Below are 72,089 nucleotides of genomic sequence, written 5' to 3' on the forward strand. Positions count from 1 at the left end.
CTCCACATGAAACAATCCCACTAATATACTGGGTCCATTTGCGAACAATCAGTCCGTCCTTGTGATTCTCCTGGCCGAGATCATCCAACACCAACTCACAGGAGACTGTCAGGCGGCCCTGCGTAATACAAACGTACGTTACGTTAAAAAGAGTGTAGGAGAGGTACTTATCTGGTGTTCCTCCCCCTCCTGCATCGATGCCAAACCCCCACATAACATTGGGGAGTGCCCAGTCACTGAGCAGACATGATAAGGGGTGTAGCTCCTGACAGTAATACCTGGGTGAACTAAGTAAATTAGGTGAATTTTCTAGATGAAGCTAAAAAACACGTCCAAAAATGAATAATCGGTAGAAGGTGATTTATTATATCATAAATGTTTTCTTCCCCAAATATGTTTCAGTGTTCAAACATCCTGCTGATGATCAGTGCACTAAATCCTTTCATTGGCCAATATTTGCAAATTAATTTGATAATTTTTCATTAATCCTAACTACTTTTTAGTAATGTTTTCAGTTCGTTTAGCTGATTAAAGAAATTTGCTAAGTTAACAGTTTTGGGAAATCACACAAGGATGTCCTAGCAGTGATTTCACAGTAATGTTTAAAATGAGATCCAAAGCATTTGCATAATTGTGTTTACGATGTAAAAATGTACAATAATAGCTGCTTTCACAGGAGCATGCACACCCGGACCATGTAATTTGCTCCTGTGCGTGTGCGGCAGAGGCTGGTAAATTGTTTATCTGAGTACAAAAGTGCAAAATGGTCGACACCACTTTGGACAACACCATGAGCCAATGAAGCGTGATAATAAAGCAACAAAGTCGGCAAGTGAGTGGAAATAAAAAAAAGGGGGCTTGAAAATCAAAGCAGAAAGCCTAAAGAAACCAAAATAGGCGGCTTGTGGAGAGCCTAATGCATCCCTGCAATAAACAAAATTACAGATCAGCTTGGCTTCTTTCGTACATTTCTGGAACCGCAAAACCTGATTTCCTGTTTATCTAGATGGAAGATAGGGGAGAGTTAAGGCGTAATTTGAATCCACATTTCATCCGACTTTAACAAGAGGTTTTTCCGGACTTGACATCTGTGTGGTGACAAGCACATGGCCAGTTATATGACTCATGAGTGTGCGCGTGTGTCATACTGGGTTAGGGGTTATACTGTGTGCATACTGAGCGTGCGAGCCAGCATCTGTCAGTGTGGGATGTATGGGTGGATGTGTGTGTGTGTGTGTCTGCATTTTTAACACTGACATTCAAGGTTTATTGTAAGAGCGTGTAGACAGGAAAACCTGCAGGGCACTTTCTCATAGTTCCCCCGATGAGCCTTGCTGTGATTAAGATGGAGGAGTGTGATGTGAACAAAGGAGGAAAAGTTGTTGGGAGTCAAACTGAAAGGAAATATACTGTGGAGGAGATGGGAGATCAGATAGAAAACAAGCATGTATGAAAGTACATCCAGAAGAAACGCTAATCAGAGCAGACGTGAACCTGATGAATGAGGTCAAGGCAGCGATAACAAAACACACTATTTCAACACTGGAGAGCTTGAGTGACCAGTGGATTAGCACATAAAGGCTGTACAGTGATGGTACAGCCGTGTTCTTAGCCATCCACGGTGATACTTGTCCTTGCCACCATATCAAAAGCTTACACTGTCTTTAAAATAAAACTTTCTGCTTTTTAAGCTAGTCTTACTCTAAACTGAAAGCTGTTTTTCAAATAAGTGAAAGCAACAACATTTTTATTTATTAATCTTCCTTAAAGCTTTTGAGATGATCTCAAGAACTTTCACTTATTTTCCTTGTTGGATGTTTTCCAACCTCACAGGATGGCATGTTGTGAAAATGGTCCAAAGGCATAAATCTTGCACATAAACCTCCTTAATTAACTGTCTTCCACAGAGGAGGTTAATATTCCACAAATTGCAACCTTGGAGTTCATGTAAAAAATAATCTGCAGAGGCAAAGTCAGAGTTAATTACAGTGCACAGGACCTCACAGAGCTGCTTTTGTTGTGTGACAGGGGTTTACGCAATCATTCAGAAATGCAAAAGGTGAGCTTCCCTCAGGCCGAGCCTTTGACAGCTTCAACTCTCACTGCTATCAAAATACATCTAATTTTTTCCTGAGTGTGGGCCCACGGCTAAACACAAGGCAAAGTCGCCCAGACTCCCGCATGAAACATTATACAATAGCCAATAAATTTTGAACCTAAGGCTTGGCCTTAAAACCTAAACGCATAAATGTAAGACGACCTCACTTGTCAGGAAACACCCTTTTAGCACCGGCAGGATGGAGTGGGTGTGTGGGAAGGGGTTGTTGAAGTCAATCAAATAGACTTGGAAAGGATTAGGCCTTTCCAAGGAGGAAAACAGTCGGTACTTAGTGTTCATCAATAAGTGGGTCTGAAGCTGTATTGATGTCCAGGTTCAGAAACACTATATAATCTATTACAATATAATGATACAATTATTTTTATAGAAGCTGTTTTAACCTTTTACCAAATACGTTTAGCCAACTGTTTATCTTAGCTGACTTATCTTGCTTGCTAACTACTTTTCATGCAGTCTCTATGGCAACATCACTTTAAGCTATTACAGCTGTCTCAGGCCGGTAGGAGGAGTGAACGGTGAAGTCAGTCTACTGTAGCTGGCAGCCCTCTGGTTATTAAACAGACAATAAATATACTAAAATTTTGAGCCACTCCACTTTGTAATCTTATTTGGATTTTTAATTTTCTCCTGAATACAAATACAAGGACGTACTTTTTTAATCATCGTAATTTGAAAGCTACTCCACAGTCTTTCCACGTACGCCCTGGCAGCTGCAGAAGTACCCCCTGGGGCACAAGTACCCCTGGTTGGGAATCACTAATCTATCCACCAACTGAGTAAACTGAACCTGACTCGTAGCTTCACCCTCTGGGAAGATCGACGAACAGCAAATGACATCAAATCGCTCCGTGCCACATGTTCCATGAACTTGACTGTATTGATTGGTTTATTAGACACAGCTGTCTTTTAAGACTCTAATATGGGAGTGGTGCAGTCGTATACAGCCACAGGGCAGCATTCTCTGTGTGAACAGCAACAATAAATCTGCTGCCCGCTCTTTATCTCAGCAACGCCACAGCAGTTAACAGGATTGGAGAGTGACAATGTAGCATAATTACATTAATCTGATTACAAATTATGCTAATCCTATTACAAAAGAGTGGTAATTGAGTAAAATAGAGATACTTTTTGACAGTTGTTTGACACATTTGAATAGCTAAAGACGCACTGATTGTTATATTTCATGGTTGCAAATATTGTCAAAAACTATTCAGATTATAGTCTGTAAATGTGACAATTGTCATAATAAATCTATTTACCTTTTTGTACAGTTTTCTCTACCAAATCCCTGCCCAAATAACATTAATCTAACCCTCCTGTGCTGGAATGATCTAATAATCGTGGTACCGAGTAATGTGTTAGCAGGTAGTAGCGATGAATTTCATTCTGAGAGTGACCTTGCTCCGTTTCAGCCAGCAGCTGCTCAGTCTGTCAAGCTTTTCTCCCTGTGCCACAGCAGCAGCTGAGGAGCCATTTTGGGGCCTGATGCATTCAACAGCTGGTGGTGCCAAGCCCAGGATGGGCGTAGGAGGAGGAGAGAAGAAGGGGAGCGCGAGGTCGTCTGTCTATCGAGCCGTGGAAACATGGGACACAGAGCATATCGGACGACAGGCGCGCAACCACATGGCAAAACAGGAACACTACTTCACTCGCATCACTCTTCCCGGAGCTGACCTAAAATCACATTTAAACAGCAGCTATAATCGTCCCATTACTCAAACTACTGTGTAATGCATGCCATGAGAACACTGCATGTAACTTGCCCATATGCTGCATGTTTAAAGAACGCCAGAGCCGGTTTCGGTTCACGGCACTGTTCCCAGGTATGCATTTGTGCGATTTTTGAGCCTGAGCTTTACAACAGCAATGAAAAAAGAAAAAGTGGATGGTATCCCATTCCTTCTTACGATCCCAGGATGTGTTTACATAAAATCAACCTTGGCGGTGTCAGGTAATGGAAAAAAATCTCTGCCGGTTTGACTGTTTACACACACTAGAGGATATGAGAGAGGGAACCGTTTAGGAGACAACCTCTGTCTTGAAATATCTCAAACCTCTTTGCACTTCATTGCAACTCGCTCACTCTGTAATGACGATACCCATCCACAGTCAGATGTTCAAAGCTTTTCCCCCCTTCTTTTCTGATGCTGTTTGGAGTGTTGTGGTGTGCGCAGAGCATAGGTTTGGTTAAAATGAAGCAGAGTACGCCACATGAAGGTGGAGTTTCCTGTAAAGTTATTTTTCTCACATGTAAATCATCCCACATCTCTGAACTGACATTCAGGAAAGAAATTCACTCTGCCTTTATGTTTCGCTCAATCCGCGCAACCTGCTGTGTATGTTCAAGTTTCTCTGTCTCCTTACAAGTTATGCTTTCTGTGTACTCTTTGTGCTGTCTGTCTGTGTGTGTTTTAAAGAGAGTCTGCAGAGATGACAAGACAGCTGAACAAATGTAGAAAGAGATAAACATTTGGACAGGACACACCAGGTGTATTGCGAGTAGTATCCAGACGGCGCCGTGACGAATCAGACTGTGAGCGGTTACAGTTTGATTCGTTTTGCATAATTTCCTCTTTGAATTGGATACAATGCATTTCAGAATATGGATGTAAATTTAGGAAATTGTCAACATCTATCAAAACAATGCTGCACAGTTTTTGTTTGATAAGATCATGTAAATTTCTCAATAATCAACTGTACATGCGTGCCATTATTTTATCACATACATCCCTCTGTGTGATTATCCGGGGCTTGGCCTCCCAATCAAGAGATATGGCCCTGCTCCTGATATAAGATACATCCATTTGTTACATACGTGTAGACCAAGATGCATTTATCTACAGTACGATATAGATTCATGCATATAAACATCCACACAATCTGTTTAATCTCGTCTGTTGTTTATATCTTAAATCAGTTTTATCAATTAGTTGTTTTAACCTGAGTTTAAAACACTTAATCACAACAGATGCTGTGAACTAGCCTCTGCTAAATGTCTTATATTTATCAGTATTGTCCCCGTTAAAAACACAGAAATATGATTGAATAAAACTTGGGTCTTACTTTTGTACTTTCATCATTTTTATTGGTTATGATTTATTCTCACCAAAGTGACTGCTTAGATCTGAGTACATAGTGGTGTCGCTACAATGGAAGTCAGACAGGGCAAGAAACATGAGCAGTCAGATGATCAGAAAAGTTTTAAACATGCCAACAGTTTAGTCATATTATCTAAACCACTTTATTTGAAAGTCAGCACACCTAAAAGTCTGGCAATAATCTCTAACTGGATGATTATACACACTGTATGGTAGGTGAAAGTTGAACCAGGAAGTAGGTCTGTAAACTCTAATAGAAGTTTACAACAAATGGTTAAAGACAATGTAAATAAGAATGAGGATAATTTAACATGGATAAAGCCTCATTTCCACTGCATGGTACGGCATGACTTGCTTTTATTTCTATATACTTTTCCTGAGTTAATTTTCCACTGCAGATAGTACCCCACACTATAGGCAGGATTTTTTGCCACACGGTTAATCTGCACTTCGTTAATTGCCCACGGCATGGTTTTTGCAAACATGCTGTGCCATGCTGTATTGTGCAATGGAAATGAGGTATTTTAGTCTATAGTGGCTTAAGCAGAGTAGTGCTATGAGCTAAATGCTAATGTTTAACATGATCACAATGACGACATGTTGATGTTTAGCAGGTATTTGTTGTACATCATAGTTTAACTGAGGCTGTGAGAAATGCAATTAGCTCTGCAGGTATCTGGTCATAAACAAAAGTATTGGATAAACAGATATTTTGAGTGCAAACAGGAATTTATGAAACATTCTTTTTAAAAGAAAATAAATTACGATTCTGAGCAGTACCTGACTGACAACACTGCTCATCCTTGCTCAGCCTATAAAGTGTCTTCACATCTATACATGAATCTACAAATATAAAACATTCACTGAACATGTTCAGTAATTGACATACTGTATGAGAGGCAAACCTAGGTGTCATGGCTGACCTGTAAAACACAGTAATGTACATAATCCCCTGCAGAATGAGTAATAACGACTGTGTATTGAGTAGGTTTTTATTATAGCCCCTTTTAAATTGTAGCTTGAATTAAAAAGAGGGCATATACAGTAGATAAGAGAAACATAATTAGTGCAATAGAAGCCAGTTGGAGCTATGGTCTGCTCCCCATCTCTTTAATCAGTAACAGTGCCCCTAGAGCAAATACAGTACCTATTTTATTTCCTAACATGGTGTGTATTTGTATGGACCATCAAATTACCCCTTAAAGCAATTACTGAATCGTAAATGCTGTGTAAAGCATTTTTCTTGAACAAAATTCCCATTTCCTTCATTTGGACCGATAACACAGCCGAGGCAAATATTTTTACGATGATTCGCTGCGATTAGCCTGCATTTCCAAGAGGTTAGACGATGCTGCCATATCCTTATTTGACACACTATACACCTCCTCTGGTGCACCCAAGGTGTGCCAATGAATATTTCAGCAAGTCAAAATGGATATTACTCCTGAGTCAGACATGCTGGCACAGGCTGCGGCGCTACAGGTGGGGCATTAGTGCCAGGCACGCTCAGAGCACAGGGGTAATGTATCGAGACATTATGGGCTCGGGTCACTTTATTTATTTTTATTTTTTTCCCTGTTCTGATAAGAGAAGGTCACATTTGGGAGATTTAGCTGCATTTAAAGAGGAGTTCAGAAAGATCATGGCAGCTTTTGCTCAGCTACCCCCAGTATCTTTAGCTCTAACAGACAGATGCAACACCGACGTCTGCTTTCAAATGAGTTCGGATCCGGACACTCCTTAGCATAACATATGCACAATATTGCTTTGTATTTACTAGCATGTATGTTCCCCTCTTAAGGATTGTGCAGAACTCAATTACTTTATGTTAATCTAGATTTTTCAAACATTTCACTAAGCACTGAAAATCAAACTGCATCACATTCACCCACATGTATGATTAAAATATGGTATAGTGGGCCTGCTATCACTGACTTAAAGCTAGATTGCAGGTTATTCAGATTGTAGCTTCAGCTGCTTATGTTTCATCCAGAAGGTTTCAGGCAATAGAGTCCTCACATGGCTCATCATAAGATAAGCTCTGCTTACAATTCTTGATTTTCAGTTGAGACCCCTCTTTCCACAATTATAAAGCCGTGCACAGGAATTGCCTTTAACCAGTCACTGTACAAATACTTTGACGTAAACCATGCATGAAAGAGCTTACATCTTCCCCCAGCAGTATTTAATGAAAGAGAATGCACAAAGGAAACGTGATGCCGTGCTTTTATATAAAACCCTGAAATCAGTGAAGGTTTAACAAGTGATAACATTGGACTTGGTAAACTGTGTAGCCAGAATCTTATAAGGATGTGCAAACCACAGCAGCCATTATTTGGACATGAGAGGCATATTATACTTGGCTGCCGGCTCTGAATTTGCAAGAGGCACTTTGACTGCAGCTACAAAGGGGCTATGAGACCTATTCATGGTTTTACTCATCCCTTTCACTCTCATTCATGACAATACGTCTTATCGTCGAGTATCCATCTCCTTTCATGTCTGTCCTCTGGGATCAAACCAGTATTATAAGTAATATGTCATACATCATGTGGTTCTGCCCATTTATTTTCCATATGACTATGTCAGTCAGGCTCAAAAGTAATAAACCAACACGCCTGGTAAAGACATCTGCAAAGTAAATAAGGCCTCCTTTCTGACACCACAACTGTGTGCCCATGACTGCTGTCGCCATGGTACCGCCTGTCAGGATCCTTGTCACCAGTGTCGTCATGGCAGTGTGGGTTGATGTTAATTGCTTCTGTGGGTGTGACATTTGGTGGTCGGGCAGAGTGGGAACTCCATGAGCAGGGGTGTGGTAAATGTGTCAGTCAGCTACTGTTTAGGCAAAGTTCCAGGACAAAGTCAGAGGGCAGAGGATGGATTTTTTTTTTAAAGTCTTTACTTGTAAAGTACAACTTAGATTCACAAACTTGTAGTTCAGTTCATTATTTTTCTTTCTTACTGTACTTTTTTATTTTTAACCATGCTAACGACATGGCTCTTGGGATAGCAGTGTACGTCAGTTGATCTGTCTACCACTTTGTGTAGATTGAAATATCTCAACAACTTATGGATGGATTTCCATTAAACTTTCGTATAGACATTTGTGGTTCCTATTTATCCTACTGACTTTGATGAATTTTTCTCTAGTGGCACAATGGGGTTAACGTTTTTTTTTTATTGAAATATTTCAACAACCATTAGATGGATTACCACAAGATGTGGTAGAGACATTCATGTACCTCCAGCTCCCTGTGTATTTGGTACCCCTCAGTATGAATTTTCTTAACTTTGGTAATACTTTAACTTGTCATGACCAGAGAAGAGTAAAAGAAGTGGACGTAGTCACCCATTGGTTTGTGGACTGCCATTTTGAAGCCTCAAGTATGGCATTTTGCAACCAGGCATGATCACATTTGGGCGAGAGGATGGAGCTAGCTAGCTTGGTTAGCAAGGTGTTTACCAGGAGGATTATTTTGACCATTGAAAAACAGGCTTGAAACAAAATGTACTCACCAGAGAAAATAAACAGCCAACCCCTATTAAACTTGTTCAGCGGCGCTGGTTAGCTTTACACAGGGCAGTGGATGCGAGTCACTCTAGCCTGATTGACAGGTCACCATGGTAGCGACTTGTCAATCACAAGGTTGTCCTACTTACTAAATGAACATCATGCTGTTTTGAAGAAGACTTAAACTGACGACTGAGACCTTAAATTTATTATGAAAGATAAAGTTAACCACTTGTCATGGCACTTCCATTAGCCTCAGCCGTAGGCTATTTTGTGTTTATTGCTATTAGCAAATGTTCACATACTAACATGCTAAACTAAGATGTTCAACATATACCTGCTAAACATCAACATAAGGGTTGCCACCCATCCTTTAAATACGGAATTGTCCCGTACTTGAGAACTAAATAGCGCATCCAATTTTGAATCGATACGGGATGTCGTTTGTCCCGTATTTACAATTGGCACACTCGCCATTGTTGGTTTGATTAATACCGTCAGGTTCAGGGCCAGATAAGGGCGGGTCTCTTGGCAGGGACTCTGGTGGAAACATTGATTTGTTTTTTAAGGTTGAAGTATACAGTCAGACAAAAAAACATTCATTTAATGAGAGATAAGAGAGAGATTTGGGCTGTTTAATACACATTTAATTATCAAAATATAGCTCCTATGTGAAGAATATACACAACTAGCCAAAGTGTTATGCTTCAACAAATCTAAAGAATTGCATCCTTCAATACAATAGAATTAACAAGGCTGAATAAAAAATAAATACATAAATATATTTACTAATTATATTAAGAAATGTTTATGGTTGTTGGTTGTTGATGGTTATTTATGTGTAGCTTCATTGTTTGGATGGTATTACTGCAAACAATGACATATGTTTGTCAAAATCTGTGTAAACACCACCCTTTACAATTATTCAAGTTCATTAGCAGTTTCTCATCCTGTCTATCAATAGCCACATCATAAGCATGGCAGCATCCGCTGGTTATGTGGAAAGGATATTTTCCAGAATGACCAACAAAGTGACAGCAAGAACAGGTGCTCTGTGGAGCTCATTAGGAGGGAGCTCTTGATTACTCTCAACTTTGAGCAGTCCTGTTACTGTAGCTGTGAAAGACAAATCGCTACTCAGTGCTGCACCAGTATTGTACTTCTCACAAGAAAACACTTATAAAAGGAAGTTAACCTAGCATGCTCCAATACTGCACACAAGGCCTGCTACTTCTGGTCCACTGATGTTCATGATGTTCATGGAAAATCCTTTGCAAAAGTCTTTTTTGAATTTTTTGAATATCAAAGCATTTGTTTTAGCCTATTTATAGCTATGGATATGTTGATTCAACAAAAGTGTTAAGTCAACAAAATACAGTTCACACATCAAAACATGTTTTAAGTAATGATTTACCACCACTGGCACACCTGGTTGCCGGGCTCCAGAGGGTTGCGGCCCCTTATTTTTCTGTACTGAAGGTGGCAAACCTAGTCAACATCTTCACTGTGAACATGTTAGCATGCTGACATTAGCATTTAGCTCAAAGCACTGCGCTGCTTAAAGACCCTAGCAATAGCAAATGTAAGCATGCTAACATGCTAAACTATGACGGTGAACAAGGCTCCATAACATCAGCATGTTAGTATGCTAACATTAGCTTTTAGCTCAGCCTTACAGAGCTGCTAGCGTGGCTGTAGACTCATCTTGGAGGAGCCTTGAACTAAATGTATTCATCCAGAGAGGTAACGTGGTATTAAAAGACAAGAGCCCCTTGTAAGCCATTGATAGTGGTTAGTTCGTGTTGTGGGGGAGCCGTGGTAGAATGTGAAAGACATTTTTCTTTTCACCACTCCATCTCCATCTTTCTTTCTGTTTGTTCAATTTGGTCTGTTTCTCTCTCAGGGGAAACAGACCTGAGAATGGGACACATCTGGGGCTGGACAGGTCTGGTCTGGACTGGTCTTAATGTGTAATGTAGTGTAGTGTAGGTTGGACTGGGTGCTGGAGAGAATCACTACTGTTTTCTTTTTCAGAAGCGTGCCCTGAGCAGGTTTACATTGTAGCTGTGCCATATGCTCTACCTAGGAAATGGGCTTTATTAATACGCACGTCAGGCTTTGGTGACTTATGGGCTATGTAAGCCAATGTGAAGGTGCATTGTCGGCAACTTTTCACAAATAAAGACAGGGTAAAGGGTGGAAAAACATGGAAAGAAAAACATTCTCTAGGGGCCTCTGTGGAGCAGGGGACCGACTGGTTTCAGGTCTGTCACGGGAGAAAGGGCTGTTTTAGCTGAGCCTCTGCGTTCCAGGTGTTGCTTTTTAATTGGCAATTCCGCAAGCAATAAAGCATTTCACTTACTTTCGCTTGTAAAGTGCTTTCATTCCATCTCCAAATGATGTAATTACCCCGCCGTCCCAGGCGAGAGGGCTGCAGGAGAAGAGAGGCATTTGCTCTCCATGCTGCTCGCTCTCTCAGCAAGAAGCCTGGTGAAGGGCTTCCTGGAGTATGTTTTCATTTAGGAATCCAAACACCATAAAGTGAGGTAGTGGTTTGCACAATAAACGTACACTTTAATTTAATTTTGAACTCCCCCTGCGCTGTGTGTGTTTGATATTTATGAAAACAAAAAAATACAAAAAACATAGGTTCTCTTTGGCGTATGTTGGGCGGCAGGGGACTTTTGTCCTTTGTTCCTGCACACAGATGGCGATTGATCTTGTTGGTCCAACATTTTCATAAAGCTGCCGGAGTTTGTTTTTTTTTCACCGCAGTTTGAGATCGACATCTTCAAAAGAACAAGTCGATGCTTTAATGCATTTTGGCATTCATTTGTGCTGCGGCGCATTGCTTGTTCACAACTTCACCAGTCTGTCCAGTGCCAATGCAAATAGGTTTTAAAACTTCACTTTCTTTGCCCCTTGTAGGAGGTTCTTTTTTGTAAAGGACGAGAGGTCTACAATTACAGCTATGCTAATGAAGTCAGCTAACCCAAGGAGTGATGTTATCATATGAAATTTAATGGGAAGGGGAGATTTTAAGAAACTTATTTTCCTGTTTATGTAGTGTGGAATTCCCACTGAGACACAAAAAGGTCAAAACCAAAGCCAAGTGTCTGTCGGCCAAGCGTGTGGAGATGTGTAACACTAACCTGAAGTCATTTGACTAAAACGGATCTCATGATCCACCTGAGGATTGTGAACCCTCAAGAACAAGTTCAGCCTGTCAGCTTGTGGCATGGAGTGAGCTCTGAAATCTGAACTCCGTTTGATCAACATCGCCCACAGATGGGTGAAAAATAATGAATTCCTCTGAAGCTGTATGACCAAATAACTCAGTGTGAATGTAACAACACAGAGGAGAAAGTCAAAGGGAAAGCATTCTTTTTAAGGCCTACCTGGCAACGTTTTTGCATATCAGACCTCCCCAGTGCCTGTCAGTATTCCAGCAGTGGCAACATTGCCAAAAAACACAAAAACAAGCTGTTCGCTATCACTGCCGTTCCCATGGGAACAGGCCCGCAGAGGGTGTGCCCGCTCCGACACTCATCTGCACAAACAGTATGCAAGCCTACTCCCCCAGCTTAGGGGAGTGGGGGTTGCTGCTGCACAGTCTCCACTAACCCTCCAACCTCTTTCTCCAAGAACCAGGGCCCCATACAGAACTCTGCTATCAGTGTAAGTGATTAGCTGGCCCCGCTTGTGAAAAGTGCCACAAGGGGAAAAAGGATCAAGATTCCTGAGATGTTGGGCCTGCAGTGCTCACTCGCACACTTCCCCCCCTTAATAAAGACCACACATTCCCAGCGGTGCAGAGCTACAGCCGCCCAGAGCTGCAGTTCAAAGCTAGCCAGAGTTGCAGAAGTGAGTGAGAGAAGTAAACAGCAGAGGGGCGACTGGCAAAACAATAAACAAACACATGCCGAGGCCGCTTCAATTAGCCGCAGTTATTTTTGCATCAGTTGTTTTTTTGTTACTGAGAGAGGGAAAGTCAGTTTGGCGATCGTTAAACGCGTCACTTTGTTCTCTGCTTTATTTTAAATTGGCTTGTGTTGTCAAGTTAGCCATCACTGGGAATTAGCACCTCTCCTCACTCCTCTGCTGCATCGCCACAGGTGGCACAAACACCGTATAATTAGTGAGTGTACCCGCAATGTTTTTACATCGGGGAAGCGCATGCAAATGTGCCACAAAACGTATCAAAAGCTGGTAACAGTTATGCATTTACATATCGGGCTACAGCTCTAAATTAAACTATACGGTCAAAAGTTCACAAACAGAAACTGTAAGCTAAAAGTGTTTTTTTTTGTTTTTGCCATGTATAGCTTTTAAATATAGATGGATTAAATAAAAAAACATGAGAATGGCAGCGTGGGAATATGAAACCCTATGTATAAGAAATATATTGTTTGCATACAGTAACAGGGACACCTTACAGTATGATGTAGTCCCCTATGAAAAAAATACAAACGCATGACAAAAGAACATGTGTGTTTAAAGCATTGACAAATTACATTTAAAAAGAGCAACAACTCTTTCCAGAAACAGTGCCCCAGTTACTCTGAATAATTAACAGAACACACCGTCAACTTCCAGTTTCCACTGGAAGTAGATTCTACCACAGAAATAGTTTCAAAAACAGTTCAACAGTTCCCAGCACAGACTCTAACGCCAATGTATCAAGTCAGCTAAAATGAATACAGTCTAATTCTAAAGCCCTGCAATAAAACCCACCTTCATGAAGGTTATCATGTTGTTTTGATTTTGAGAGATGTGTTGCCTAATTACTACCACTTTGCTGCACTTCATCATGCTTGTAAAGCACTTCGATGCAATCTGTCCTAAATGTGTGCTATGCAAATAAAAGTGTTATTATTCCTGTGATTGTGGTTTTAATTGCGTTCATTCATATCTCTGATCTAAGGCTGCTAAAATGTGAAAAACAGCAGCTCCGCAAAAGAAAAAAGGAAACGCTTTTCTCCCTGAAGAAAACACCCCACTCTCTAAGTGAGCAATAAATCTGGCACTTAGGAGAGGTTGCCCGTGTGTGTGTGCGTGTATTTGACCGTGTAAATGTACTCAGTGTCCTCAAGTCCATCGCCTCCAAAGCTGTCAAATGTTGCCTGGCCCCCAACATCCGTAACCCGTGACCCCTGTAACTCCTGTTTTGTTCTCGCCACTCCAGGCCCCTCAGATACCCCTCCACTGGAACTCCCCCAGATGACAGACTCCCCTCTCCTCTTCATTCTTACACACTACCCCGGTAGCCTTTGACCTCCCCGGCACCTCTGCCTCTCTGCGCGGCTGCCCTCACATTCCAGTAAAGGCACTGAAACCTGAGCCCGCGGTGAGCTCATCGCCGGGCCACGGAATCAACAGCTAAATGATACCCAAAAACAGAGGGAGAAGAGAGAACAGAGAGAAGGGGGAGAGGCTGGTGCAGGGCAGGTCTGGAACTGGTTCTGTGTGTCTGCTCGCCGGGACTCTTCAGGGGTTAAGTTACAACCAGAGAAGGCGAGGAGGAAGAGGAAGAAGAAACTGCTGGCGTCTTTGAATTCTCCCTGCTTTTGTCTGCCTCGTTTTCTCCCTCTCGCTGTCTCTCCGCGGCCTGACTGACTGGTGCCTGCAGTTTCCTCTTGACACACTCCAGCAAGCCCGCCGCCCTCCATCCGCGCTTTCAAGTTAACGAGCCCCGCTGGTCTCGTCCTCGTGTCTGGGAGCCGGGGCTGGGATGCGAGTGTAATGCCGCGAGGTTGAGTTCACTTCACTCTCTCTGTCTCTGTTCTTCCCTGACCCTGCCATGACCACCAAGAGTCCAAAGACGGTAAGTGTCCCTCTTTAAAGTGTCTGCCTGTGTGTGTGTGTGTGTGTGTGTGTGTCTGCAGTTTGAGGATTGTGTGGCTCTGTCTCTACGTCTTAAAAAGTGCAAAAAATAAATTGTTCTTCTCCAGAAAAAAAAATTAATACATTTCCAAAGCCGTTCCCCAAATGTGACATCTCAGAATCATTGTGATTCATGTCTCATATTGTGATGAGCACCATTAAGATGCTTAATCACTGCAAACATAATTAAACCAATCAGTGTTTCTCTCAAGCTGAGTTCGGAGGATGGCTGCAGTAACTTAGAAAAAGGTTGTTTTTTTTTAAGCCAAGAGCATCTTCAGCTGAAAGCAAAGATCAGCTTTTAAAAGTTTTAAGAGTGCCATTAGATAAACCTTTCATCCATGCATTATTCATGGCTGCCATGTTTCTTTCTAGTTCACTGCCTGTTGTTCACTGCGTCTCTCTTTGACCTTGTGCACTTGTCTTGTCAACCTTTGGGGTGATGATTTTAATGGGAGGCCTGGCGAGACACTAAATAAAAGGTTGAGTACATATTATTTAACAAAAAAAAAAAAACATAATAAAAGCGTGCATTTACATCCACTCTCTGGCGCTGTTTTAAAATTTCAGAACAGCGTGAGGGCCAGTTTACATTCAGAAACCTGCCACCTGCTCTTCCTTTTTCAAGCAGAAAGCAATTTAAAATAATTGTTAGCGTTCCCAGCATTAACTTTAAAAATGTCTGAGGTGAAACAGTAACAATTATCACTAACATCTTTTGCAATGGTCTCATTATTTAAATGGGTGTGAAGTGCTCCATTGCTCCTCACAGGTAAACACACCACGCTTCCTGGGAAATAATGACATCTCCATGATCAAAAGCTTGTTCAATTTTTTTTTTGCCGCCACGGAACACTGCCCCGAATGCACTTAGTTTACAAAGCTGTTTTATTACCAGCTTTTTCAGTAACACACTGCCACCGCACCAGATCCCAAACCATGACTGCTAATGGACGTGATTAATGAGTAAACATTACAACTTATTAGAAAGAATAACAGCACATACCTCACCAGCATCTACATATCAAGTCTAACATTTATTTATCCTAATAAATCCAGTTAGTCATTATTTTCAAGCAATATATTGGGCTTTTAGCTGATTTTTTTTCACACACACAATTGTTTTTGATTTCAAAATGATCCGTACAAAGTGATTTGTGCATACAAGTCAAGGGTGAAAGCTGTAGCGAACTCCCCACTCATCAACTCCTGCCATTCCAGATGTGTTCATTTCAATTTATTTTAAAGCAGATGTTAAGGAACAACAACATGGATATTATAACAATTATTTTTTTAATCACTTGAACTGTCACTGTCTTGGCTTGTGGCAGAAATGGTCCCGACCATTTCTCCCATTACTTTTACCTGATTATTTCAACTCTTTATTCACTACCTTTAGCTAATTAACTATGCAATCTCCATGGCAACACATGACTTTAAAGTGTTACAGCTGACTGGTTGGTGTGGTGTTTTCTTGTGCACTCAGCTTTCTGGTTGAAGGACCTTTCACACGGGAAGCGACACTTCACGCTGGTCAGACAGAACAAGAAATTCGAAGACATCACTGTGGACATTTTACACTATTCTTGGATGTTCTAATAGACCAAACGGTTCACTGATAAATTAAAAGATGATTGGGCAATCACTCCAAATCTGTGAAGCAGCGAGCAGCCATAGCTGTCAAATAAATGTAGTGGAGTGCAATATGTCTTTCTCTAACGTAGTGGGGTAGAACTGTAAAGTATGAGCGTAACTGAGGCGACATTTCCCAATCTTTCAAAATCACTGCAAATTTCCTGCATCATCATTCATGCGTCAGTTCTGAAAAGGTATCACTTATGTGTCAGTGTCAGTGCAGGTGGCAGCTCAACATGCACCGTTTTTGGAGCGTAGGGGTACAAGTGCAGAAAAAAGAGCTCTTTCACCTATAATTGCTTTAGGGGACAGGCAGGTAGTCAGAAACGGTGCATATTGAGTATATTTGACAGCTGGAATGTGTTTTTGCTCAACGCAGGGCGAAGAAAGAGGCACAGACGGTCCATTTTAAGACATGAGAATCAAAATCATTATTTTCATAACAAAAAATGGCTCACTATGTCTCAGTACATTAGAGATAAATTATGAGGACAATAAAGGAGGATATGAATAGAATAAAAAAGCAATTTATCTTATTTAGGCACACCTTCATTACACTGGAATTGACCAGTGTCCTGGCAGGATATTGAGTCAATCCTCCAACATGAACAATCCTATAGTACTAGAGAGTCAGCTGACCGCAGCAGCCAACTGAAGGCGTGAATCAAACGTTGTCTGGCGTTGGACATGGCCCGAGGGCAGAGCTCAGAAACGCGGCGAGGGAACAGAAGGAGATGGCTAAAAAGGGAGCGTAAGGAGAGCACTGAGAAAGATCCGAGAGTGAGGAGGGGCAGACAGAGAGAGAGAGAGTAGACCATAGACCGGTTCTCTGGCCAACTGGGAGATCCAGCACAAGGAGAAGCTTGTTCTTGCAGTGCTTCACCGTTCCCCGGACATGTAGCAGGAGGACACGGCCTCCCTTGGATGAAAGAAAAATAGACTCAAATACCAGAGGGTAATGTGATTACAGGCAAATAGGAGAATTAAGGTTAATTGGAGTTAAGTGTCTATAAAAAACGAGGTATATATACATCTGCACGTCAATGTATATTCTGCAAACAGGGCTTGAATTCTTACTGCCTCCTTTAAAATAAACACACAGCTCACTAGTTCAGAAAGAATGTTGCGAATGTATATTTTCTGAAGATAATGTTTGGACATTCGGAGACCAGTCATTAGATTATAGTCAATGGCAAAGGCATGATTTGAACAACATGAAGAGCAATGTAAAAAAAACTTGAAGCCGCCACATTGGTCTCGCTACAAGTATGTCACACGTGTCTGGAGGTCGAACGGAGGGATTCAACACCACCCATTATAAATACCAGTAGTGACTATTTTCATCAAACCCTCATAATCTCCCACACGTGACCAATGGCGGTCTGTTTTTGTGGGACCTGTCATTCAGAGAGACAGACGACCCTCGCAAAGGTAAACATGCTTCACCTCAGAGCAGAACCATGACCTCTAAAAGATGACCAGAGCTGAACATGCGAGGAAAAGATTACCTCCTTTTGCCATACTTTAGCTTCCAGGATACCTTTTTTTGGCAGGTACATTGACATTCACGATGTTAAAGTAAATGCGTCTCAACATCAGGCTTGACAGATTATTTTTTTCAAATGAATCACTCAAAATTTACCAGCATCTTTGATTGCTCTTTACAGAGGAGCATAAAAGGAAAATCACAGCTTTGATTGCTGCAGTAACAATGTTCTGAAAAAGCCCTGCAATTCAAACCACTTAGGGATGGATAAACCCCATAAACAGCCATTTAAATCTGGCTTGCGTGCCCCTCTCTGTATGGAAAAGACCCAGGGACTGCCACACTGTAAATGACAAATTACATTATTACACTGTCACGTAACTGGGCTGGTTTGAGGTAAATTTGTTTTACATTATGAATTGTGGAAGACATGACTGAAACAAACAAGCGAACATGATTCTGAAATAAGAATATATTTCCATGGTGTTTGTTTGGACTTGTGTTGGTTATTTTGTCAAAATTGTACCTAGTGGTTGGGAATTTGTGGTTATGACTGGCAATGTGGGAACACATTGGGTCTTTTGATTGGTCCAATATCTGTGAGGAAGGGCACTCATTTTGTTTTCATATCACTCCAATTCCAACGGACACATGGAGTTAACTACCTGGGGCCGATGTTGTTAGCCACTGATTACTTCCATCTGCCCCATCTGATTACTCTGTACAATACTCTATGACCAATATTGCCAATTTAGCGACTTTCCAAGAAGCGCTCTAGCGACTTTTTGAGCAGACCTTAACTATTGTCTCTTGAACCAATACCACCAATACCAACACCAATACCTCTCAGTGAATGTGCTCTGATGTGATTGTCTCTCTGGAATGACTGTATACAGTGAGCGGATGAAAGCAGCAGCACGTTAAGTCGACCAAACAGCATTAATGTGATTGAGCTGTGCATATTGTTTGTCTGTGGAACTCCTTAGTTTTAGTTTTTATTCTAAACACATACAAAATACACAAATACAGAATTTGGTTAAAGATAAAGCCAGTTAGTCAGTGTCTTTAGCCTACACTCTTTTCTGATGGCCAGCAGGGAACGACTCCACTGGTTGCAAAAATAAGTCAGACTGCATTGGAATTATTGGCTAAATAGCCCAACTTCTCACCTGATTTATTACCTCAATGAACACTTTCCTAATGAGTTTATAATCTAAATCTTTGGTTTCAGGTCTTCTTCAATAAAGCATGATGTTTATTTAGTAAATTATGGTCCGATTTAGATGAAAATAAATGACAAAACAGGCTATGCTTCATGGCGGAGCTATCTTGTGATTGAAAAGTTGGTACCATGGTGACCTGTCAATCAGGATAGTGGCGACTGACCACTGTACTGTGTGAATGTAACCAGTGCTGTTGAAAAAGCTTATTAAGAGTTGGCTGTTCATTTCCTCCTGTAAGTACATTTTAAGCTGATTTTTTGCCAGCCAAAATTAGCATCCCTGCCAATATCAAAATGAACATGAATTTACGGATGCACCTTGTTAACAAAGAAGGCTACGTCCATAATGCCACTTCGTAATCTAGCATTATTTAACGTGGTTTTAAGCAGGCTTTAACTACTTTCCATTGCTCTCTCAGAGCTAGCAAACGAGGCTAGCTTCCACTTATAGAGTGACTTGCCAGCTAAATGGGTCTCTCAGAATATTTTAATTTTAGTGACAGATTCTTTAAAACAGTGAACCAATGTTTCTGTATCAATCTTTGTAGACTATACAGGGCAATGACGTGCTCCAGTCAGTAGCACGCCAAAGTTGACAACGCATCTCTGAGCAATACTGACTCTCAAATTGTCAGTTAACTGCTGCCATGTACACCCACCTAGAGGTCTGAAGCTTAGACAGCGTTTCCACAAATATATGAAAAAATGATTTTATTATTAAAAATGTTTTATGAAAGATTAGGCCATGTACCATAGCCACAGCATCTTCACAGTTTAAATATCCTTACACAAAAAGTGAGGAGACTTTAAATGTTCTTAAAAACAGCTGATTTATCATCATAATTAGAAATCACTTTAATGTCAGCTTGTTAAGAAAATGTAAACACTTGTGATGTACAGTACTGTGTATGATAGAGTAGGCTGACACACAAGTTTTACGGCCTGTAAGCACGGCCATTCTTGTTTGCTTTGGAGCCGTCTGAAAGCAGCCAAAAAAGCAATGGCAAATGCCAGCCTGAGTGGCTGCCAGCAGGCGTACAGCACACAGCACAGAGCCCCACTCCATGATTTTTTGCTCCAACCACACTGAACTTTTGGGAGGCTTCATGCTGCTGACGCATTTTGGACCCAACCTACCCCGCCACCCTCACCTCTACCCTCATCTTTCCCCCTTATCTTAGAATTTACGTTCACACCTCATAAAAACTCAATTTGTTACTTAAGTCTGATCTTAAGGACTGAAATCCTTTCTGTCATTTACAAGCAATGTTGCATTTCGTGTTCAAGGCATCGTAAACCTATCAAGATTATATTTTGTGGTAATGACACCGCTGCGTAAACAGTGACTCATGGACTAGTATGATACCAAAACAGTAAGCTGCAGATTAGATGAAGAATGGAGATGTGTGTTCCCACACTTGAGTATCACAGCAATAGTGGCGTGCAGGCAGCAACAGATACATTTACCAAAGTAGGCCCTACTGTACTGTAGGTACACAACTTACAAAAAAGCAGTGTCTAGATAGGATACAGACATCCACGAGCTGTTAGCAGTTTCTTAAGAGCAATTTTGTCTTCAGATAGTTTCATTTAAGGAATGAACACAGAAATTAATACACATTTCACACATCACTGGGTCAAAATTGTTTTGGTCAACAAACCTGATCTTGTTGTGTCTGGATCAAAATACAACCCAACAGTTATTAAAAAATAATACTAACACTGGGTCAAAATAACCAGTAGGGACTAGGTAAAGTAAACCCAAACTGTCGATTTTAAACCATTACATTTTTAGTGTGCACGCCATTAATGATGTCATGTCCCCTAAGATCCCTGATCTATGAAAATATACCATTCACATTTTTTTGTACTAGTTTTGATAATTCAAGGACATTTTCCTGATAAAACATCTTACTTACTGAAGGTAATAATTTGAATGTGGGAGCATTTTTACATTGGTGTACTGGCATCTTTATGTAAGATCTAAGTTTGTCTTAGTCGCAGTTAGATGTGATGTCACCATCATATGTTCTGGTTTATGCTTTGCAAGTGACGTAAAGGACAGTCTGGAATCTGATTTGAGTGGCTCGGCTAAGTCTTTAAAAATTTGATTTGTTTCAGATTTCAAACCACCAAGATGACTTCTACGTGTTTCTTGCCCTCCACACTTGAGAAAAGCAATCTGATTCTAATCTGGATATGCCAAAAATCTGATTTAAGCTGCCAGTCTGAACAAAACCGTAGTGCCTGTCTTTGCCCATGTTCTCTATTTCTCTCATTCTCATTTTTTTCTCTCCTGTGTATGTGTCTCCAACCCTTTTCTTCACTCCCTTCTCACTCTTTCTCTCACTAGACACGGTGAGTTTCGTTGTTGCAATACCCAGACTTGTGACTCAATGATGTGGGTTGTATCAAAGGTCTAGTCAACACAATTCCCCAGCCACACTTCCAAGCTATACACATTCATGACATTATGCAACTCCCTGGACTTACTGTTATTGCTCACCTTAAAGTTTTTCTTTATTAAACTTTCCCAACCACTATAAAATCCACAATATCATGAAATGAAATAATGCTTTCATATGGGAACAAATATAATCATTCTCTTTATATGTACTGCTCTAATACCAGCTGATACATGATTCATTCTCACTGAAACAGTCAGGAACATTCATATCCAGGCTTTCCTGCCCGTCACAGGCTTGACAGCACTCACTGGAGAGTCTGAATATGTGTGTGCATGTTCACTTCTTTTTGGATATGTGTCTTTGTATATGTTCTCTTCACCTGTCTGTATAAATTTCCCATCTGTGTGTGGCCTTCTCCATCTTGCTTATTTTATATCTCTGTGTTGTATGGACGATCTTCTCTTCTGGCACTCTACACCATTATTTTCCTATTTTGCATGTCGCTTGCTGAGTTAGCTCACACTGTCAGCTGCCTGCTGAGTGATGCATTCCCCTTCTATCTCAAAGGCTTCACAGTAATTGCAGGATAATTGTTTGTCCAGTAATGCAGCATGCTAAAGCCCGGTCTCTTATTATGTTTGTTGAATTTTGTTGAAACAAAGCGCCGTCAAAGAAAATCTGAGATCTCTGCTTTGTGGTGAGATATTGTCACATGTTTCCAAACCAAGTTATTCAAATAACCTGGGCTGTATTTGAACAGGGAGGAATAATCTCTCCCAGGTGACATAAAGTTTTCACTTTGTTTCAAGAAAAATAAGCTTTCTTGACTGGAAACAGCCTCTGGCAAGCATCCAGCTCAGCCACATTCCACTTTCACATGACCTTCTCACAGACCTGGCCTAGAGCGAGAGCCGCAACGTCCGTCCCTGACCACACCTTCGTTTGACTGGCCTAGATAATTCAAGGCCCGCTTATCTTTTCTTCTTCTGCCTCCTCCTCAGTGTTTACAAGTTTGACTCAGTTCCAGAGATGCAAATGGCTTGTAAATTTTATTTATGTGTGTGTGTATTTACAAGTTTGTTTTACAAGGCCAGCAAACACTGGAAGCCTTTGAAATTTATCATTGCGTTGGGGTCGTGTCAGTTATTTTTCAGTCTGTAGCAGGTTCGAACACATATAGACAGCCTTAGTGTTCGGAATCAATCAACTTGCACTGAAACAACTAGGGGATTTTGTTTAATTGATTAGTTCCTTAAAGGATTCGCTTGACATTTCAGGAAATATGCTTATTGGCCTTCTTTGTAATAGCTAGATGAGAAAATTGATACAGCTCTCATGTCTGTCTTTAAAATACGAGGTTACCACCAGCAGCTGGTTAGTTTAGCTTATCAGACAGACTGGAAAAAGGGGGAGACAGGTAACAAAATCTGTCTACCACAAACTTTAGAACTTGCTATAATGAACACGTTATATCTCATTTGTAAAAACACAAGTGTTAAAATGGTAATTTGCGGTTTTACATGGGTTTACATGTGGGATAAATTATTCTTCGGTTTTAGTGCGGCTTAAATAGACGAGATATAAAGTGCTAATTAGCAAGCTTTAATTAGTTTTACCTTTGGAAATATTGTCAGGCTAGCTGTTTCCAGTCTTTGTGCAAAGCTAAGACAATTGACTGCTGGCTGAAGCTTCATATTTATCCTACAGATAGAAGAGAACATGGTATCCATATTTTCAGCTCTCTCTTGGCAAGGAAGTGAATAAGTGTATTTCCCAAAATGTTGAACAATTCTTTTAAGGCATACATCAAACAAAAAGTGAAACATTTATCTGTTTTATATGATTGTAAATGAAATATCTTTTTTGTTTTGGACACAAATCAGACTATCTATAGATTATTAAATAATGAAAATGATCATTATTTGCAACCTCACAATCAACACTGACTGCACCAGCAACCCTCCATCTATTCTGCAGTAAAGTTCCTGGACTGGGTTTTTATTTACTCTCTGAACAACAGAGGAAAGCTGTGAAGCGGGCTTCTAAAACAGGAAATGGAATTGGCTTTTGCAAATGATGGTGCGTGTGTTTGTATTAAGGAGTCAGAGAGACAGAGCCACGCAGCACTTTAATATCCCCAGTAACGGTGGAGAGACGGGGCGAGAATCCCACATCAAACGAGACGGCATGTCAGCGGAGGGTTATGCATATATTTCCCTTGCTCTTCCCATCCAACAGGAACAGGCAGGCGCACAGGGAGAGCTGATGAGTGGAAGGCGATACACTTTTGATCAAGGCTAGAAAGTGAGGATAGACGAAACCAAACAGAGCGGATACATGAGCAAATATAGAGATACAGAGTCAAAACAACTATAATAGAAACTTGCAAATCAATTATGTTATCAAGGTTTGGTGTTTTGTTCTTGTTCTGTTGTGGTGCAGGCGGGGACGTTGTTTTCCTGCGAGGGCATCTGGAGGAGATTAGGGTCCAACCTGACACTGCAGCCCCGTGAAACATGACTCAGGGAAGAATGGAAGCTTTTAGACCAGTGTCTGTCTTCCCACACGTTGTTCTGCTATTCTTTATTTGTCCGCCACCCAATAAAACACGCACGGCGTTATCTGATACCCACACGCTCACAGAGCAAACAAGGTTCTGCCAATCTCATTCTCATTCTCTGCTTCTTCTTTCTTTCTTTTTTTATAAACAAGCCTTTATTGGCGCTTTTTCTCGCAAGATGTTTTTTTTTTATCATGTAAGAAAGCAAAGCCTTGGAAGAACAAGATGTCACACATGATATTATTAATTTCAAATCAGCTGTCCGTGCAGACTATACATCATTGGAAGAGAATGTAATTTGTAAGGTCAGCAAATGTCTGTTTTTGCTCTTGTGAAAGCAACAAACCGGAGCAAGATGGAGCGAAGAACAAGGAGCGTGAGGGAATGTAACAGAATAACACGGGTTTAGGCCCAGCCGAGACCAAATTACTTGCAAGAAGAAGTCCATATTCAGATCCCTTGCTTTGATACAGTCTACATGGCTGCGGGTTGCACTCTTATTAAATTCGGCCTGCGTTTCCACTTGTGGCTCAGTCGAGGCCCTCTGACAACCTTTATCCAGTTACATCTGGGGCCCGGCGCTCCAGGGAGCTCACATTTGCCTCTCTGTTATGGGGGCAGAGGGGGACTAATGCATGTCACTGATGCCACCTGCAGTTAGAGCAAACAGAGCTGACCGCCACTCAGCTGGGCACTAATGCAGCAGAAAAAGAGGTGAGTTTAGAGCATTAGGGCTGTATTACTACAGCGGCTGACCCAGGTCACTTAGCTGAAGCATATACAATATACAGTATATGTATATATATTTCAAACATTGTAAGGGCTGTTTTATGCTGCAGTTAGACTTCCATTTTGCTCTGTGAAAGCTGTTTTGCTGCCTCCGTAATTGCCAGACTGGATGTTGCTGATGCCAATTGAATTATTTTTTATTGTGAGGGAATATGCGAGCTGAGGGTACTGACTTGATGCGTTACCGTAGAGGCACATCTGTTGGTTTGACAAACATTTTCTGAGCCTGTGCATGTATGTGAGAAACAGAGATTCAGGAATCGTACATTGTTTCCATCTCTTCGCCTAGTCAAAGGCAAGACTATATGGCGCTGTTCTGTTTGAGAGCGTGCCACCGTCCCTTCAACGGTTTTCAATTTCAACCCCCTCAGCACATCAGCAACGCAATTGCTTCCTACTGCAATTTATTACAGGCAAATTGAAAGATTCCAAGGTGTGAGTCAGTTTGTGTTGGCTCTGAATGCACAGGCTGGTTACTTACACTCTTTTTCTTTCTTTACATGGCCAGATCTCCGGCTTGTCCCCCCATCTGGGTTTGTGAATGCTGGAGTTCTTGTAACCAAGTCCTCAGGAAAGGGAAAGAAAAAAAGGAATCGCTGCTTTTCCAAAGCAAAGAGGGAGGATGGCAGTGGTCCCATTAGTTGACCCCCAGGCGAGCTCTCTGGAGACATATAGACTTACCAGCGTCAAAGCATAAGAATATGCACTAGGCAGCATCAAAGCACAGCACCGGGTCAGCTGATAGCTTGCTGTGACATTTTGCTGTGGGACACAGCACTCTGTGCCATCATTACCGTGGTTACCTCACATCATCTATTTATAATCAATTTTCCATTCCGAAACACGTCTCTGTCTCCCATATGGTGTCAAGGAAAGAAAGAGGTGAGGGACAAAAGGGTGGAGAGGGGGTGGTCATGTGGCTGGTCGACTGCCGCTAACACTGGAGAAATTACACAACAGGGACCGTTCACATAAATGAACCCAGACGTGTTAAAGTAACAGTGGTTTAGTGAGACCATTTATTTAAAAATGGTTTCTCAGACAAGAAATAAAACCACTCAGTTCCTACTGGGTCATACTTCAGAATGGTCCTCTTTTAAATTAGCCAGTAAACTGTGAAAGCCGCATCATTATTTGCAACAAAATGGCCTCATTTACAGGCACAAATATCACCAGTCAGTGAGCGTGTACTGTTCTGTTGCTTGCATTCAACCAGTATTTATCAGGAGACTTTTTACACCCTGTGTCTACACTGATTACTCCGGATATAGTTTTACACTTTTTTTTTTTGTGGATTTAAAAAAACTGTAAAGAATTTGCTTTGCTTTGGTTAAATGTCAAAGGAGCCACTCTATCAAGGGAAGAGCACTGCTTAGACATACACGTCTTAGTATGCCCAGATGAAAAGCAGAAATGTAGCTGTGTGGGAGTGTGTGTGTGAGTATGTTCACTCCCTTCCTAAAAGGGCTTCTGCATTCTTGATGGAGGTGATGAACCCACATTGCGATGACATTCTCTCTAAGTGTGTGTTTCTGCGTTCCTGTGGTGTTGTGTTTTGACTTTGACACACTGATATGCTAAAGGAAGTGGATTTCCACTCGGGCCCATGACTGTAATAGGAAAATATGACCAAACACAGAGACAATAAGGGTCAAGTGCTCTCCCTTTTCCCCCTGCGCCCTAATACCTAATGCTCATTCAGGGACACATGGATGAGGTTTGTGGCCTTGCGGTGCCACTTTACGCCCACTTCCTCTGCGGCGACAGTAATAGGCCTAGAAGTTTAACCAGTTTCAGAATTGATGTAGGTTAAAGGAAACTAATGGTGGGACTAACCTTGGTGTTAATCTTTCTCATTTTTCTGCTCCTTCTGGTCCACTGACACCTTCAGACATGTAGCCCAAAGCAGCCTTACTGTGTTGACATGTGCTGTTAATTTTGCTATTCAAATGTAAACATGGTGTGACAAGACAGGGCTGGAGAGAATGCATGTTACTTTTACCTATTACACCCATTACATTTACACTTACGATTGCCCCCCATTAAACAACAGCAGGTATGAACTAAAGCAATGAGGTCAAACACACAATTATTAACTGGAGCGTAAACCAATTGATCAAGTAATCAGTTAGTCAATTGACAGAAAATTAATCTACCAACTATTTTTACTAGATTGATTAATTGTCTTAGTCATATTTCAAGCAAAAGTGCAAACTATTTGCTGGTTTCAACTCAAATATAAATACTCAAAGATTTTGCTGCATTATATTCAGACCATTAGTTGGACATAACAAGCAATTTGAATATATCACCTTTGGCTATGGAAAATTGTGATGGGCAATGTTTTATATTTCAGATATTTTATAGACAAAATGAAAATAATCAGCAGATTAATCAATAAAGAAAATATTTGTTTGTCACAGACCTAATAACAGTTAAAATAATAATGAAAAAATAACTATCAGAATGGGCTTAATTTTCACAAGAAAATGCATGTGTGTTTGCTGTCAGAAATGTACAGTTAAAACTTTTGAAATAGACGAAATACTAAAAAAGTTTAGGTAGTAGTTGAAGTCACAGTCGAAATGCAACTACTGACAGAAGTTGAAATGGCAGTTAAAATGGAAGTGCTGAGCAAGGCTGAAGTGCCAATTTAAATGGAAGCCCTGAATAAAGTTTAAGTATCAGTGGAAGTTAAAGTGCTGAAAGGATTTAAAGATTCAGCTGAGATTCAGCCATTGAAAAGAGTTATAATTATCGAATTGGGAGTGATAAATTGAGCTGGAGGTGTTGGTTGAAGTGGAATGTCCCGAAAGAAATGACTGCCAGTTCAACCGTATAAAGATGTCGGTTAATGTAAAAAAACAGAAAGCAGTTGGAGCAAATTGTGTATGAACAGTAAACATTTTGAGACTGGGAAGAGCTGAAGAAGACGCTGAAGTGTGAAGTGTAACAACTGAAAGCAGAAGTAATGTAATAATAATGAAAAAATAACAACATTAAGAATGAAAATAAACTCTGCAACAGTCCAAAGTAATACAGTGGAATTATCCCTTTTAAAATAGCATGTTATCACAGTTTATTATACAATTCAATTACACTATATTAATGTGTAAGAAAAGCCAAATTAAAGAAATTAAAGTAAACCAAGATGTAGTGAATAAAGGATCTAAGGTTACACTTTCCATCAGGAGGAGCAGTAGTTTGTCACAAACATAAAAACTAGGCAGTTACCAGGAGTATTGATAAGATATGATATGATTGAACAGACAAAATAATACACCAACTCATGCAAAAAAGCTAAAAGTCAGGAACAGAAAATCCACAGAACAATGACATCACAGTTTGGACACATTTGATTGACTGACAAGTGATCTTGGGGGTATTGCAGCGTAAGTAGGTTGTCTTCAAAGATATTACTAAGATAAAAATACAACAACAAAAATAAGGATGATTATTTAAAAAATTCAATCAAAATCCATCAGACATCTCACTGACAGACAGTGATGTCGATGCAAAAACCACAGCCCATCGCTTTGAGCGTAACTTTGATAGCTATTACTGGATAGTTTGAGAAGAGGCCACGCAAAACTTAAATCAAAGTAAACAGTGGGAAAAATGCATCACTGAAAACCTCTGCACTCTTAACCTCACTGGTAATTTGAAGAATCGAAGGATTTGTAATGAAAAACATTGCACTCATGAAAAGGGAGAAGGGTTAGGGGTTAGGGAAAAACAACAGAACAAGTCTTTAAGAGTGACGGTGATTCCATTTACAGTACATTTTTATGGCCGCAAAATGCAGGGAAACATTTGGAGAAAACAATCATGTATGTGTAAATCTACTAAATGCTGATAACAACAAAATTGATAAAAATTTGATTATCTCTTAAAGGTTCATGACTGAACGTGGCAGCCTTCCTTTCTATACAGACAGAATTAAGACATCCATCTTGTTTTACCATATAGGCATAATTAGAAAGCTTTAATGTTACTTAATACTGCAGGACAGCTTCAACTCTAATTACCTAGTTATAGGGGATCATTAATATTTTTGACATGGCACTCATTATTTATGGATTGTATATGCATTAACAAAAACAGATTTTTCCTTCAAATCTCTCCCACTGGACATTATAGGTTTCATATGGCAATTGCCGATGATATATATACTAACTCATCTTAATGTTACAATTTGGACGATAAACACTGTAAATGTTCAAAATTCTCTGCCGAGTGAGACTTTTCAGAGAGATGAGCTGCGTGTAAAAAGAGTTTTTAAAAAAGCATCAATTCAGCATCTGCTAACACTCGACGCGGCCGAGCTTCCTGGACTCGGAGGCCCCCCACGCTCTGCCTATACTCTAGAATTATGTGACTGGTTGATGAGTAGTTGTGTCGAGTTGGAAGGTCCTTGGCGAGAGGCCTTGGGCACCACTGGAAGACTATCAGAGTGCAGAGTCATTAGAAATCCCTCATTCTCACTCCGCTGTGTAAACGGCCCAGCGGCCTCCATCCGAACGAGCCTCGAGGAAGGATCACCTCCGTCTGGCTGAAATTGGATCATGCACAGAGGAGAGGAGCTGTGGGAGCTGAGCTGGGAGTGGAAAAAAAGAAGTTATGTGTTCCTATTTATTGACTCGGCTGCAGAGATCACTAAACTGTTTCAAGGGAGAGTAAAGTTTGGGGAGTTTTTTCCATACGCACTGCAGGCATTAGAGGAGTGACAAGTTGCCTTAATAAAAGCCTTAAATGACTATGGAGAAGAGAACTTGATTGTAAAAGTACTTAAACTCACATCAGGTGGCCCATTTATTTTGTTTGGTTTTTTATGCCTTACATAGTAGTATTTAATCTCAGAAGTCCCTGAACACATCTGTAATGGACAAAGATCCTTACTGTTAGAACAATGTAAAGTATATTTAAAGGGTAGCATCTGCAGAAAACATTCAATCTAATATCAGAGCTGAAGCAAATTCATGCTGAATATAAAATGTTTCTATACATTATATTCTTCCATAATTTTAAAAAAAATTCTATTACTAATTTCATCACATTTGTTAATCCGGTGCCTTTAAACAATTTCCAAACCCTCCACACCTACGAATTACATTGTCTGTATTTAACGTGTAGAAACAGAAAAGGCGACCACAGTTTAACAAGCCTACAGTTCAGAGGTATATTGACTGATGTCAGCTGATGTTAGCTTAGTCCCTCTGACAGCAGTCACAGTTCACACACCCTCCAACTCTGAACAAACCCAGCGGATTCCTAAATGTAACATTAGCAAGGCAGCTGAAAGTGGCTGGTGGCTAATATTAGCAAACCAGCTAAAAGTGGACCGCAGCTAACAAGATACAACATGTAAATAAGACCGCTTTGGAGGTGCATTTTTTGTTACCGGGAGTCACTTCTTTTAATTTGGCTGGGGTTAGCTGCTTGCCCCACCTTCAGCCCCCACATCAAGCTAACACCACCCAGACTACTTTCTCGAGTTAATGCACAGAGATGAAATTAATATCAGCCCTCCATTAAAGTCCCTGTGAGTCAGAAATCAAGCTGAACCCCAAACTGTTGACATAACGGAGCATTACTTAGACAAGCAACTCTAAAGTTATTTCTGATTTTAAATTGGTTACATTAGCACGAGGGAGTATTCGGGCCATGTTAAGGGGGAAAAATTGAGGATGAAGGTTTTTTTATTTATTCAGCAAGTCAAAATGCTAAGAATAAGTCAACATGACATTAAAGTAAAAGAGCAACTGTCCGCCATGCCAGCTGCCATGCAGGCTACAAAGATACAGCTTTTGCTTTCAGTAAGGATACAGTTTCACCACTTCAGAAACTCACTTTTACTCGCCAAGGGTGTAGCCTATATGTCTATGATGTAGACATATGGTTTATTCTCAAAATGCAAAATAAATAAAAATCTTCATCCTCAAATTTTGTCAGTTTTATTGTACACATTCAAATTTTACAATGATGCAGGCAATGAAAAGCATCCTTCCACAGTGTCATGAAATGTTTTCATTACACTCACCACTTAACTTAATTGCGGCTGGCAAAGAAAGTAGTATTGTCACCTGAATGACATGAACACATGGATATGAAACTGCAAATTCTGAATTCTGCTTATTGTTATGCTCCATGAGTGAAAATGCAGCCAGTAGTGGAGGAGTGTACTTGTTTGATTAATCCATTTCGTTTCTCTGCTTTTGTGAGTGTCAAGCAACCAGGCATGAATTAAGTTTTAGGTTCTAAAACAGAAGCACACCACCACATTTACCACAGTGCAAACTCTGTTCTGCTACCTCCCAGAAACCAGGCTCCTGCTAAAAAATGATATTGTTGCAATGAATGTCTAATTTAATCCATCATTTACAGTAATACATATATTATGTCCTTAGGGGACTTTATAATACCGCAATGACTGTGCTTACAATCATATCAAACCCACATCCACGCTGCAACAATAGCAGTGGAACTGGAATCTGCAGAAACTGCGTGTAATTGCCTCCCACTTTATGTTTCCTTTTACCTCTTCCCTAGAAGTACTGAAACTATGTGTCGTAAAAGTGCTCAGTAATGGCAGAAGTGAAAATAGTCCTCATTAAACACAATAATGAGCTGCGTGATTAAGTCACATGAGGGACAAAATACAATACATGTGTTGTTTAAAAATGATGGAGTGTGTTACTCAAGGCAGCCGCATGCTTTATATCCTGCAAGCTGTTTTTAATGGATTTCTGAAAACAACAGGATCTTGTGACTTCCGGGGTGTATAAGGCAAAAGGCAGCAGCAGAGCACAACAGCAGAAGCTTCTCACAGTGGCAAAACACGGCAGAGCTTTTAGACTTTTTCAGCGATTATTACATATTGTGGAGGGGGATAAAAATGCTTTAACACGTTGCCTCCGCACAGACCTGTAATCTTTGTTTAGCCGCGTGACATGGTGTGTGCACGGCGTGAGTAATGCAGGACTTGGCCTTGGTACTACTTGAGAGGGGGAGCTGTGTTTTACACATGCTGTACGTGTGTTTGTTCTGCGTGTGTGCAGCGATGCGAACTGGACGTATGAGGGCATTTTGTGAAAGACAGAGAGAGAGAGAGAGAGAGAGAAGTGCCTAATGCTGTTTGTAATTAAATTCTGTCAAAAAGCCTTTTCATTTAGGTAGGCTATGTTGAAAGATTAGCAGGGCAGGGGATGGCTGGGCACTGCACTGCACTTTGCTCTACTTCACCCCACAGTCAGCAGGAGCAGTAGCCAAGGAGGTGACAGAACTCTCCTCTCCTCCTGCTTTTACTCATATTACTCCTATCAACCACTACAATCAGTGATCTCAGACTTCTGTTACTTCAGCCTTTTCTCTTGCATTTGCGTCTGTCATCCACCTTACACCCAGGTATGCGGCGCTTAACGATTTGGTCTGCAAATAGCCAGATATATACTATACGTATTAATATCCTTCTTGCACAACAAGACCGCAGTCAGTCATCTCTCATGTAATCTGTGGGAAACTTTTGTTGACTGTCTTTAGCCTTTATGGTAGTGCCTCCTGAAATAGCATGCTAAAATGGCACCAAGTCTGGTGAGAAACACTGGCTTAAAAATGCACTAACCCACAGAGAAGGATGCACCCACTCTGTGTTTTTGCATCTTTCAGCCCATTGTCTTGGTTTTATGTTTTTTATTCACTCTTCCAGCTCTCGCTCTCTCCCCAGAGGAGCAGGCCTTAACCCTAACCCATGTGTTGTTGATCCATGCCACTCAGGCCTCTGTTATCTCAACAGGTTCTGAGATTCAAGCTCTCCTAGCAAGCATGCCTGTCCACTCTCTGTGTTCTGGTCAGTGAAAGGGCTAGGGGTGGGCAGATCAATACCTAAAGTATCAATATTACTGAAGTCTCGTTTTAGTACGCTAACAGCACCATGATCAAAAGCAAAAGATCCAGATACCATTGGGGAACTTCCTACACACACACACACACACAGATCTCTCTCTTGTCTTTTTTGTTGCATAATTCCTCCTAGTTGAAAGATTCAGTTTCCTCTTACTAGAAATAACAACATGCAGGGAGTATTTGTGTGTGTGTGTGTGTGTGTGTGTTTGTGTGAGGTGCTGCAATGAGGATCTGGAGATGCATTCCTGATGTCAGCACTGATTTTGTACCCGTTGGCTGTGTGTGTGTCTTTCTGTCCATCTGTGTGTGTGCTTGTCGGTCTCTGAGACTGGTTTATGTGCTCGTCTGTCTGTTTGTCTGTGAGCCTATTGGTCACTGTTTATGTGTGTGTGTGTGTGTGTGTGTGTACATGTTTGTCTGTCTGCGAGTTTATTTGAATATTTGATGTTTGCATTTCTGTCTGTCTCTAGTCTGTGTGTCTGTTGATGTTTCAGTGTGTGTGCGCGCGTGTGTGTGTGTGTGTGTGTGTGTGTACAGCAGGAATAAAGCACCCCATTGATAAGAACAAGTTCTTCTTGTTAACGTATCAGTAGAGCTGGCCCTGAGCCAGCCGAGTCCCAGGGGCGTACTTCTACACAACCCCCGCTATGACACGGCAGTTACTATTTTGCAACCCCAGACACACACACACACACACACACACACACCCATAGGGCTATATGGGAATGGAACATGTGTTAACACTCTCTTTCTAAGAGATACATTGAAGAGGACATTGAGCAATGTTTCGTCTTACATCTCTCTAGCGGCCGCCTGTTCTGCAGTCATCTAAAATGCTTCCATGTGCAGTCTCTGCATTCCGACTACCTTGCTGAGGCATTTCCAGACTCTCCCCGAAGATACCAGATACCCAGGGGAAAGCAGATAGTCATGAGAAATACCTGCTAGCTAACTAACAGTTTTAAATAACAGGAGGGGGGATTTTTGCCATTCCCTTGGTCTTCTTTTTTTCACACATATACCAGCTATTGTTTTCCTCCTTTTATACACCCAGGAGATGGAACCAAGGCTGTTTTATGACAGTCATAATCACTACCCCTGCCTGCTGCATAGGGACATCAGCTCCGATCGGCTGTTGCGGGGCACACCTCGTTGTCAAATAAAAGTGTCTGGAGGAAGGTCGGTCGGAGAACAAAGAGGATCAGTGTGCAGAATGAGCACCTACAAACCACCCCACCGTTCCAGCGTGTGCATGCTCTGCCTCTCGTCTATTTGTTTAACCACTGCAGACCACGGTGGATGTAGAGCCAGGCCACACACTCATTCTTTGACAGCAGGGACTATCACAGTAAATCTGTGCAGAACCACACAATTAATCACAACAGTGGGTCGAACAAGTGCCTCGGCGTGACAAATGCATGTGGGCAGTGCACGCTGGGAGACGAAACATAGGATTTAGTGTGAGAATTGCATACATCAAGACTGCATTTAATAAAAGCAGGTCACCGTTCAAAAGTAAGAATCATAAGGGGCCGTGAACATCTGTTTTTGTAGATAGATCAGGGAATGTGAGGGCGTTTGGGGATGAACACAACCACAATGATAGACAAGGGTTTAGTTTACTGCATCTAAATTTAACGTCATCATCCTCAGACCGTTTGAAGTGCAATCACAGAGAACATTTGCATGGACCGATTCACTAGCTTGCCCCCTCAACCCAGGATGTAAAGTGGAAATTCAAGAAACAGGATTTCAAGAGCCTGAACGCGCTTTTAAAGAGAAGCGAGGACTTTTATTTTCCAGATGGCTTTGATATAGATCACAGCGGTGTCACCACCGAAGCATGCTTTCCATTATTACGATTGTTTAAAAGCTTTACCTCTTAAAGTAAATGCAAAGTGACAAATCCAAAAGGGTTCAGACAAAGAGGGGATGGGGGGGGTCATACAAATGGAATTGTCCCCAAGGGTAAACCACATAATATTCATATCAAACCTGATACATCTACCACTTGAATTTCTAACCATGCAATCAGGGGCTCTGCCAACTTGGTGAATACACCATGATCAAGCTGATGATAAGAGGGGACCAATAGGGCACTGTGGCTTTGTGAAAGGCTGTGTTCTCGTTAAATATCAGACATCCTGTGTCACTTCAGATATTAGCTCATAGCCTGTAAACGCCTGTTGCAGAGCTCCAAATCTCATTTGACTGGAACAGAGTTATCCCACGAATAGTACAAAGTCCACTCTTCCTTTGATGGTATTCTCAACTGTCTCATCAGTTAGGAAGTGCACATGAGTTGTGACATCTTCTCAAAAAATAACCTTTTCAGGTGGGTGACTTTGAGGAAGGTGGTGGTGGGAAATACACTCTTAGCTCAGCTTGTTTATGGTGGTGTTTTTACATTTAGCTGATGCTTTTATCCAAAGCGACTTACAATTGCTATCCATGTCAGAGGTCACACTCCTCTGGAGCAACTAGGGGTTAAGTGTCTTGCTCAGGGACACAATGGTGGATGGGTTACAGTGGGAATCAAACCCAGGTCTCCCACACCAAAGGCAAGCATCTTATCTATGCGCCATGACCACCAAAGGTAGTCATGTTTTTATTACCCATGCTATGGATGACGATGTCGGTCTGTCAGTCAGTCCACCACTTTGGACCAGACCAAAATACTGTTGGATGGATTGCAATGATATTTTGTACAGACATTCATGTTCCCCAGACTACTCCTACTGACTTTGGTGATCCTGACCTCTTCCAGTCTGCATATCGAAGTGTGCTCGGGCAAGATATTGAACCCCAAATTGCTCCAGAAGGCTGTGCCATCAGTGTGTGAGTGTGAATGATTAGTTTATTTCTGATGAGCAGTTAGCACCTAGCATCGTAGCCTCTGCCATCAGTGAATGGGTAATGTGACATGCAGTGTAAAGTACTTTGAGTGGTTGGAATACTAGAAAGGTGCTATATAAGTACAGCCCATTTACTGTTGTCCTGTCCAGTACTCTGGTTTATGACCAGATACCTTTAAAACTAATGGCATTCCCATTAGCCTCAACTGTGTTTTTTGTTTAGTGAAATGTTTGCACGCTAACATGCTGAATTCAGATGGTGAGCATGATACAGATATGATTTTTTTGATGATGATGTTTTAATTAAAAATACAGTGTCTAATCCATCCTAACACTGTTTATACTGCAAATAGGCACAGTAACATCTGTAGACATTGACCAAATCATGATCATAACTTTTTGTTATTTTTATGTGGCTGTTCATTTTTTTATTCATTAAAAAACTCATATTGTATGTAAAACATTTTATTGATTACACATATACCTTGTCTGTATAAAGCATTAATTAAAACATGTCTTTTATTTCATCGTGACAATGTATGCAAGTTGTTGTAAGTGTAATTTTATTGTAAATGGACATCTGAAAAGTTTGGTGGAGGCTCATAATTCCAAACCTGTGTGGTGAATTGAAACAAAAATAATGGATTTTTTTGGTGTCGGTGCCTAGAGGAACTAAAAAATGCAACATTGTACCTTTTCCGTGGCTTTTTTTTCTGTGTGGGACCATCAAAGGCTCACAACAACTTATGTCAAGATTTATTAAGAAAAACACACGTTTCTCCTGTGGGTCGCTGACATTGTTTCAACTGTGCATGATGTTAACATGACAACCATGCTGTGTTGACTTAAAACCTGATGGAGCTGCCTGACAAGACATTGTTGTCAACGCCACTTTGGTCAACATATATCACTCTTTTATATTCCCTTGCTGTGAGGGGTAGTGCCAAAAACGCCATTTGCGTCTGTTCACTCTGTCCCCTTCTTTTAGTGCTGTTATTCTGGGCAGTGGGTCTTATAAATAACTAATAAAGACCAAAGCTATGACGCATTCATCTTAATGCTAGGTGGCATCAGGGACAGGTGCGCTGGCTTATTCCTACCTTTTGTACGACAGCGCAATTAATCTGCTTTGTGCCAAGTTAAGAGCATAAAGTATGCTGTGGAAGGAGACAAATGAAAAACCAAAAGGGAAAGTCATGAATTTTACAGTGAACTCAAAGCGATGAGCACCTGACCTTGGCTACCTTTACATTTTCTTCTTCCTTTCTCTATTTTTTTTTGTGTTGAGCAGCACTTCCTTAAAAAGAGGAAAGAGACATGAGTGAAGTCGCCTGTTCCTGAAATAGAACATAAACGAGGATAGGCGATGCTTGTGTGTGCTTGAGAGGGGAAAGTGGGGAGATATTAGCCATATGTGATTCATTTACAACAGCATGCTTCAATTAATCTGGGCAGGGTGGCAGGCGCCAAGGTTGGGCCCCATGCCACCTGAGTGAGGGAGGAAGAGTGATCTGCTGCCCTGTGAGGGATGAGCAATGAAAGCAGATCCCTCTGAATCGATACGCCTGACATTATTGCTCACACCAACCTCATCCCCTCAACTTTCCTCCTCTCTTCCTCTGTGCCTCTTTGTTCTTTTCCTTCATGGGATTTAAAGACGAGGCCAATAAAGGCTGAACAAGGAGCTCTGATTCATCAGGCGTCCCAGAAGCACCCTGAGCGAAGCGGCAATTCTCATGTAGGCGTCCACCTAGAGACACCCGCAGGATGTTTTGTGAGACTGTTCTCTAACTGGGGCAGCATGCTGTGGCAGTAAGTGAAAGCACGGGGGGTGGGGGTGGGGGTGGGGGGACCCAAACTGGCGAGGGGCAAAAACCACAGTGACCAGATGGAACCGCAGATTGTTTTAAAGGGGCTACTGCCTCAGCAAAACCATATGGGGCAAAAATGCTATTTAGCGAAATCTCATTTATGTTTTTCACGACATGGTGAGCAGCACTGGAGGATCTTGTAAACAAAAGATAAAGTACTAAGGCTGTCAACACGTGATGGAAAAAGAAAACAGAAAAACACCCAGCAGCCTCATCTGCATCTGTGTATCTCCGGGGCATGTTGTTATGAGTTGTTTTATTTCAATTTGTGAGCAATATTCCAAAATAAGATCAAATGAACACTTGCCAGGCCTTAATACCATTAAGCATTAAGTTACAGTAAAGCTTGCCAAGGCTAATACTGTGATTGTTACTAGAATAAATCACCTGAAAATGTTTTTTTTTGGATGATGATGATGAATTAACCAGAGGGAAGAAGTGTATATTAAGGCATGGGATGAGAATATTAAATTACGACACTTGATAGGAAAAGACAAGCAATGGCATCAGTATGGCAAAGGATTAAACACTGTAGCTTAGCAGTGTTTGACAGTATCATTATATTTTTAGCTGTCTGTTTTGTAAGCTGTTTCACCTGGCTTCTGATGTAATCTGGATTTATCCAAATTCCTGCCTCATGCATCAGGGGGATTTTTCACACTGAAAGACAAGGGGAGGGCTGAAATAGATAATATGACGCTTTTCAAACAGCCAATGCAATGTATGCTTTCTCCCACACTGCAGGTTAAAATGTCTCTTTGCTTCCCGGGCAATTAAAACTTTCCATGAGGAATAACGATTGGCATAGTATTTAATCTCAAAGTGAAGACACAGGACTGTAGAAGTCGAGCGAAAACGCACAACCTTAATGCCTCATCCCCAGAGTGTGTGTGTGTGTGTGTGTGTGTGTGTGTGTGTGTATGTCTTGGTTAATCTAACTCGCCAAATTAAATAAAAATGATGATAATAATAAAGACGATAACAATAATGATGGCCTCTTTATTTCCTTCCCCGTTAAGTAAATAAGGTTTAGAATTATAATTACGTACATGAAAATACATTAAATGCACTATATTGTAATTATCTCTAATTAAAATCTAGTAATTAATACGTGTCTCAGGTCATGTGAGTGTAAATTGTTGTGAGACAGTCTGCACTCGGCGCTAATTTGAAATCATGCAATAATAAATCAGCTGCAGGGGGAGGCTGTCAGAAAGAAAAAGGTTCAGGGGACCGTGGTGTTTTGGTGTTTCAGGGCTTAGTTAATTAGTTGGAGGGGAAAGCCAAAGAGAAACACAGATTGTCATTCAAGCACAGGCTCAGCCTTTAAACAGCTGTCCACGGCTGTAAGGTCCTGATTAAATCAAGGTGGCCCGAGAGAACTGTGCAGGGTTACAACATTCTTTTTCAGTTTGGCATATATCACACTGTGTATTTCTTAATTTGTTGTCTCTCTCTTGTTTGTCTTCACCTATAATGTATGTATAATGTAAAGCGCTGGCTCATATGAAGAATTATGTAAGAAATAAATGAAGGGGATCGAAACATGCACTTTAATCTTCTTTAAATTAAATTAATTGGAATATCCTCAGAAAACAAATAAATAAAACAAGGTTAAATGAGGAACATTTGATATTCTCTAAATTCACAAGGCATGTAGCACTATAAACTATGTGTCATTAAATTAGCCAAAATGCCCTCAGGACAATCTTGATAAAGATTCCATATTAAATACTTGCATATGTCTTTACAGTAAAACATATATACTTGTGGCGATTAATAATTAGTTTCTTGTTTTTTAACAAAATATCCTACAACAGGAGATCCTGACCTGTTTTGGTTGTGTCCAGTGATCTGCAGTATTGCACTTCCATAAAGTTGGGGGACTCGTAACAGATAGATTTTTTAAAATAACGGTGAAAATTGAAGCAGCTGAAGCGAAGACCTGACTTTCGGTCTGTAGTATGGGTCAAACGCCAAACACTGGATCCTCCATTTCCTATCATACAACTTAACTGCGTCTTCCATTAGACCTTCCCGGCCTGCTAAATGCCCACATCCAAAGATTGTAATGCTAGCTGTCTCTTATAATTTGTAGTTTCCAAGCTGAGATAAGTCTGATGACATCACATGCTACAACTTTGGAAAGTTTTAAGATTTTCTACAACTGTAGTTACACTCTTCATGACGAAAAAACTCAACATTCTGTGTAAAATTTTTAATATTTCATATTCCACTAGGCACGGATCAGTATGTGGTATTTGCAGTTCATTAAATTGGTATCATGGATCATAATCCTTATTTTACACAATATACAATCTTAATAAACATTCCATGTTAAATACTTGCACATGTCATGTTTGTTTTTATTTTTATCATCTTATTTATTATTGGTATTGTTTTGGCCATTCTGATGAAATGTATGGATTTCAACAAGATAGCCTGGAGCAGTGGTTCTCCACTTTTTTCTTTTTTTTTTGCTTGTGAACCCTCGACACAAAGCGCCGCCTACTTGCGACCCCAGAGTCCACGCCAGTGAGATAGATTTTTGTTTCACACTGTTTCATTGGAACAATTTCCAACCCTGAAGAGGTGAAATAGTCAAAAGTTTAAAAGAAATAACAGGAAAGATTAGAGAAAACTCAGAAAAATACATTTTGTGTGATGGAACTAAAGCTTATTCAGAAGTAAATGTAAACATTATTTCCTGGTTAGCTGAATAATGTGCAGCTCAAGACAGCGTGGCTTCTCCACAATGCTAACTATCATGACCTTTGTGATTAAATAAGTGTAATGCTCTTGTCTGAGGCACTGTGATAACTGTTAATGTTTTATTTTGAGATCTTCAGTCTTTCGTGGCCCACACCTCACTCCCCCATTTTGAAGATGTTACAGAGTCTGGCAGGATGGATTAAACATATCTACTTATCTTGCTCACATGTGTCTCTGAGCGTGTGATAAGACGTCTGTGTCATTCCAGTAGTCATCACTGATCCACTGTTATGCGCACTGAATCAGGGTCTGGGTAAAGGTTTGTTTAGTGACTCATGGATCTACAGTATTTGTACAGTTTAGCCTGGGAGGCAGGAGCCCCCTTCCACCCACCCAGAAGACTTCCTCTTTGCTCAACTCAGGAGGGGAAATTTAGCCCAGATGTGACTTCAAACAAAAGAAAAGCTGCAGGGATTGGAGGTGGGATCAGGCCCATCTTTCGCGTGACCCCAAGACCTGCTCTTTCCTGGCATCTGTCTATTTTTCTCCTCTTCTGTTCTTTCTCTGATGATCTCTTGTAAGTTGCTGTCTCGAGGGTCCTTTTACTTTTACTCCTAAACAGCACAGCTGTTTTTTAACAAATGTGCTGTGTCCTTCTTATGTATAAAACGATAAGGAACCCTGTTTCACAGCACATTTTCACCAAATAAGGTGAAATATATTGATTTGTTGAAGTTCTAATACTAAAAACAACCATGCATAAAGTGCTTCACAGGTTTTGGAGATAACGCAGCTAAGTAAAAAAAAAAAAGCAATCTTTTTTCTAATCTCTTGCATAATTACACAGAAAGAAACATTTGGCATTTTTGTATTTGAAAGACATATCTTGGGGACCGGCGATGTTCTCAGTTCTCAGTCACAACTTCAATTTACATTTGCAGCTGATGCTGATGGGGATGTCATTAGTTATAGTCATTAGTTTCGTGGTAATCTATCCAGTAGTTGTTAAGACATGTCACCATAAAACACAAATGTCAACCTGCTGGTGGCACTAGAGTCAGATGATCACCCAAATCTGTGGGCTTCATCTTCTGGCGATGATGATTGGCTGTACATTCCAGAAATTCCATCTAAATTCCATCTTAATTTAGCTGTGACTAAAATCAGGTGCAACACAAAGCTTTTTTATGGTGAAACAGATGGGATATGACGGATTCTGGAAATACAGCTGTAACTGCTGTTAAACGTGTTGAATGTCACAAAAAGAATAAACCTGAAAGGCAAAGGAAGGCCAACCCTATATTATGTTTTATTACTTTTATTATTATTAGTGTTATTATTCCTACTGTTAATGTTATAACTGAATACTGTCCCGCCTCCACTTGCTGCTCTTTTCTTCTGTGCTTTTTAGAGATTGCCCGGTATTCGATTTTCGGCTTAGCTCTGACTGAAATGTGTTGGTAATACATGAAAAGCACAATTTAGGGCCACGCTTGACCATGACATACTGCTACGAATGTACTGAACATCAAAAACTGGAGATGTAAAAGAAAGTAAGACCTTCCGAGGGTGGATTGCTCCTTTAAGCTATATTATCTTCCAGAGCAGAGAGCAGCACATGTCAGCACAAAATGGCCACCACTTATCTCAACAATTACACGTTGCTAAGCAGTTGTCTGAGGTATTAAATCTTAGGAGCACAAGGATGACACGGCAGCCACATGTCAGAAACAGAAGTAATCCACAATCCTCTCTTCATGTCCTCTTTAGAGCGATTTTAAAGCTCCCCACCTCTTTTCTTCTTTCTCTTTCCCCCCACTATGTTCCCCTCTCACTCTGTTCCTCTCTTTCCCCCATCCCTCCCTCAGCAGAACTACAGGGGCTTGCTTGTTGTCAAGTCAGTGTTTTTACAGCCTGGCATTAGCACAGGGCAGCATTCACTCAGCACACTACGTCCACTTTGCCTGCCCTATAATTCACATGCTCACGTGAGAGCGCGCTGCCTTCGTTCCTGCTCATGAAATGTCCCTGATTGAGGATCGGTGGCCTTTTGACAGCCCAAGAGAACGTTTTGCTCTTCTTATAAAAGCAACTTTAAGCCTTACAGGTACATATTTTCTAAATTTTAAATGCCACATCTAGCACCCCATGTGACATTAGGAAGGCTCAGATGGAGCCGTGCTGTATTGACTTTTCTTACATGACAGCCAGTGGTTGTTTTTTTAACTTTTACATGGAAGAAAGGTGGAGAGGTAAATGTTGTTTACCTTCTAATTAGAGGGCTACATTTAATCATTTGGGAAATACCATGTCCTCTTACAAAGTGTTTATTTGGTATTTGTTGTGTGTGCTGTATATAATGTTTTTCAGTATATGTCAATCATGATGTTTGCACAGAAACAGAGCAATAAAAAAAGCCAGAAATGGAAGAAAAAAGGAATTTTGGTCTAGAGGGTGAGTTGGTGCAATCCTCTGGCGCCCTTGTCTCCTCTCAGCTCTCTCTTTGAGTAAAATATACAGTACGTTGTTGGCTAACTAGCTTCCTCGGTTGTGAAAATGTTCCATTCTCTTCTGGGAGCCCTGCTGTGACATTAGATGCATGTAGATTGCTAATCGACAGGAGTAAACATAATTACATTGCCTTAGAAATTAATGAACGCATTGATCGCCCACTCTAAACATTATCAGCATATTTCTCTTTAAGCCACTGGAATCTCAAGGGAAGGGCCTGATTACATCATGGCTTCAGCGAGTTGCGATATTACCGTGGCTTCCCACAGTAAGTTCTTTCAAAGATCTTGCCAATTCTTGTGGGGAGGTATTTAAACACTGATGTTGTTGGCACCTTTGAAGTGCCTTTCAGTGTCCAGATGTAAATTCATGCAGGGAGAAATGGGATAAGCTAATGATGTCTCCGGGGACTAGAATGAATATATATCCAAGGGATAAACATATCAACATATCTGAGTGGGCTTTACCCCCCAACCCAACCAACCCACCCTCCTTTAACACTGTTTGCGGCCTGAACAGGAGCAGATGGACAGAGCAGGCTTTGATGTGCTCTGGGGTCATGTGTATCTGTAGTTTTATCAAGGTACACAAGCGTGCAGAGTAAATATGCCACACCAAAATCCTGGGAACATCTCTGGGCAAGGCAGAGTAGGGGGATTTCCACTTGGAGATTCAGATGAGGGTGTAGACTGAAATATTTCTCTGCACTGGTGCAATATAGACCTTAAATATACACAATATATCCTCTCCAAATGCAAGGCTACCAGAAGAAGGCATAATACAGATGTTTAATGTTTTCACTTACAGAAGCTTTATTTACATGTTTAACCTTGTTTAAATCTGATGCAATCAATATGATAAAGCTATTTTACATCTCAGGTTTTTGCTTGATAACAATGACCAAAATGAAATTAACATGCCAGACAAAAGAAGGGAGCATATTTGCCCGTAACCCCTCTTAAACTCATTTAAGTGTCTGTCATTTTATCCCCATTTGCGTGCCAGAAAGAGACATCCCATAATGCGGCACTGACCAAGAATAGAGCGCACTACTGCAAAACATGTCCATCAAGGAGAAAATAAAAATAGGCAGTTTCCTCTAAATTCACTCAATCAATAATTCATGCCATACACAGAAGCTTGATTTATGAAGGAATTAAATGTTGTGGACTGGGCCTCGCAACGGCCGTCCATCTCGGGGACGTGGCAGCCAAAATTAAACATGAAAGGCAAATACTGAGAACAACCAAATCATCTCATGGAGAGTTGACATATTAGAAGACTTCAGTGGCACACGGGCTGGGCGGCCTGATCTGTAAAAAATGACGTTGGTGATTTGAGCAGGAGACACAGAATTGTTGCAGTATATAATGAGTCACAGTATATACAGGTATTTACTTTAGAAATGGGTCACCAGAAGTCAAAGGGCTCCATAAATACTAAATACAAAGTTTGTGACTCCTGTGTGCCTTTCTGACCCTGGCTTTGGGTTTCACCTAACATGGAAAACACAGAACATGACAGTTTTAGTTTTAAGTCAAACTGAAATTGTAATTCTCCTCTCTTTTGGCACTAATTTATATTTCCTTTCCTTTGGGATTAAATAAATAGTACTGATACTGCGGCTATGCTAGCCTACATAATTTAAAAATATTTCAAAAGAGGATAAAACTGTTTTGGGCATATTTGTGCTTCAATACTCTGGGTGGGCATGTCCCATGGCAACGATGACATCCATTTGATAACCAGCACTGCTAGGAGGCAGGCTGTCAGAATCCATGTTGTGCTAGCAGGTATATAGCCTATAGCCCGCGAACATTGATATAATATATGTTTTTCCTCTTTTTCCAACATGCCCAAGTAATGTGGAGTCTTAGCTGTCTGTCACTTTCCAACATTAAACATTTGGGAGGAATATATTGTGCTTTTAAGATTGTAATTCACTTGGAAAGTGGGAACTATGGCAAGGGAGTAGACGCTACCTTTGTAACGTTAGCCACATGACATTGTCAATTGGTACCACAAGTGCATGTCCTCAAGGAACACTAAAGTAGGAGGCACTGTCACTGCAATAAATATATCAAATAAAACCAAAAATGTAGCTCTTTTTTTTCTACTCTTTTTTGGTAATTTTGTTAACAAACACGAAAGATATAGCCTACCGATATCTCAGTGAAGTGAGTTTTAAAGTGAGTAAGACTACATAGTGAACAGCAGCAACAGTGGCCACAAGTGACAATGACAGCAGCACAAGTAAAATAAAAGTCAAAGTCAGCATGTTGATTTGATAATGCAAGTTATACAGCAATATCTATGTAAGTTAATAATCTATCTAAGTTTACTAACATTTGCCAACCTAAACTAATGGTCATTCCAGTCGGCCTAACCTCAGAGTATAGTGAATTGGGCAAGGGTGTGTTATATGAGTTAAACCTTATATTTGGTTGTGTTATTTCTTCTTTTAAAAGTGATTTCTCACTTTACTTTATAGTGTGTGTGTGTGTGTGTGTGTGTGTGTGTGTGTGTGTGTGTGTTTAAATATTTTATTGGTGGCCGAAGTTTTTAGTTGTGTAAAAGAATGAGCGCGCGCGCATGGAGGTAGGGAAAGAGTTCAACTAGATGCAGGCAAATGCGCCTGTGCGCGCGCGCGGATGTGCTCAGCAGTGCACTGCTGAATCAGTACAGCGCGAGGAAGCAATGTTGTCAGATGAAATTGCCTTGGCTGTGTCTAAATGCTTCAAATCACTAGAAGTAAGCACGGGAAGTGAAAAGACGAGGCTGTGCTTTTTACTCGGTGCTAAGCAGTTGTAATTAAAAAGATTCCCGAAAAGAAATAGGACCAGTGGTCTTTAAATCTCACCGCAGGCCTGCAAATATTCCAGCAACACTATGGCCAATAAGGCCCTTCAGGTATGTGTTATTGAGAATGTGACTTCAGGACGAATTTTCTGGATTTGGTGATTAAAATGCAAATGAAAGCTCAGACATTGTCGCATGGTGCGGTAGGTCAGGAAAATAGCATGTAGGGATGAAGTGTGTTGAGGGACAAACTATTTTCTGCAGAGTGAGGGCAGCAGGGAGGATCTGTGGCTTAAAGCCATCACGGAGCTGCTTGGAGGAGATGCATTCTTTATTCTGAGGAGGGGAGGAGGGACAGGAGGGAAGAGAGAGAGGAAGAGAGAGAGAGAGATAGGGAGAGAGAGGTGAGCAGAGCACACACGTCGCACTATCAACTGAATCCATCTAAGAAAACAAGTCGCATGGAGTCCGGGTCTGAGCTGCGTAGACACTAAAGGCAAGTTTGAGCTCCACTAAACAGCGCACCGGACGGACGCAGCTGGCCGTCATGGCCCGTGGCGGATCAGGCGGCAGACACTTCGGCGAGTGCGTCCTCACCGTTCGGGCAGAGTGTGGAAGGGGGGAAGTGGGCTCTGCGATCACCCTGCCGCCGCTTTCTTCAACGCGCTGCAGACGGTGTTGAGTTAAAGCGGAGGAGCTCCGTTGTGAAGCACAAAAAAAGTGGTGGACAGCGGTGCGGACGGACGCGCAGCCACAACCGGGGGGACCCATGCAGGGAAATATGCTGTTCCGTAGACTCACCGGGTTCACGCTGCTGATCGGAACCGACTCGCACCAGCGTTACCGAACGGACCTTTACGCACGGTCATACAGCAGGACCGCATGAAGGACAGAGGCTCAAAGAAAGGGGAAAAGTTGAACGCGGTAGCGGGGTGTGTAATGGATAAAGGCTCGCCAAAGGTACAGTGGCTGTTTCTCAATACCACAGGACATAGTTGGACAAAAATGTAGAGGAAATTTGCAGGCCTAAGTTGTGTACCAATCGACTACTTTTCAAATAAAAGTCCTAATTAAATTTACAATCGGCTATGTGAACGTTTTCATAACCAAGCCTCTATAAAAACAGATCCACAATTCTATTTTCACCTCTGTAACTTATAGCCCCGAGCACCTTGGAAGCAAAGATAGTCATAAGGTGACATTAATTCACGTATTCACAGTGTCTTTACAACATGAATTATCATTTTTTTGGACAATTTTTCTGTAAATGTTTCATCGAGTTAAAGATCAGCAAAGCGCACCGCTCCACATTTTTCCATTTTCACCCCGGAGAAAACCTGACTTCTTTTTATTTATTTATTTGGGGGGGGGTAGTTCTCTCAATGCACTGCACGGTTTTCAATTCCCCTTTGAAATAATTCATTCAAATGAACACCGCTCACTGGGCAGGCTTTGAAGTATACCCGATCCGCCTCTTATCGCCTCTTAAATACCCGATCCATTTTAAACTTTTAATTGCGTTTCTGTCGCTAAATCCAGTTCTAATCGGATTGTCGTGGGCACATATCACAGTGTTCATCTGGCGGTGAGAAACTGTGCTCCCTCGGCTGGAAATTAAATTAACAAAAACAAAAAAAAAAGAAAAGTAAATTCTTCCCCTCCGTGATCTATCCATGTCCACTATTTATCAGGTCTGTCAAGTAAAGACCAACTTGATATCCTGCTTCTTTTTAAGGTTGTTATTTGTTGACATTTTATTTATGCAGCTATAATAATCTTGATGCTGATGCCTTCTGCTGTTGATTCTGCTGCTGTGGCAGCACATTTTATCACCTCATGTGGTTGCTTATATCCCCCCATGCTTATTTGATTAAATTTAGCTCTTTCAATTTAGAAAAGTAGATCATAGATGTGTGTCAAAGGATTGTTTCTCCATCTCTGCCACAAAGAGCTCATGCAGGCTCGTCAACAAACAACACAGGGAATTTAAAGAAGCCAGACTAGAAGGGCAAACAATGTAGATGGATTTCCTTTACTTGCTAATTTTTATTGTATCTTATTATGTATTCCTTTCTTTACAAAATATAGTTCCCTGTCATGGCTGCCAGACAAAACAGATCTGCAATTTGTTTTGCTAAAACGAACGAATTCTAGATTATTTTCTGAAATATGGGACTACGCCTCTTCCTTGACAAACCCCGCAGGACACCTTAATCCACGCTCATGGCCGTTCCTGTGCTTAACAACCAGCCCATCTTTCCTATTATTGTGTGTCATCCAACATTGACTCAGGGTGGAGCTTCAGTTAAGATTAAAGCTACAAATGACAACCAGTATATTTCAGTCATGTGGGGGAAGAGGGGGAAAAATGTTTGATGGGTCATAAAACTTGGAATAATGGATCTAGGGGTCTACTGTAATCCAATGGCCTTGTGCTTTACTATAAGCCTCTCCATGCTGAAAAATGGCCTGTATCGATCATTTATTGCAGCTGGAGGGACTAAATTATTTTCCAATCCCATTTCATTTGACAGCTTGTGTATGTCACTCCGGCTAGAGGAGGAGCTGATATGCAGGGTCTCTATTCCTCGACTGCCTCTCCTTTGTTTTGTAATTCCACTCTTCGCTGCCTTAAATCTTGAGTTCGATGGTGTGTTCAGGCCTGCACATAATAACGAGCTCCTCCTAAGGCCACCGGCAAAACAATTGCCTCGGTTTACTGTAAGCACTTGTGTGTTTACTCGTGTACCTCTGCCCACAATGTCTGCTCAAGCAGACAGAAAAAAAGACAGTCGTAACTTCTTTTCTGTTCTGTATTCTTTCCAGGAAATATCCTCTGCATCCATGTTGGCACACAAAGAGATGGTGTCTTCATTAGCATTGTCTCTTTTTAGCCCGTTTTCCATTAAGTAGCATTAATGTTGCTCAGAACCTCAGTGAATCCATGAGTGTGTCCTTGCAGTGCTCTATTCCCTCCTTTGATAGAGCGGAAGGGATAAAAGCCTTCTTTATGTCTGTGAAACCGGATGTGCAAGAGCTGTTTTGAATATTTATCAGATGGTTTGACTCTTTTTTTTAATAGCCAACGCATAATTTGACACGAGCAGTGAACGAAATGTTTTGTGACTCTGTCTTGCTGTTTGGGAGAGAGGGAAAGAGCGTGAGGGAGGGAAAAAAATTTGGTATGTGTGTGCATGTTTAAATATCAAATAAAGAAACAGGGGAAGAGAGGGAAAAGAGAGGCCCCCTTTCTTCCGAGAACAGGACACCCCTAAATATACTAATCCAGCATTTCTTTGTTTTCCCACAGGTCTCTGGATCCAAATGTCACCCCCCTTGGACTCTGCCCTGGTCGGGGACCAGCAGTGTGTGACAGACAGGGGAGTGGAGCCTGTGGTGGCTCTCAACTGCGTGGCTTCAAATTGGCCCCGGCTGAGCTCTGCATGGAGCAACTAGTGAAGAGTCCTGCTATGGTCTGATGTCTCAGCATGGATGGAGTCAGTCAGAGGACTGGCCACCACTAATGAGACCATCGCTCTTCAGCTGAGGACTAGCATTTACAGGATTACTCCCACGGTTTCCTGCTCTTTTCCCAGCTAACTGCATCATTACCAAACTCTCCTAGTTGGACTTTTCGTGGGTCTGGTTTTTGGTGGATATATACGTCATTGCCTTTCTGATTTACATATTTGGTTCATTTTATTCCAGTTATTTTTTATTGTGGGTTTCCCTTTTCCTGTTTTGTTTTTCCACTATGGAGTTTCTGGCTGGACCCTGGAATAAAGATTGGGCTTCATTCTTGCAATTTTGGTTGACTGTCATCCTAAGCCTCCAAATGCAATTCAGCCCGGGTGCCTCTTGCCCGGAAGAGTGTCGTTGTGACAACCAGTTTGTGTACTGCAATGAACGCAGCCTGACATCAGTGCCTCTGGGGATACAGGAGGGTTTCAAGATCCTATACCTACACAACAACCAGATAAACAATGCTGGCTTCCCTGTGGAACTTCACAATCTGGCCTCTGTAGAGACTGTGTATCTCTACGGTAACCAACTGGACGAGTTCCCCGTCAATCTGCCCAAAAACACCAGGGTCCTGCATCTCCAGGAGAACAATATCCAAACGATCTCCAGGGCAGCCCTGGCCCAGCTGACTCGACTAGAGGAGCTGCACCTTGATGATAACTCCATCTCCACAGTGGGGGTGGAAGAAGGGGCCTTTAGGGAGGCAGTAAGCCTCAAACTCCTCTTCCTCACCAAGAACCACTTAAGCAGCGTTCCCATTGGCCTTCCTGAAGACCTGAAAGAGCTGCGGTTGGACGAGAACCGCATTGCTGTCATTGCAGAGGAGGCCTTTCAGAATGTGACACGTCTTCAGCGCCTCCTGCTGGATGGGAACCTGCTGACGGACGAGGGCATTGCGCCAGGAACCTTCCATGAGCTGGTTAACCTCCGTGAGCTGGCCCTGGCCCGCAACTCGCTCACCTTCCCCCCTCCCCTCCTACCCAGCCAGTCACTGGTCAAACTCAGCCTGCAGGAGAACCAGATCAACCAGATCCCTGTGGCAGCCTTCGCTCTCCTAAATAGGCTTGAAAAACTGGATATCTCCAGCAACCAGCTTCAGACTCTTACACAGGGTGTGTTTGATGGCCTGTCAAGCCTAAAACATCTCATGGTGCGAAATAACCCCTGGCGTTGTGACTGTTCTGTGAAATGGGTGGTGGTGTGGCTGAAGTCTTTGCCTTCCACCATCAACGCCCGGGGGTTTGTGTGCCTGAGTCCAGACAACGTGCGTGGCATGGCAATCAGAGAGCTCACCCTGGATATTATAGAGTGCCCAGTTGATGCTGACCAACCTCCCTGGCCCACCCTCCGCTCCACACCCCCTCCCCCACCCACAACCACCCCTGTCACCACCATGATCTCCACCCTCATCACCACATCCATTCCTTACTACTTTGACTCACCCTCCCCTCCCTTACCCCCGATCCATAACAACCCCTCTGGGGCCCTGCCTCCTTATGAGGATCCCCTTCAGATCTCCTTCCATGTGGTCAACTCCACCAGTATCGAAGTGAGCTGGGCTTCCTATTTCACCGTCACAGCCTACAAGGTCACGTGGGTCAAAAGGGGCCAAAGCCAAATAAACGAGGGAATGCGGGAGAGGACGGTGAGCGGGGAGCGGCGGCAAATTAGTCTCACCAACCTGGAGCCTCGGTCTGTGTATCGGATCTGCGTGCATGTGCTGGACACCCTTAACTCCTACAGGCCTGGAGAGGATACTATATGCTCTGAGGCCAGGACCAAGCCTGCCATGTCTACTAAGCCTCCCGGTAGAGAGCAAGCTCCACAGGAAAGCATCAACTCCACGCTGCTAATGGCTGGGATCATAGGCGGGGCGGTGCTTATCATCCTGGTAACACTGCTCAGCCTGTTCTGCTGGCACATGCACAGAAAGAGCCGGTCATCTTCGACCAAGTGGAAATACAACCGGGGCAGGAGAAAAGACGACTACTGCGAGGCTGGAACCAAGAAGGATAACTCCATTCTGGAGATGACTGAGACCAGTTTCCAGATAGTGGCGCTGAACAATGAGCAGCTGCTCAAGGGAGATTTCCGCATTCAGCCCATCTACACACCCAATGGGGGCATTGGATTTAGAGACTGTCACCTGAGTAACAACAGCATAGCCTACTGCAAGAGCAGCAACGTGCCCAGTACAGAGTTCTGCCACACGTGATGCCGCAGCAAATAGTACAGCGACATTCACACATGCGCACACATACCAGAAACACTTAACAATACACGCATAAATATACACACATACACCATTTGTGTAGACAACAAAAAACATAAAAATTCTAGTGAAATATAACTGTACTATATATATTTCCAAGTTCTGTCTACGATGTAATTTATACTGTGGATAATAATGTGGGATTCTCTGCTATCTTTTTTATTCTTAGAAAAAGAGATACAAGTGTTTCTTTTTTTATAACCAGCAGGGTTTTGAAAGTTGTTTTAATGGTCAGTACTGTACATGAACATGGATTTGTACAATCACGGCACCCTGGGTGTAGCTTCTGACGAACGCTGTCAGCCTTGGAAATGTTGGGGGGCTTAGAGGGCTGGGATCCTTTGCTAACCACAGAAGCAAAACATGGCCTTTTTGTGCTTTGAAACACTGCACACCCTCCCCAGTACAACAGAACAGTGGTAAAGACAACACAGCATAGAGGAAATCCAAACACTGCTGATTAGAGCGCTGTGGAAATATAGCACCGGTTCACCGGTGGCATGTTGTAAAAAAAGAATTGAAGTGCACTTTCTTATTAATGGAAGCAAGGCAGGAAATGAGCAGAGGCTGTGATCCCATGTACATGGTTGTGTAGGGAGAATGTCATCAGTGCTGTTGAAAAGCCTGGACTGAGATTTCCTAAAAGTGCCTTAACACTAAAAGCATCTTTGTGCTGTTGGTTCACAGTAGAACAAAGGTGGGCTTAGTCAGGAGACACTTATTTGGAAAACTCTGAAAAAGGACGTGTCATTTTCAGCACATCTGTTAGGTTTTTTTTTGTGTGAGGAGGTGCAAAACATGAGTTTAAAAAGCAACAAAGGATAATTGTCCCTAATGAGGTGCATGGGTGTGCTGAGCCTCGCAGATCCTTTTTGAAGAAATTCCCTAATTTGTTCTGCTTCTTTTTTCCCCGGTTTTGGCAAGTGAGGCCACAAGGGGGCAGTTTCCCTCAGCATCGTATGTGGGATAGAGGAACAGAGGGCAAGACAGACAGGCAAACAGACAGACAGAAAGAACAAAAAAGCTGCATAGATCACTTTACCTCCGCCATTCCCCCGGAGTCCATTACTCAGACGACATTACTCATGCTCAAACAGCACTGTTTGGAGTATTATTGCTCATCGAGCTACTTAATGATGTGGAATCATTTAAAACTAACAATGTTTTCTGTGTTTGGTGGCTAAATGATATGGATTTTCACCGCTGTGGTCTATCATGGGGGGACGACCTCGGTTCCTCCCTGTGTGTGTGTGTGTGTGTGTGTGTGTGTGTGTGTGTGTGTGTGTGCGCGCGCGTGTGCGTGTGTGTAGAGAGCGTGATGAATTTGGAGAAAAGCACACACATGACCCTAATTATACACCCACTTATTTCAACCCTGTCCCAGCGTTCATTAGGCTTTTTGATAAATTAGGAAATTACAACAATAAGATCACACTCCGCCCATGATCCTCACAATGTTGTGACTGAGCAGCTCATCTAGCGTCTCATCATTTACCCCTTTTGTGCGCACTTATGAGACTGTCTTCTTCATTTATGGTTTGCTCACCTGAACAATGCACCTGCTCACTCCACAACATTAGTTTCCGCAAGAATGATTCTCACCCAGACTAATCTAATTTTCTGTCCCTCGCTCCTTCGTCTGTCTCGCTGGCATTTTGTCTCCCTGTCTGTCGCTACACCTCTGATCCTTGCATGGGCTCAATTAAAACAGTTTTCCTGCCCTCCAGGAGCCCAGGCTGTGGTGGCAGCTCTTTGCATGTGAGGTGCCAGTGAGAGGTCTTCATTATGCACTTGTTAAAGGAGACTTTATTTGATTTGACAAGATTTTATTTTGAGGGGCCAAGCTTAAAGAATTCCCACCGCCGCCCTTTCCCCCTTTCTTCATAATCCTCAACCAAAAAAGGGAGAAAAATATGTAGACCTTATTTTCACTTGGCTGCGTGGAGCTCACGCTGGGAGAGAGTGTGTTAACTCTTTGTGAGGGGCACATATTTACAGCTACTCTACAACACAAACTGGACCGAACGTTTAAAGTCAAATTGTTTTTTAAGGGCTTGTACTAGAGTTATTCCAGATTGTCGAGATTATCTCTGAGAGGATTTGCCTCAGCTGATGGAAGATCTCAAAGTAGGCACAGTTACTGTAATTCCAGCAATAGCTCAAATCACGATCACACTGTCGACTACTTAAATTTACCACCAGTTAAGCTAAGCTAACTGGCATTAGCTTCATTACCATAAAGAGTGGTATCAATCTCGCATAGCAACAAAATGTATTAATTGAAATGATCTCGACTCCCTGGCAGATGAAGTAAACTTACAGTAAAATAAGATTTTAAGACTCAGTACTTCAATACATGCCTTGTTTAGATCAAGATTTTTGAATGCTGGGTTTCTTATTACCAAGATCTTCTGTGGTTATCAAAGCATCTCCACTTTTTATTTTAACCTTTTTCTACTAATATCCACGGCGGACCATAAACACTTGAACATTTTCATCAGATATTGTTTCGATTACTCTTTGTTATAGATGGAAGTCCTATTTTAAGTCACATGCCGATCAAACGTGGGGGAGGTCAAACTGTTGCAACATATAGTATCTCCCCTGTCTGTGAATGTGTAACAGAGGAGAGATATTTGCCTTACCTTTCATGCAGGACTGAATGATTAGCTAGAGAGAGAGAAAGAGAGAGAGTAAAGTGGGAGGAAAAAAAGAAAGTGAGAGAAGAAAAGATTAGACATAAAAAGACGGCAACTAGAATGCTGAGCAGAAAGCACATTTCTCCAACAGATCGCAGCCACGGTGGCAACAGCAACAGTTTAGAACAACACTAAGCGTGACACACACTAGCTAAGGAGAGACTGTTCATCCATAGTGCCAGACCTTAAGTGGTGCATGGCTAATGCTTCAGCCACACGGGGAAGGAGCTTTGGTGGATGTTTTGCAGCGTACATTACTCTTAATGTTCTACTTGCTTGATGAAAGAACGCAACTGCAGTGCCGTGACCAATGGAATTACACAAAACGCATTACGGACTGCTAGGGTTGCATTATTACTGTGTCAGGGTGCCGAGAAGTAATTTCCCTTAAAGCTCATTGAATTACGTTGAAATAATTATGTTTAATCTCGGAGAGGTCAAATCAGACAAAACACAGGAGTGGTTGAAACAGAATACATTTAAAGTCATCTTTTCTTCCTGTAGGCTGCAAATATATTAGCCAGTGACATTCATTCAAGGATTTTTGCATGTACTGTATTTAGCTTCATAGCCTTTCATTTTTGTCATACCAGGGTTTGGATTGTCAAGTATTTCTTCAAGCAATCAGCCAGGTGGCGGTTGAGGTACAGTATGAGCAAGGACACAGAATGGTTCTCATGTGGTTTAAAGAAAGAAGGCGGGAAATTTACAGTGCATGTAAAACGGTTATGATGGGATGCTTCTCACCAAGACGCTGCAGTGTTATGTTGGCCATCCACACTAAGTTTTCTTAGGAACCAAAGTTAAATTTTTGTTCTCATGATGAAATATTGATGTTGTTCCATGTATGTGCCTTGAGGTTGAACTTACAATGTAAAGTCCTTGAAACCTTTAAATGTTTTTGCACAAACTGTAAATACTTAAGTGAAGCTTTTTGAAAATAAAAGAGCCATTGGATTTGAGCGATCACTCCTTTTTTATTTTAGAAAGCCATGACCTCTATCCAGTGAACGTTTGGATTCTGTTGTGCTTCAATGAGTGATCCTACATTCTTTGCCTTTTACACTTTAGTTTTGTTTACTGGCACAAGCTGTCAAACTATCAGAGGAGAGAGTTTGTAGCAAAACACGGGCCTCGCTAAATAAATCTATTTTGGGTCAGACACTAGTAATTCTGGGTCACCGATTTATGCTGTACCACACCATGCCAAGTTATCCTCTTATTTCTATACGGGAAGCTTGAGACATCTTAGCGTAGCGACCGCAGCTTAGCGTTTATCTGGGGAAAATCCAGGATACTCTCTCATTCTACTTGTATGGCACAACTAAACCCCAGAATGGGCTCTTTCTCCAAATCCCTGTTTTCTACCAAAGTCCAACATTTTTTTCCTCCCCATGACCACATCCCCTTTGTAACCTCCAGCCCACTAAAAAACCCACATTAGCCCAGTCTTAATTCACTATGACAATTAACCACAGGGGTGTGCCACTCTGGAATTCTGAGCGGGAAATTGGTATTTTTCTCAAAATCCCCAAATGTCAAAATGTGATTTGTTACTGCAGAATTGTAGTCTTTTTGGGCAGGCCAAGTGGATGAAGAGAACTGAGGTTTTGGCACTAAAATCATTTACTTTGCTACTTTCTCCTCCTTGTGTGTTGTGTAACAAGCGCCATGAACGATTCAGAGTATGTGATCTCACCCCTGTGCGTTGATCAGGACTGGGTTCAAAGTCCATTACTAAGTTTGTGCGTAAGGTTTTTCTATTAGCTCATTTCAAGCTAGTGTTTTAACAAATTGGGCAGCGCCATTAAAATGTCTCTCTCTCTCTCTCTCGCTCTCTCTCGCTCTCTCGCTCTCTCTCTCTCTCTATATATATATATATATATATCATTAAAAGCATTGGCAGGGGGCATTTCTGTATAATGAATACTTTTTACTTTTTCCATGTAAGAAATGGTTTGTGCGGTGCAACCTGTTTTTAATGTAAACCCTCACCAAGTAAACACTTACATTATAACTAGGCGATGTTTGAACTTCAGAAGCTCCAGTCCACTAAGTTAATTGTCATAACACTGAGAAACGGTATCATAGCAGTGTTTTCCAGCACAATTTGTGTCCTTACATTTTTAAATATTGTGATTCATTTAAAAGAACGTGGCTGTGTTTGACATATTCCATATGGCAAGAACTAATGAAATGTGGAGTTTTGCCTTTGAATTGTTCACTGAACAGGTGTTAGTTGCTTTTTTAAATCTTTCCCTGCCAAAAGAACATTCAATTTTCTGTTTAGTACACACTGTCTAACAGCTTCACTTTGTGATCCCCATTTAAGCATCTTCTAATCAGCCTCAATATGGGGGAAAAGTCATTAAGGGAAGTAATTTAAAGCAATGTTATTCCAGGTATTACAAACATCGACATCTTGTAAATTTGACATTGAACTGGCTGGTTGTGCTCTGTTGTTATTCCCACCTTTCACTGCCCCCAGTAGCCTTTAATTAAAGACTGAATGCAGGTGAGGCCTTTGCGTATTTCACAGTACTTCAGGCTAATGTGTGTGAGGATAGGTCACTGGATTTCAGCCCATTTGCTGCCGACAGTGAATGCCGTGAACATTAAGTATAAACCAGACTAAATCAATTCAGGATCACCTGGCAGCACTTTGAAGTTATATGAAACAAGAATTACTGCCCCGCGGTTGTGTGCCTCCACCAACCAGTGAAGTTACAGTTTTTATCCATGTCTGTCCAAACCCATATAATATATGTAGTGAAGACTTGGACGAAATTGAATAAAATGTATAAAGTTACATTTTTATCTAAGTGGAAGTTTTTTACTGGATTGATGATAGACGTTACATGTTTGATTCCCGGGAATATTTATTGTTGAACTGATTATTGAAGGATTCTCATAGATGTATTGGCTAAACACGTACACATGTACTTGATTACTATTTAAAGATGGATTCTTATATATTCGAAAATAGCTACACAATGTGGTGCTTATTTTTTCTCCTGCCATTATTAAATGCGAAGCCTCTCTATGAGGTGTAGGCGAAACTCACTCACTTACAGAAGCTAGATGCTCTCCAGTACGTGATTCAGAAGACCCTCAAAATTCAGAATGAGAGAGGAAGTACAAGGCAGAATGGATGAGATGGAGGAAAGCCCATACCGTGCTAGTTATTGTTTATTCATTGTGTCATCCCAGTCAACATGTGTGTGAAATCTGGAATGGCTCAACTCATTATTAAATTATGCTTTAAAATCATCACCAATTTATTGTCCGACCATCTGTGAAATATGGTCATCAATTCTTGAGTTAAGGCTAAAAACATGTTTTGTAAGGTCACAGTGACCGTGACCTTTGACCACCAAATTCTAATCAGTTCTTCCTTGTGTCCAAGTGGACATTTGTGCCAAATTGGAAGAAATTCCCTCAAGGTGTTCCTGAGATATCGCGTTCACAGGAATGGGACGGGTGGCTGGACGGACAACCCGGCAACATAATAAAAACAAATGCACTGGAAAATTGGTCAAAACAGGCTCTATGGTTTGCATTTATTCCTGTGTGATGGTGATAGAGAACATAGCCTTGCAAGTTCTATTTTCCTTTTCCTGTTTCCTGAAGGTGCCTACTCCATTTGATGCTAGTCATTTTGATGTGAGTTAAAAAGAGACCAAAACACAACACAGACCCTATAGGAATACCTCTGACAGCATTTAAACACTGAACACAGGGGATATTTTACGCAATCATCAATTAGGGTACTGTTTAGAGATGCAAATTAAATGTGTCTTCCCAATTTTAGATTACAGCGTTGAAAATTACCACGTGAGGGTAAAATGCAGCAGAATCCTTGCCTGTTTTTGTGTTTCAGCAGCAAAGAAAATGTTCTTTGTGCCATGGAGATAAGCAAGATAATTTCTCTACAAAAATACTTTGAATACTGCCTGACAAGTCTTAAGTGTCTGCAAGTATACTTGCTTTCAAAAGAGGAAAATCACAGCACTCTCTTAAAAAACAACACAATATAAACAGTTTTCTTCTCTTTTACAACTTATGAAAACTGACTCGCCAGCAGTATGGTGTCGTAATTGGTAACAAAATGAGTACTGCTGTCTAACTGCCTCAAATCCTCCCAGGCCTGGAAGCCATTTACAGGTGTCAACACAAACAAAGCAACCCCTACTGTATACAGTATGATGCAACCCACGAACAGAGTCCTGTAACAAATACTAACATTATAAAGCTTGCAATGGTCAGTCTGTGTTGACACTGTCACAGAGGTATTGATTCAACTACGTGGTCATTTTCAAGGCAGTAGTTTTGCCATATTAGATTCAATTACATTGTAGTTTTAGGGTTAGGGTTAAACTAAACTGACACATATTTTAATAACAGTGCAGTCAGTGCAATATACCACCACTAAATATGAACATACAGTTGAATTAACACCTCTCTGACTTCATAAAGGTAGCTTTTCTCACATAGCTGTTGTCTTAGATTGTGTTAGATTTTACATTTGTATTGCATCAAATTCCTGTATTTCTGTATTTTAAATGTTTTAAGACTGTGGAGGTACATGAATGTATCATTCTGCCAACACATGCTTAGGATTTGTGTTTCCAAAAGGAATATAATATATGTGAATGAAGCTGCAGAAATTGTGTTACTGACACACTCCACTCCCTGCAGTGCATGATAGACCGAGCAACAGACCGTGGGGAGGTGAGATAGTAGCAAGTGTAGCAGTGGTGGAGGAAGTTTTCACATCTTAAAAAGATAAACACCACACTGTAAAATACACAGCATTCATAATCTAAGTAAGAGTAAGAGTACAGCATTATTATCAGCTAAATTAACTAATTATTAATTAATAATTAGGTGTTAGCAGGATATATTTTCCATTACTAGTAGCTTATTTCTTATTTCACCTTTTGAATTGTACTTTATCCTCTACCTTATTTTAGTGTTTACTCACTAGCCTAGTCTACTTGAATCTGATCCCTTTCACTTCGACATATCCTCTGGAAGTGAAACCAACGTGGTAGATTACGAATGACACGTGCACTGGTGTGCTCACTGTCACTTTACTTGGTCCGTGATTGTAAAATATCAACCGTGTCCATGTTTTGTAACATAATAGATCAATCATCTCTCTCTGAGTTCTCTGCAAAATGCTAAAATGGGATGGCCAAATATACCTGGGTGGCCCGCCCAAGTAAAATCTACTAAAGTTTACTGCTAAAACTATGTCCAATACTGACTCTGTTTCAGCTCTTTTGGTCTCAACCAAGTCCTGAGGAAAATATCAGGCCCTTTAGCTGTTAAATGCTCCACTGTGTTCACTAGCTAGTCGCTTACTATGTCTATCTGCGATTTGATGCTGAGCATACATAGGTAGCATACAGCTGTCTGCAAAAACGCTGCTATGAAGGGGTGAGAGTGAATCAAAACAGTAAAGTGGAGGGGAGCTGTAGAGTCAGGTGATAATTCTCTGTAGGTCCGTCACTACCAGCAACCCCTTTCAGATTATCACATTGTTTTCACACTGCCATTTGATACAGTTTTACAAAAATATCATTTATAGCAACTTTAATTACAGGGCTAGATGAAATGTAGTTGCATTCCACTGGAGTGTAGCATGTCAGCTTTAACATTACACAATAAAAACAAACTGGTTATAAGAAATACAGTGGTTTCCTGAAAAACTACTGCTCTAAATGCGCATCCATACGATCAGCTTTAAATATGCATTATGAATTCCCTCATCATAAATGTACCTGGTGAGTGACATGCTTGGTGCTATGAGCTAAGTCAAAGAGGCCACAGAGCAGATCATTACAAAGCACTAATGAAACTGTTATAATGCACAGATATGATACATTGCTATTTCCTTCATCTGTTTTAAAAAGCTGCCTAAATAGGTCTTAATGAACTGCATCCATTACTGCGTGGCACTCTGGCTGAGCAGACTCAGTTCATTAGTTGCATAAAATATCAAGTTGCGCTTTCGTTTGTTTTTCAAGCTAACAATGTATATGGCTTCACTGTCTGTGACACATTTTTCTTTTGTATAAAATTCACATTTAGTTGTTTATGCATGAAGCTACACAGAGTGAAACTTGTGCATATTTGTATGCTAATTGGTGATTTCTCCATCTAGCATATATTGCGGTGTTGCTGCAGACTTAGGCTGTTATCAAGGGAAAGGATTATTTCTCCAAACACAACAGTATAGATAAATAATTGGTACAGCTATAAAAAAACACGTCCTCCATGTCTGGTTTCCTTGATTGAAAGTACTTGTGCTTTCACCAACAGTTACTTGAATTTTTATAAATATACAATATTAATGTTGTAGAAGGGAGAACTGGATGAGATGCTCAATAGAAAAGATTCACATTTGCAATAAATACGGTTCTGGTTGCAAGTTGTTGTTCCTGATGAAAAAGTCATTCATGGCTAAACTGAATATGAACTAAGAATTTTCAATAATTAAAATACCACCTGTCAAGGAAACTTAGAGCAAATTCCCCAGTAGCTGGCCAGATTAAAGTTTAACTTTCTCCCCTGGACCACATGGAGCATGGTACCGCCTCCATATGTTGGGCCAGTGGGACAGAGCAGCTGTGACCTAGAGCTAGACTCACCGTCTGGTAAGGCCCATAATGAATGAAGATGATGATGAATAGTGAAGGCAAAAGGCTCAAGGCTTTCTGTAGGTGACCAGGAGGAAACTGGGATAATAGTTATTCTTTTTTTTTTCATGTGAGGTACGCGTTTAGACTGTAAGGCTGCAAGAAAAATTCCAATAATGTGCTTGTTTTTTGTGCTTTTTTAAAATTTTTAAATGAACGTATTAAAAAATGGTTGCAGAGTGAAAGGATGAATACTAGATGGCAACAAATGACCAAAATACAAAAAAGACATGGGGATAATTCTACATTTGAGAATGAAAATGTCTCCATGGAGATGAAACACGATCCTGTCATTCGAAACATATTCATCCCACAACAAGGCCTCATGGCATGTATTTATGTCACTGACAATGGCTTGCTCATTGAGGGTCAAGTTTTCCAAACATGAGTTATGTGGAACCTTGATAATAGACAATGAAGCCTGCACACTACAAAAATGCCAACTTACAGTATCTCATAAAAGTGAGTACACCACTCACATTTTTGTAAATATTTCATTATATCTTTTCACTACTTTACATTGTTGCAAAGTATCATTTCTTCTGTGTTGTAATAAAATATTTTCAAAAATGTGAAGGCTGTACTCACTTTTGTGAGATACTGTATATTCCTGGGCATAAATAAGTATTACAGGTAGTCATAACTTCAAACAGACAAACATTTACAGCATTTAAAATAGTGTTATTTTTGTTAAATCAACTCTTCTTTTATTATTAACTCAGTGTAATTAGATAACATTCATTCATCATCAAATCATCTAGGCCTAGTTCTCAATTTAAGAACTTACAATCAGTCCAGTCTTGCAACCTGAATAAGTTGACCTAATGTCCAGCTGATAGTTCACCTACTGCACTGTATTTGACTAAGAGTTCAACATGAAGCCTACTTTTTTTATTGACAAAATTTACACATTGGGGGTTCGTTGTTTGTCTTATACTTGTGTTTTATATGTGTGTTTGTGTTGCATTCTTGTAATGATCAGAGAAATCCTGTAACTGTAATATAAGAACAGGGTGAGGACTGTCCCGAGTCATAAAGTCTCATTGGGTCCTTGTTCACATCTGCATTCTTTGGGCTGAAGTCATAAATAAATACCCTCTTTAGTGAAAGTATAGTCTGTGGTACTGCAGACTCAGAACAAGGCTTTTATGAGCAAAACATTCTCTCCCATTTGTGATGAAAAGACTGTTTGTTTGTTGCCTGGCAAACATCTGCAGCTGATATAACAAAGGAAAATAGCTTTTGATGTGCACTCTTTTATAGTCAGACTGAAATTAGAATCCATTTTTGCTAAGACATAGGTAAATTTATCCTTGGTAATTGTTTTATATTTGGTCCAAATTGTACCAGTTTAAGTTTAATTTATTTTTCTGCTGTGATAACGCCCATTCTGGGGGCTGTGAATTTTAGGTTCAGACTCGCAATGTTGGTAATGTTAATTTAAGTGTGTAATATCTGTTGTGTATATTTGAGCACTCCTACGCTATTCTGTTACTCTGTATGTTAGCTACCCCATGTTGTGATTCGAATCATGGAGTGATGTACAAAGGGCTGCGTTTACAGGATTGAGGTCAGTCAATTGGATCCACAAAAGAGAGACAGTTGATCATTCCTAAAATGAGCAAGCCAAGCAAGCTTCAATTCATGGACAGCGGGGAAGAAGGGGTGTTGAGGGGCTTGCAGCACTCTTTAAAAACAGGCATTATAAAAACCATTAATCGATTAGGAAGTGTGATGCAGACTCGCAGGTGAGAGAGAGCTCATGTGGTCTCCAGTCTACACTGCAGACCGGAGTCTGTTAACAGTGACAAAGAGACAGATAGATCTGTGTTATATACGCTCTCCTCTTTCAAACGTCTGTATCCTCACTGCACTGCATTATTATAAACTATGATGAACTGGTCGTGGGTCACACTCTCTCTCGTCCAGGCGCTGTCTCTCCTTCCTCTCTCTGCAGTTCTCATGCATTAGTTCCTGTTGTTGACTCTGTAGTTGCTGTGGCTGTTTAAACATGCAGTACGTTGATGTTCAAGTTTGCTGTCTGCTGAGGTGTGAAACGGTCTCAAATTGTGGTAAATTTCTTAATAACTAGTAGATATAAGTTATCCTGGCCATTCAAATGAATACAAAAACATGACTATCACACACCATACAGCATGACATCATTATATAGACTGACCTTCTCTCAGCACCCCAACTGTGACTTCAACTTGAACACATATTTTTGTTGTTTGTTCAATGATAGAAGCAGAAATAAAATGTAAAAATGAACTAGCTTCAACTTCTCAAATGGAAGCTATTTAGCCAAGCTTGCTAGCTTGCTGAGTGGCATATAAAACAGCTGGTCCTCCCAAATGTGATAAAGGAACAAACATTTTAAATTGTTATCAGTACATACCAATGCTATGTGGACATGTTGCAAAACGGGAGAGAAAAACGTATACACAAAGGCTGTCAGGGCGATCATAGTTACAGCATAGTTACTCCTAGTAAAAATGGTTATAGACTCTTATAGGTTCAGCTATAATTAAATGAATTTTAAAAAGTTTAGAAAATTTGTGTTTTAGCTGACCCTTAAAGCTGCAGTTGGTAACAAGTGAACATCTAATACAAAACCTTCCGCGTTCTTCTCTGCTGCTGTCACTCCACTAAGCCCCTCTCACCAAACCCGCAAGAAGGAGCAGGTTGCCATGTGAAACCTCATCCCTCATAGGGCTCGCTCTCCACGGCAAGGGTCTCGCTGAGACCCCAGTCTCTCATGCTTCGATTAGTCTACTGAAAGACGCCGCTCCAACACTTCGCGCCCTGGAACAGCTGTGAAAAATGTCACGGTGAGATGCGAGCACACAACTGTCCCCCCTCAAACTGTATTCCTAACTGTTTGTCATCATGCATCCTTGCCACATGTTGATATGTGCGCCAAGACATTGAACATAATGAGCATCGTGTGGAGCCACGACATGATCACACGCGGTTTGTACTATACTTTGTTGGTGGCAAAAGAGAGATGGGCAGCTCTTTCATTACTGCTGGTTGTTTTTCAGACACTGTGTTTGCAAAACGTCTGAAGCCGAGCGCTGAAGACATTGAGCTTGACTGAGTCCGAGCATGCACAAGGAGGGGGGCTGTGCAGCGTGTGCATAAGCAGTGACTGACACTGTGTTAGAGACTGCTCATGGCTCTCATTGGTTGTTTTGTTCAGGGAGCGGTGGATTCTTGCAGATGGCATTAAGGGCAGTACGAGGAGCCCGAGGAACCTGATTTTTTAAACAGATCGTCTGTCTCTTGTATTACTGTCAGGACATAGTGACAGTTTTAGCAAATATGGATAAAAAGTTAATTTAAAAAGAATTCCCCACTGCAGCTTTAATTTAGATCAATTTATAGAGATGGAGAGATGCCACGTGGCATATTATCTTTCGCTGTAGACTAATTGCACGGCAGGAGTAGTGTATTTCTGTATAATAATTACAGATTAGCTTTGTTCATTTGCTGTCAAGTAAGTGCTCCTGGAGTTTGGAGTAGTTTCTAATGAGCTCTAAACTCTGTATAACATTTTAATAGAATCCACGCAAGCAGGAACATGTATGTGTGGTAGCTACAGTAAGTGTTTTCATCACAGAGAAATTCACGAGTCTTTTAGTTTTGTCCTTGGCTGCAAGAAATAAACAGGAAATGCACTGATGTTTCCACTACTCTGCAAATACCTGCTAACAACATAAAACTCTTTGTTTTCAAGACTTCAAGTGCCCGTCTCATTCTCTTGAACTCCCGTTCCCAGTTTCATGTGTTCTCCCTGAACCTGTGCTACTTCCTCTTAGAAGGAACAAATTATTGCAGTCCCAAACAAACATTTCAGTCTAAATTGGGAGCTCATTAGAATCTCACACATCCACTGAGAGCACGGAAAAGTGAGACATTATGAAATGATTTTTCTATATCTGGACTATAAAAGTAGAGTGCATTAGTATTAGAGAAGATGAACGTTGCTTCTGAGATCAGCAGCGGGGTGAGAGTGGCGTTGAATTAAACAGACATGTTTAACAAGCTGTTAACAGCTCTCTCTATCCCACTCCCCCTCTTTTTTCTCCCTCTCTCGCTCTGAGCAGTGGTGACAAAAACCAGCCGCGGCCTGAACGGGGGCAAGATCCCACGAGAAGGCGGCGAGAAACGGGCCACTGTGGATAGGTGGTGACAGTTCGCAGAGCGAGACTGGAGAGGAGTCCGCCCTGGACAAAAAGCAGAGGCCCCTTGTCTTACAGCTGGGGAGAGTGCGGCTCAAAGCTGTTTAAATGTTATGGCGGGAAGGAATGGTTCTTATGAGCCTCGGGTCCGGAGTGCACATTACATGTTAATGACTTGGAACACAGACAGCAGAGCAGAGGCTCAAACTGCCAATTAAGCATATGCTGCAGACGCCACTGGTGTTCAGACACAACCATCTGATAGCGCTCAAGCTTGGCCTGCAGATCTGAATGTCTCCATGGGACGTGGAGGCACTCCAATGGTGAGTCATTAGCCACAGGCATCCCTGAAAACCACTGAGGAATATAAGCAGCTGCTGATTGGATATCACTCATTCATCTCCATCCTCCGTCAATGCTTCATTCTTTTGCTGGGCTCACCACTGACTCTCTGTTTCTCACTCATCTGTTTAGTCTAACACTTGGTGATGATGTTTGTCTGTGAACAAGTAAACAAACTGTACTCCGGCGATTTAGCACTTCAGTTGATCTGTGAAAGTGCCGCACAGCTGAGGAATGGCTTGTTATTAAAGTGACATTAAGTTAAAGTGTTATTACTGAAGTGGAAGGAATTCTACACTTATTAAATGCACCGTACTGTATATACAGAGTTTTTCACTTTTTAATGTTTTACAGTCAGGGACACGTGTATAAGCTTTTGCATGGAGGTGCAGACTGGGGAACAATTTAAAGAAATTAAATTTTTTTACATTTGTAAAATGTGACCTGCCTCGGTTTCTAGTATTGACTCATTGTGAATGTAATCATTTTTTAGATGAAGTAAAAAAATCAAAGTCAAAAGAAATTAAGACCAAGGATAAAACACAAAACAATTGATTGCATAATTCACCCACTTCTAGTCAATATTAAGTAGAGGCACCTTTTGGCAGCAGCTGCAGACTTGAGTATGCGTGGATAGGTCTGTCTCACTTTGCATGTCTGGATACAGCAGATTTTCCCCATTTCCTTTGCCAAGCTGCTCAGGCTCTGTCACGTTGCATGAGGTCCGCGAATGAACAGTGTGTCTCATGTCCAGCCACAAATACTGGATTTGATTGAGGTCTGGCATGGCTACTTCAAGCAATTTGGTTGTTTTGAAACTGATTCTGTGTGGTTTTGGCTTTTTGTTTATCTTCTCAGAAGTTCTCACGTATGATTTATCTGTGTTTTGCTTAATTCAATTGATCTTTTCTTTCACAAGCCATTCAGGGCCTGCTGCAGAGACGTATCCCCAGAGCATGATGCTGCTCCTACCAGACTTCATAGTGGGGATGGTGTATTTGCTGACACTGAACATAGCACTTAGGGCCAGATTGACTAAGAAAATGGAGCAACTGTGTGCTGTGGTTTTCATTGAGTTTGTGACGGTAATCTGCATGTATTCAGCGCCTGATTTACTAAGGCAGCAGCTCATTACACAGCCAACTCCTACTGAATGAGTGCTCATAGGTGCAGTTCAAAGGTGGGATTTCTGAGATCAGAAAAGAAGACATAAAATAAATGATAAAATATATAAGAAACTGTGTCTGTGTCTGAGGTCATATGACAACGCTTTGTCATAAGACCGTAAAAATTTAGATAATCTCTTTTTTCTTGGTGACACTGCTTATTCAGCTTCCAAAAACATGTTCTGCTACTTTTTGCTGCTCTCTGATGCTGTTTCCTCTCCTCTCCTGCTCCGCTCCCCTCAACAATAAACACAAGAATTGTCAGTCAAGATTAACATTACATTAACACAGATGCCACCAATGGATCCACCAGTAGTCATTGGAGTGGACCCCAATAAAATGTGTGTTTTTTGACAAATTGTAGTGGTGTTTAGGGATGGGTATCATTAATATTTTATAAATACTACAACTAAGCATACATTGACAGTAGGATTAGAACTGAGTATTATAAATATAACTAAAACTATACCTAAATGTTGTTGTAGCAGCTTGTGAGAAATGTGCAAATATCACACTATATATATACTTTATACGCTTTGTATAGGTTTACATGTTTATGCTTGTTGAACAGGTGTATTTATTAAGTGCAGGCTTTTTACTCGCAAAGGTTTTAGGTTTATAGTTGTCATCATGGTATTAGCCTCACTTCGCTTCTTCACTATGGCCTCACTGCTCTCCTGTTCGCTGATTTTCTCCATGTGTGTTTGTGTAGGAGCTCATCCGCAACACAGAGAGCAGGATTTCTATGACTTCAACATGGAATTGTTGTTCCCAATGTAACTGTAACTGTAATTAGCATAACTACAGGTAAAACAGAGTGTGTCCATAGTGAGTTTACTGCATTGATTACCTATCAACATCACTGCAGCTTCCAGCGCACCTGTGGCCAGAAGCCATGACAACACTGACACAGAAACGCTACTTTGGGGTTCCAGGGACCCTGCAATGTCACGGCTGTATGGGCAGTAGCTGGATTTGTGGTGCATTTAAGTGCAATAAATTATATTTGTTTCATGAACTTGCCTCGGAACACTGTAAAACACTTTCTCATTTCCACCATAAAAAACATTGAATAGATTTCTGATATCTGAGCAGGAACGCAGTTCTCTCCAAACTTTTACTTCCAGAACTTAATTTCCACCACAGTGGATTACAAAAATCCTACATGCATCCAAATAGTCTCTGTAGCTGCACTGAAAGGATAAAACATCATATAAAGCGCTGTCTAGCACGTCGCTCTCACATAGGCGTTTAATTGCGCTGAGCGCGGGTGACAGTGATACATATGATACACCATTTTATACTCATTAGACCATTCAGTGACCCCTTATGCCCTGTATGGAAGCATCTGCATTCATTAACTGAGATGGTAATCAAAAGAATTTCTGCTCATCTGAAAAAAAACAACATCTCACTGAATCTCAGCGTCGGAGACAAGTAGGCAGTGATCCTCTTCTCTCAGGCTGCTTGGGATCTTTGTTGTACAAGACACAGACCAGGACCTCATATTGTGCTATTGTTGAAAGTTCATTTTGTCCCTGATATGCAAGCAGCAAAATCAACAGTGACAATTCAATTTTCCACGTTCCATGACTGTTCAGCCAATCCTGAGCCTAAACCACACACATCTGCTGATAAGCGTCTCCGCACACCGAGGAAAGTTGGTGCCAAAAGCAGTTTGCACAGCATCTCTTTGACCTTGGCATGATTGCCTGTGAGGCACTTTAATTTAATCAGCTTCCCCAAGCTTGAAGCTGTGCTCATTGTTAAGGAGAGCAGGACCGGGGAGCGCTATCCACACACACACACACACACACACACACACACCGGCACATGAAGGCATACTCCTCCTCGTGCTGAGGCAAGGTTAGCGACAGACCAAAGCTCCAGGGACCTGGGCCTCACATCCACACAAAGGCCAACAGACAGATAAGTTTGCTAGGCATCTCCATCAAACAGGCCGGTCTCTAATTATGTCATCAATCAGGGACAGGATGACGGGCAGGTACTCAATTAATGGCCATTGGAATGCAGAGCAGGGTCTTCGGGCACTGTGCCATCTCTGTCATCTTAGGCAGGCAACAGGACATACACATCAATGCACTTGGAAAATGCATGAGGCTTGGGCTAGGACAAACACATGCAGCCATTGTACAAGACCCAAAGAATGTTAAGACTGCATTCTTGCATCACTGCTGCTGAATTAATATTCTCCTTCTGAGAGAATTTGTAAAGGCATGTCCTGAAGATTATTAAGCCATATTGGATAGTTAGTACTGTGATGCCCTTCTTCTTTTGTTGTCCTGGTTGCAATGAAAATTATTTTATTGATCCATCTGTTTTTCTTCTTGGAAGGATGGAGAAATTATGCATTGTCACTGTTTTATGGCTTTAAAAATTGGCCCAATACGGTAGCTATGGTCTTTTAAAAAAAAATCTCATATCGTAACATTTTGACAAAAATACAGGAACCTGGCACATTTGGACTGTGTTTGAGAATTCACACAATATGGCAATTGGCTTGATGGGGGTGCTTCAATTGTACCACATTTCTTGACCACTAGTGTTTTGATTATGCAGGTCCCATATTGCTTACTATCCAGCGCATGAAGACAATTCGGATATCTTGGGAGAACTAGATCTTGTTTTCCAAGATGGTGCCACATTGATTCCGGTTTAAGTTAAGCACATATGCTTTTTTAGGCCCATAAGCATGCACATTAGAGTAGTTCTCTGGCTGAGCTGGTTAACAGCATGCATGTTGTCTGTGAAGGTGCAGTTATCCGGGATTTGGTTATCCAAAGAAGTTTAAAGTCAAGGGCAGCTCAACTTAGTTGAAGATACTAGAAGATGGAATCAAACAACATTGTGATTCCATATTTGTCTGGAGTATCAGAGAAACTCAGGAGGATTTTCAACAAACACCACATCCCTGGGTTTTTTAAAACCAAGAGCGCACTTCACACCAAAGACAGCACACCCAAACACAAGTACAGAAAAAAAATCTAGTGTATGTGATCCAATGCAGTGAGGAACGCACAGAGCTGTATATTGGGGAAACTAAACAACCACACAAACGCATGGCTTAACAAAGAAGTGCCAACTCCTCAGGTCAAGACTCTGCAGTTTATTCACATCTGAATGATAAAGGACACTCGTTTGAGGATCATCAAGTGCACATTTTAGATAGAGAGGATGGATGGTTCGAAAGATGGTGTCAAGGAAGCCATCTACACCCGCGTTGAGAAGCCGTCGCTGAACTGAGGAGGGGGTCTACGCCACCACTTATCCTTTACTTACAATGTTGTCCTTTCATCACTTCCCAGGAAACTGAACAAGCATAACCTCTTGGCCTCAGGTGAAGATCCCAACGACGGTCGTTAAGACTTGGCCGTGGGTGGTTCTATAACGACCATAACGACTATCGTTAGCACAACCAAGAGCAATCACGAACCAGCGCTATTGATGATCCTGGCAAACGATCCCACAGAGGTTAAATAGCTGAGTTTACCTACTGGTCATTTCAGAACTGAAGAAGGGTCTTGGATGAGGGAGGAAACATCTTCTGGTATCTTCAACCAAGTCCAGTTGCCCTTGACTTTAAGCTTTTTGGATAGCATACATGTTAGGTACTTCTTCTGACTGAGCCGGCTAAGTCCATGTTGGCTGTATCATCCATCCATCCAACCATCCATCCATCGTCAACTGCTTATCCTGCATACAGGGTCGCGGGGGCTGTAGCATACCTAAATGAAATAAATTTCTTATATGTCGGTATAAAATTTTACTTGACATGTCTGAATTTCTGATAATACATTTAGGGTTGTGTGCAATGCTAAGAAAGATGTATTCCTCATTTTACATCCATTCTGCTGTTGGATAGTGTATGGGTTTTTTTAGGTCATTTTGCATCATGTGACTTGCAATTCCAGCCATGACCACTACACCAAAACCGTTTTACAGCCCACAGACACGTGAGCATGCCCACAATAATGAGGTCGATGCAATGCAAATGAGTAGTACATGCAAGGCAAGATATTTCAATGACTGAATGCTGGTGGTAATATTGCACCGTGAAGAAGAACATAGCTAGCAAACAAACATAGAATTTCCAATAAAAAATAGCTTTGCACATGTTCTATGAGGTAGGAAATGCATTCAGTTCAATACATTTTAATGAGTGCAAACACCACAGGGTACCTGCTGTTTATCTATAACTGCTACTACATCACAGATACAGTGAATCACAGCGGGTGCAATGTGATGAATGTGATTTCCATAATATTTCCATGATACATCTTTTTATTGATTGTTGTGTTCATTCAAACCATTGAAAAGAGTCTAAGGCTCTTCTCATTTCTCTATTTTGAATCATCTTATTGCCTCTCTCCTCCTGCCTGCAACACAAAAATCAATCTCAGGCTCCACCCAGTTCAACTGCTATAATTGTATGTGTGTATGTTAAATTAAAAGAAGTATGACATCTGTACATTCTTGCCACATCATGCCATGTTGTCAATTCAATTAAAAGTAAATATATAAGTTGTCATGAACACTGTCATGCTCATCAGACAGAGATCATAAACAGCAGTGGTAGGCTATAACTAAATAATAGACAGATGATGCGGCTGTGCCACACGTCAGATTTAATTGATGTCGGTTTAATATGACGGCTCTGAAGCAAGGATGTCTCATTTTATTCTGTTGCCTTGACTTCTGTCTCCTTGTGTCCCTTGCTCCCCTCCTCTAGGGACTAAGACGTGAGTAGAGGAGGCGAAGAAAGGAATCGAGGATGTACAAACTGAGAAAGTTCTTAGTATTGGTTCAGTATTACTTCTGGCACTGGTTTTAGCAACACCTTGTGCACAGTGTGTTAAATAACAGGGAAACCTGTGGAACAACCTGCTTTACTGTACATAAATGCTTCCAATGTGTGCATGAAGCCATTACATACAGTTTTTATAAGCTCATCATAGAGTGAGATTAATCATTTCACTCACAAATGGAAGAGTATATTGAACGATACATATAACCATTGCATTTAATCAAGGATGCAGACACACATACAATCCACATAATTTGTTTACTGAGATGCAGAGGCCCGTCATCAGAGCTATTAGAGCAAGCTCAAATGGACTTTGATCAGTGATTTGGTTACAAAATGAATCGCATTGGAATTAATGATGTTCGATTACTCTGCTAGCCCACAGAGTTGCTAACTGCACTCATTAGCCCCTGAACTAGGCAGGCGTGAAATGGGCGCCCACAGTGTGTCAGTGCTAGCCTCTGCCTCAATGTGCACCACACAGCATTATCAGCAGCTGTTTAGACAGAGCCAGCTGATTAATAGGAGGGCAGAAATGCACTTAAACAGATTCATTTGATTAGTATTGGATGTTTTTTTCTTGGTGGAGACTACCTGTGCCTTTTCACGAGGGGTTGAGTCTGTGTGTCTGGTGGTGTGTTTATATGTGTGTGTTGGCTGACAGATGTTCTTTCAGTCAAACCATGAAAATACCTTCCCAACAAGTGAATTAAGGTGAAGCCAATACTCATGCCCACACCAACAGATTCTTTATGCCAGCTGGATCGATAGTTTTCTGCAGTGGAGAGATATCCTGGAAACACCAGGCTGGACATTCCTTTTTGCCTCTGCAGTTTAATATATCATCCAGCCTTTGTGTTAAAACAGATGCAATATGGATGCCACAGAGTTGCTACAGAGAGGAAAAGTGAAATCAGGACAATTGACAAATCCAGCCCTGTTTAATTATTGCTGCTACACCTCAAGCCTCTGTTCTTGTGGCACATATGCACAATGTTAATGGTGGCAAAT

The 72,089-nt window shown here is 41.2% G+C and overlaps 1 protein-coding gene across 2 annotated transcripts; it reads left to right on the forward strand.

Annotated features, from left to right (window-relative positions):
- Positions 1–13,956: 13,956 nt before the first annotated feature.
- On the forward strand, positions 13,957–54,819 carry flrt2 (fibronectin leucine rich transmembrane protein 2). Of its 2 annotated transcripts, none has more exons than XM_038726402.1 (2): positions 13,957–14,555; positions 48,675–54,819. In XM_038726402.1, the coding sequence occupies exon 2, from the start codon at positions 49,119–49,121 to the stop codon at positions 51,099–51,101; it is 1,983 nt and encodes a 660-aa protein (XP_038582330.1). In that variant the 5' UTR covers positions 13,957–14,555; positions 48,675–49,118; the 3' UTR covers positions 51,102–54,819. The 2 variants fall into 2 exon arrangements, with proteins under 2 accessions (XP_038582330.1, XP_038582328.1); XM_038726400.1 differs by lacking the exon at positions 13,957–14,555 and adding an exon at positions 45,708–46,324.
- The last annotated feature ends 17,270 nt before the right edge of the window (positions 54,820–72,089 follow it).

Source organism: Micropterus salmoides, unplaced genomic scaffold (genome assembly GCF_014851395.1).
Source record: "Micropterus salmoides isolate LMB-PRFRI ecotype aquatic unplaced genomic scaffold, ASM1485139v1 Ms_hic_scaffold_18, whole genome shotgun sequence".
Taxonomy (NCBI): Eukaryota; Metazoa; Chordata; class Actinopteri; order Centrarchiformes; family Centrarchidae; genus Micropterus; species Micropterus salmoides.

What these genes read in the sequence shown, in the direction of transcription:
- flrt2 (XM_038726402.1), top strand. Translation starts at nt 49,119, where the DNA reads ATGGAGTTTCTGGCTGGACCCTGGAATAAAGATTGGGCTTCATTCTTG.